This window comes from Eurypyga helias, unplaced genomic scaffold (genome assembly GCF_000690775.1).
Source record: "Eurypyga helias isolate BGI_N326 unplaced genomic scaffold, ASM69077v1 scaffold6454, whole genome shotgun sequence".
Lineage (NCBI taxonomy): Eukaryota > Metazoa > Chordata > Aves > Eurypygiformes > Eurypygidae > Eurypyga > Eurypyga helias.
In genome coordinates, this window is record NW_010246745.1 from 1 (window position 1) to 51,520 (window position 51,520).

The 51,520-nt window shown below is 38.8% G+C and overlaps 1 protein-coding gene across 1 annotated transcript; it reads left to right on the forward strand.

The window, feature by feature from the left end:
• Nucleotides 1-2,552: 2,552 nt before the first annotated feature.
• Nucleotides 2,553-21,508, forward strand: ANO10 (anoctamin 10; the record flags this gene model as incomplete). Its single annotated transcript, XM_010150502.1, has 10 exons — nt 2,553-2,691; nt 3,776-3,958; nt 5,897-6,031; nt 7,681-7,800; nt 10,284-10,853; nt 12,886-12,941; nt 14,185-14,259; nt 15,225-15,407; nt 18,805-18,996; nt 21,380-21,508. Coding segments are annotated over exons 1-10 (1,782 nt in total), but the record flags the coding sequence as incomplete, so codon positions are not given.
• Between the last annotated feature and the right edge of the window lie 30,012 nt (nt 21,509-51,520).

A 51,520-nucleotide genomic window follows, 5' to 3' on the forward strand; every position in this document is an offset into this window, starting at 1 on the left:
CTCGGCCCCGGCTGTCTCGTTCCTAGGGAAGGAGAGCGAGGCGCAGCCTGGCTGCGGGAGTGGGCCGTTGTGGGCTGTCCGCTTGCGCAGATTGGCACCTAAAACGTTTTTACTTACTTGAATAATCTAGTGTATGTCTTTTAAAGGCGTACGTACCTGGGTTCAGAGCTGGAAATCCAAATGCTGCAGCACTCTGTGTATGAACGGGCAAGTGAAACTAGCTGAAAGCTCCACTGAAATTTAGCTTGAAAGTTTTTTTTTTTTCGCAGTCGAAAGCAAATGGACTTGTTTATTGTGATCTGCACACGTTTACGGTATCACTCTTTTATAGCATAAATTGTACGAAATGCCTTAGGTGGTGATTTCTCTGTGACCCACAAGTACAACAGTCATAAAAGCTGAACTGCATCCTTAAAGCGACTTGTTCACTGTGCTGGTTTTAGTCAGGGCAGAGTTAATTTTCCTCACAGTAGCTGGTATGATGCTGTGTTTTGGATTTGCCCTCAGAAAAGCACTGGTAACATGGGTGTTTGTTAGTAAGGAGTGTTTGTACCAATTCAAGGACTCTTTCAGCTTCTGATACTACATCTGTGTTCCCAACTTTCTCACTACAAGCAGCAGGGAGGGGGACACACAAATTTCAGACAGCTGACCCAAACTGACCAAGGGAATATTTCATTCCGTAGCATGTCATGCTCGGTATATGAGCCAGGGGTGGGCCCAGGAGCCGTTGTTGTTGGTTGGTTTTCTCATACATGCTGTTGCTTGTGGGGCTCACTGAGGGTCTGCTGTGATTGCTCTTGGGATCCAGCTCTCTGACTCTTACTTCTTAGGACCTGACTGGTTATCAGTCATCAGGTGGTGAGCAACTGTATAATTCATTGTATTTTCCATTATTTTAATTAGATATTACTAGCAGTAGTATTATTTTCATTAGATATTATTAGCAGTATTGTTATGATTGGAAGTATTGTTGGTATTATTAGTATTGTTAGTATTAATAGTTTCATTATTTTATTTTTTTATATTCAATTATTAAATTGTTCTTATCTGAGCCCACAAATTTTCTAGTGGTTTTTCCTCCAGTTCTTCTTCACCACTGGAGGAGGGAAGGAGGTGAGCAAGCAGCTATGTAGTACATAACTGCTGGCTGGGATTAAACCATGACACTTAGGAATTTAAGTAATTTAGTTTTTGAACACAAGGGGGAAAACGGCTTAAGGATAGTGGGTAAAATCCTTTCTTCAATGAAATTAATATCCAAAAAAATCCCCCAAAAACCAGGTCCCAAATTCCAAACCTTCCCCATAGTTTTAAATTCTGTAAATTCAGTCTGCAGTAGGTTTTTTGGTTGGGGTTTTAATTTCTTTTTTTTCCATTTAGTAGGTCAGTTACCAGTTTTATCTCATTATATTGACACCTTTAAGTTGCTTTAAGAAGCATGATATAATGATCTCTGTAGAACCATTTATATAAATGTTGGAGGCACAACAAGTCCTGTGAGGAGCAGCTGAGGGAACTGGGGAGGCTCAGGTGAGACCTTATCACTCTCCACAGCTGAAGGAGGTTGTAGTGAGGTTGGTCTTGGTGTTTTCTCCCAAGTGCCAAGTAATAGGACAAGAGGAAATGGCCTCAAGTTGTGCCAGTGGAGGTTTAGATTGGGTATTAGGAAAAGTCTCTTCACGGAAAGGGTTGTCAGGGGTTGCAACAGGCTGCCCATGAAGGTGGTTGAGTCCCTGGAGGTGTTTCAAAGTCATGTAGATGTGGTGCTTGAGGAAATGGTTTAGTGCCTGATTTGGAAGGGTTAGGTTGGACATGAAGATCTTAAAGGTCTTTTCCGACTTAAATGGTTATATGGTTCTATAAAGGTTCATTTAGATCATTTGAGCTATTTACATATAAAGCTATGCTGATGATCAATGCTTTGCAGCTGGACTTTGTCCCAGAACACTTGGTCTGTATCTTTCAACAAGTCATTTAAGTGATTTGTGCATAATTTGCCTATCTGTATCATAGGTCTCCTGCTCGCCTACCCAAGGTGGTATAAATTTCCTTGGTATGGTTAAAGATTGACGATATTAACTGAGAGGGTTCCACCTTAAGTGTATAATGTGTTTGCTTACCCTTACCAGGAGAAGCTTATTGGTTTTAGCTCTCTGTTTGATCAATGTGCTCTTCTGTTAATGTTTTCATTTGCTGACAGATACACTGTAGGAAGTTGCAAGCTGTTGCTTTTGATGTTAGTTCCTTTTTATTTATTATTTGCTTTCTCATCACTACTACTTTGCTATGCATAGCAACAACAATCTTCCTATGTATAGGGCAGAATGAAAATGCCACTGAAGACTCAGAGCATTTTGCCAAGTAACAGTTGGAGAGGTTACTCAAACTGTTCTTGTCAGTAGGTCACAGAAATGGGCACCTGTCACTTTGCGAAGCACAGACACCTGTAACTCACAGTTGTAGAGTTCTGTGGTTTTTAGATTGAAATTAAATATTTACTTAGCACTGCAATTTTTGTTTTGTTTTTGTACTCAGCAATCTCTCAAAAGATGGCGGAAAGCTGGTCTTTCTTGGATTCTTCTGAACCTAATTTCAGGCCTCTAGTAGTAATTGAGCTTGCAAAAGGCACCAAAGAGAAAACCATAGAGTGGTTCACCAAACGAATTGTAGACAAAAAAGCCAACGGAGGTGAGTACAGTATGATCTTCTGTAACACTTTGAAATCAAATTGGCTGTCATTATGATATGAAGACTTACAGAAAATTAGTTTTCAGGTAGTTTGTAGTTTAATTATTGTTTTGTTAATCCCCCTCCATTTCACATTTTTGAGGTTGCTTAATTTCTTGTGAGAGTAGAGCTTCGTGCCGGTATTGTGAAAAGCTAATAACTGAACCCTGTTAACCCAGTTAGGAATGAAAATACTGGTTGAAGGGGGCATACCTCTTGAACTCTAGAATCCTTCCATTTTTGCGGTGAAACCTGATGATAACATCTCCTTCAACATTGTTTTGATACCGGTTTTTATGTTACTCATCTAGAGCGTATTTCTCTTGTTGGTTAAGAGAGTCTTGTAAGCCCTGCTGAAATAAGACGCGTCACATCTATATCCTGTCCAGAAGACTTGGTACCCTGTTGCAGAATGAAATTGAGTTAGCAGGAAGCAATTTAAACCTGATAAATTCATGTTGGCTTTTAATTATCTTTTTGCTAGCCTGTAGGCTCTTACAAAGGCAATACTTCATTTTTCGTTTTAGTATACTTTCAGGAATTGAAGTTCGGCTAATTAATTTGTAATTCCTTAGACTTTTCAAAATGTTTTTTAGAAGGGCAGCATTTATGGCTGTTGTAGCTTATGCCTTGTGATCAGTAATATTTCCATGGCTATTGGATTTATGACTACAAGCTTGCTTTCAGGCCTCTGTTGGATAAGTCAGGGATGTTTCTATTTCCAAAGTCTAGTTTCCTTAAAATGAGTGGAACTCTTTGCAGAAGCACTGGTTGGTTACGTGATATGAGCATGACAGGGAGTAGATCCAAACTGTCCCGGTTGTTCCGATTCAGTGTCTGTGAGCACTTCCACAAAAACAGGGCTAAATCAGGGGGTGACCCTGCAAGATTCTGAACACCACAAGTCAGGTTCTGTCAAAGCCTTAATTCTGTGTGCTCTTAAACAGGTTCAGCTTCAGTGCTCCTGATAACTAGGTCCAGTATGATGGATGCTTTGAGATGTAGTTTTTATGTGTTCTCTTCCTTTTTTGCCTTTCTTTAAAAGGTGCGCAACTGCTGGTGAAACCGTTGGTCACAGAAAATGGAGATGAAAATATCTATCTGGTTGGAGCTTCTGACTTAAGGCTGTTGCTGGGAGCTGAAACTGTGGGTTTGGTGAAGGAATGTAAAGATAACTCGATGAGAACTTTTACATACAGCAGTAGAAAAACTTTCAAAGATTTTGCAGGTAAGCACTTTGAGGGCTCTTCAGTTGTTGCAAAGCTGTAGCTAAAGATGATAAGCAATTACACAGTTAAATCTCTCATGCTCTTTCTATTCCTTGGAATGGTAACAGTGAACAGAAATGGGAAGAGCAAGCCATGAAAAAATGCTCATTTTTACCTCTGGAGATTCAGAGCATATAATGAATTTTTTTTTCTTTTCACATGGCTTTTGCTTTTTGCCTGTGTTTTACTTCATGCTTTTGTATGCTCCAAATAGTCTCTTGTTTGTATGAAAGATTTCTTGTCTTACTTTCAACAAAAAATATGGTTGATAAACATGAGTGCAGATTAACAACCAATGCGAGCAATTAACACAACAATTTAATTTCTTACTAACATCAGTGAGCCAGTGTAGAGGCTTATTATCTTATAATTAGCTGGGGAAAATATAAACATTTTACTCTGTTATATTTAAACATCAAACAGAATTAAATAACAGTACAGAGCCATTCAGTGGAATATGGGCATGATTAGTGAGATCATGCCCTTTTATTTTAAGGAGGTGCCAACACAGTAACATTTTCCTTTGAATGCACTACCTGTAAGGTATTTAACCCCCCTACAGTGGCAGAACTCATTTTGCTCTCCAGGTAAATATTGGAGTTCCAGCTTAGTCTTGCTAATACTTTTTCATGTGCCCGTTTCAGTGATGCTTTTCACCACACTTTCAATGTAAAGGTTCTTGGATCTGTCCAAAACAATAATGAAGTTGAGTTTCGTTGTGTGTTTGGTGTCGGTTTATTCAACACTACCGCTCTGTTCAATAACCCTTGCAGTGTTGTGTCTTTTGTCACCTTGCTTTCCTGAAATGAGGATGCCTTGGGAAGAACTGTCAGTTGCAAAGGTGCCATTTCTGTTTCTTTCATGCATTTCCATTCTTAATGCTAATCTGACTGTCATTGCTAACAGATTCTCTAGTAGCAGCTGGAACTCCAACTACTGTAAACTTACAGATAATTTTTGCTGTATCACCTGGTCTTTTTTCTTAAAACACTAATATAATTTTAGTTTTGTCCAGATCTTACCGGAGGATAAAACAGTTGACTATGCTTAGTGAGGTGAAAAATGTCATCTACAAAAGAAACCCTGCAGCCTGTGTTGTCTTAGCAATATTTCCAGTTTCACAATTTAACTGATACCATATTGTTATTATTTGTATTAGTGATTTGTTGGATTTAGCTTCTTACTTAGCATATTTAGGGCCATCCCTATAGGTTCTTATTCCCGAGGAGGGGAGATAATCAAGTGGGCATTATCTCAAGGAAACCAGACTCTGTTTCCTTGATGATAAATTTCTGGGGTTAATAAGAAGTTTGTTGCTGTAGCTCTTCAAAATCTGGGCTTTTTTTTTTTTTAAGGTTTCTTCTTTTTGTTATTTTTATCAGAATTGTCTCAAATGGCTTATTGTTATGTTGTGTGGGCAACAAAAGAACAAGATACTGTGACATTTGGTGCGAAATGCTTACTGAAAAGGAGATTTTTCATAAAACAACACACTAAGATGTTAGGACAACACATCAGCAACTGTGTGGCAGAAAGGGGAGATTGAGACTGGCAAATAGTAGGTGCTTAACAGTCCTTCAGCAAGGCAAAAGTATGTTGTACTTGCTGCTATACTATCCCAGCCCCCAGCAACTAGTGCTTCGGGGGGGGTGTCGTTGTCTCGAGTGATTTGTTCTCTGCGTTAACCTGGTTAGTGAAAAATGCAGTGGCCAACGTGCCAGTTAGAAAATTTCTTCACAAGAAGTTTATTTTAAAAAGTGGAGATTTTGTTAATGGGTATTGGTTGGCAGTAGTTGTCACTTTTTTATTTTCCAATTCTGGTAATTTTTGATAGTTATTTGCTGCCAGGGTTGTCTTCATATGCTGCGCAATTTCATACTGCCTTCTTTTTGATTTAGATGACAGTCACAATTTCCTTACAATGGCGGAGTGTCAGTATATCATCAAACATGAACTCGAAAATTTGAGAGCTAAAGATGAAAAAATGATCCCTGGATATCCTCAGGCAAAGCTGTATCCAGGAAAATCAATTGGTAAGCAATGTAGTTTGTCTGTAACTCAGTGTTGTGCGAAGGATAGTGTTCCTGGTGAAAAAAACCTTAGTATTCTCGTAATGAAGAGAAATCCTTCAGACATTAAAGTCTCAGTATTTTTCATTTAAGTTTGTTTTCTCACAGCTCCACAGTGACAGGACAAGACACAATGGATGCACAGTGCAACAAGAGAAATTCTGAATAGATATTAAGAAAATGTTTTTCACAGTGAGGGTAATAAAATATTGGAACAAGGTTGTAGGGAGATCATGGGAACTCTGTCCTGGGAGACTTTTAGATCTTGACTAGGCAGGACAATTTAAGCTGGACCTGCTTTGAGCAGGAAGTTGGACTAGAAGACCTCCAGAGGCCATTCCAAGTCTTCATTCTGAGACCCGAGTCTGTCTGTGCGGCTGAGACTCTGGCTTTGTGTTCTTTTCAGTTAGATAATTTTCACGTATATTGATGTCATCCCTTTTTTTTTATAATTAGTACAAAACATATTTGTTTTAAAAAAATGACATAATGATATACTTGGTTTGTCTCTGTATAAAAATACTGGAGTGAGTAACAGTGTTCCAGAGCTATAAATTTCACAAAATGAAGGAAGGAAATTTTATTTAATTAATTTGATTTCATTTATACTTCTCTTTGTTTCAAGAGCTCTTCCTTTTTATGGGCGAAAGAAGCGATGTGAGCCAGTGCTGTTTTTACGGTAGTTGGAACTAGTTTGCTGGCAGAGATACTACAGTTTCTTAGGATAATTTATCTTAATATTTTTATGTACTTTTAGTGATGTTGTCTTTATTCATTGGTGTTGGTCATCAAAGAAAGAGTTCTGTGTGTTTCAGTGGTTCAAGAAATGTAAATAAATCTAAATGTCAGGTGAGTTTACACTGGTAATTTTTGATATAGCTGAGGTATTTTTCTAGTTATGTCAAGTAGATCCTGATAGGCAGTGGTAAAAAAGGTCACATGACTTCCAGTGCCTCCTTTCTCCTGTTCTTGAATTGATTTTCTTTTTGAATATTTCTGTGGTTGTAAGTTTCAGAGTGGTGTGTTAATTGTTTATACACACAGGTAGTTTTGCTTTCCATAACAAAGTTAATTACAAATTGTGGAATATTTGGTTTGTTTGCTGTGAAGATGTGTTGTCGTTTATGAATTCCTGTAAATCGATAATTCAAAAATGATTTTAGTATCTTTCCCACAGCGAATACAACAATAGCTCTACAATTGGTTTTGCTATGTCAGTTTGATTTGCTATGCCTTTCTTGGCTCAAATGCAGGAGCCAGACCTGTCCCCACAGAACTACACAGGGCATTTCAGTTCTGACTCTGCAGCACTTCTGGTTATTCAAGCTGCAACTGATTATACTGCAATCCCATGGAATAGTTAGTAGATCTAAAAAGGTTAGTCCTTCTCTTCCAGTGCACAGCAGTCTTTGTAGGAGTAGGTAGAACTGCTGTCTGCATGGGATAAGTTCTAACTAACATGCAGACAATTTGGTTTGAGTGTTTGAATGCTACATTTATTTCAGAGTAACTTCAGGCTCCCCGTAAGTACATAATGTAACCTGTTGGCTTATAGCACGTTCATTGTCCTTTGCAAGAGTACTAGGTACCTTTCTTTTTCTTTTTCCTTCTAGTGAGAAGATTATTGACCAGTGGTATTCTAGTTCAGATTTTCCCACTGCACGATAGAGAAGAGTTGAAAAAGCTCCGTCACAGCTGGTATGGCCGAATCAAAGTTGGCTTTCAACCTCTAGGTATGTGAACACTTACTCCACTACAGGTTGAGTGTGGGGTTTCTTCTGGAGAAGTTTTCAGTTTGTGTGAGAAGACCAAGTGTCCTTCCTAACTTCGGCCCCAGCATTTAGCCTCTATAGAAAAACTCCCATGTGAAAGGGAAGTATTGTACCAAGAAGTCTTGTTTCACTAAGAGTTTACTCTTTTCACATCCCCAATTTCCCGTTGCAGTTCACCCCCTCTCATATTACCTTTCTGCCCAAATTGCTTTGTTGGCCATTGTGAAGCAAAGTCCTTTTGCTACCCAGCCTTGTTTTTACTGGTCTTGCAACCAGCAGAGCAGCTTAGGCTCTGGTTAAAGAAGCATCCTCATTTCCAGACTTGTTCACATGCACCGCTGAGGTCTCTTCGTTGAATTTTCTTTGGCTGTAGGATAATCTTTTCCTATCATGACACACAATACAAGTATTCGGAGTGAGGTGCTGGATGTTCAGGTAGCTGTCTCTCTTTTTTTTTTTTTTTTTTTAATTCTGTGCCATGTAGGTCTTTGGCCATAGTTTCCAAGTTGGAGCTTGTGGGAAGTTTCAAAAGCTCAGCATTTGCCCTGTGACCATCTAGCACAGAGTCTTGAAATCACACCATTGCTCTTTTATGGGTTGTGCAAGTTCTTACTCTTCCAACATTTCCTCTGTAACTGTTTGAGACCTACAAAATTGGTGGCTCACAGTCTGCAGGTTCAGTGCCTGCAAACTTCCATATAACAACAGTCTGCACATCACAAAAGCCAGCAAAGTGGTAATGGACGAAGCCAAGACTGTTTTCTTTCAAACTGACTCTTGACAGGAAAGCTCCTCTATGTCTGGAATTCCAAAAGCTATTGTGAGTTGTAGGCATGTCAAAAGTGTGTTTACAACTGTTTGTTTTAAATTCATTGTATGAAGACTGCATGTTATTGTGTGCCAGCTTCACTTCAGTCTATTTTATACACTCAATAAGATGAAATGAAAATTATATTTGGTCTGACAATATGGAGAGTTAATTCTAAGCCTGTAAACTTAAATTAAAAATAAGAAAATAAACACTTGGAAGTTTACCTGATTGTTAATTTTTGGGTTCTGCAGTTGCTTGAGACTCTTTCCTGAGCTAGAGGAAGTTAAAGATCTGGCTTGATAATGCCTGCGTCCAGAGTGTTGTGTTAGGGGTCTTATTGTGTGCTTGTCTTTTGTTTATGCAGGAGGCTTTGGGTTTTTTTTCCTGACACTGAATGCATAGAAAACTTGGAAGTAAATCCTTTGAACCCTGTTATGCATGTACTAATTTAGGGATTTCTTTCATGTTGTGTGTTTGGAGAGTGAAATGATGCTAATGGCCTACACTTGAACTTACTTATTACTACATTTTTGATTAAGAGGGATGTTGGAGTGCTGATTCTTCTGTCTGTATGCCTTTCCTTCTTGCTTTCAGAAACTTACAAGTTGTGAACTTCTGCTGCAGTGTTTTGTAAACCACAAGCCATAGGAATATTCTGGTATTGCACAGAAGTTTTTGATGTGCTAGTCTGCTATGGAGAGTACATTTTCGGTGTTGGGTCAGGGGTCATGATGTCACCGCTCTTTTCATACGCTGGGGAATACATAGCAGTGGCATAAAAGCAATCTGATCTTCCAAGGAGGCAAAGCTAAAAGAGATGTCAGCATTCTAAACTCGCTTTGCTGGGCATTTCTATATTTTATTGTGAGGTGCCATTTCAGATTATGTTGGATATTATGCCTACTTTTTTTTTTTTCTTAGTATTAAGATAAGTGAGATCTCCTCTTCTTTTGGTGGCAACACATCTGTCATGAAATATATGCATTAGTAGTGTATTTTTCAGGTCTTTAGGACACATGAGCAGACAAACTCAGTGATTACGGGAAGTGTGCGTTTCACGTACCAGTTGTTTGTGGAAGGGAATGTCTTAGCCTGGACGTGCTGGCATGTTTAATATTAAAGATTTATTCCTTTTAGTTCCTTGAGGGCTGGCAAAGCACAACTAGTCCTTTATGGCCCTGAGCAGACTGAAACACGTTTATTTCCCAGGTGTACGTATACCTGTGAGAAGCTTCAGAGGTTAGGTATCACTCGCTGTTTGTTTTCTGTACCAGATGTCTTCCGTGCCATCCTAGCCATTAATTTGTAGATTCTGTTTTCAAGAAAGCTAGTATTTTCGTTTGTGGGGTGTCCTCCTCCACCCAGATATCTGATGTTGATATGTCAAGTACTGAGATATTCGACTTCCCTACCATCTAAATATATGTACATATGCTTGTGTGTGTATATATATACATGAAAACATTAAAAATAATTCAAATAACCTTTGGAGGTTTTGGAACATGGGAAAAGGAGGGGAAAAAAATGTTTGTTGTGTTATTTAGAAAAACAAATTGGGCCAAGGGGTCATGTAAAGTCAAGTTTGATGTTACACTGTTAAGTGTAGTCTTAATTGATTCGTTTTTCTCTGCAGATGAGATACGCTGCTACTTTGGCGAGACCATTGCTCTCTACTTTGGCTTCTTAGAGTACTTCACATTTGCTTTGATTCCAATGGCTGTTATCGGGATTCCTTATTATGTGTTTGCATGGGAAGACTATGACAAATATGTGATGTTTGCCACATTCAATCTGCTCTGGTCCACTGTGATACTGGAAGTTTGGAAGCGGATTTGTGCCGTCGTGACATACTGTTGGGGGACGCTCTTGATGAAACGCCAGTTTGAAGAACCAAGACCAGGTTTCCATGGTACCCTGGGTATCAATCCCGTCACTGGGAGGGAGGAACCGGTGTACTCGAGTATTAAGAGACAGATACGGATTTACCTGGTGTCCTTACCATTTGTGTGCCTTTGCCTCTACTTCTCGCTGTATGTGATGATGATTTACTTCGACTTGGAACAGTGGGCTCTGGATTATCATAAAGAGAATGAGTCCAACTTCAGCAGCTTGATGCTGTTTGTGCCCAGCATCATATATGCTGTTGTGATTGAAATTATGAACCGTATCTATCGATATGCTGCTGAATTCTTAACATCATGGGGTAAGAAAGTTGTTTATTCTTCCTTAAAGTTAGAATCCCAGTTGTTTAGAATTTGTTTCTTTGTAGAAGATGTTACTATTTCTTGTTCAATGGAATGCTAAAGAAATCTCCTGAAGTAGATTTTTACTGTGGGGTATGAGAGATTTTAACTTCCTACATGTATTTTGAGTGTTCTGAGACTGCAGTTTCACGTTTGGTTTAATTTGGCCCAGGTCTAGTGTGCCATCAAAAAGGGTCATCCTTGCCTCTCTGCCTATGGCATAGAAGTCCCCCTTCCCTGATTTAGCTCTCTAGCTATATTGGCCACAGTGTTGGCAAAAGGGTCAAAGCGAGATTGTTAGGATGGGAGCTCAGAGGTGGATGGCAGGAGGGGCTGTCCTGGCACTTTGCATCCGCAACCTGGGTTTGCCAAATATGCTTTAGTCTACTGATGTATCTGTGCAGAGGACAGAGGCATTGAGATAATGGAACAAAATCTAAACCCATCAACTAAATGTAATACGAGAGTGTGTGTGTATGCTATATATGTAACGAAAACTAAGATTTCGCATCCCTATCGAAATATTTTCCTCTGGGTGATCTCAGAAGAGGAGGAATGTTATAATAGATTGCCTTGTTTTCCATGTGCATGTGACTTTTATTTAACAGATTGGGCCCTATGTTGTGCAACCTGACGTTAGGATGGTGAAATGTTAGTGTTTATTCTGAATTTTAGCACTTCTACAGATACGTGCAGACAATTTCAGACAAAGTTAATAGATGCAGCTAATGGGAAGTAAAGTGGTTTGTGTAGCTCCATATAGCATACGTTTATCCAGCTTACTAAAGCTGGAGGCCCAGAAAATTAACCTAAGAAAGGCTGAGCAAAAGGGAGATTGATGCAGAACACAGAATGAAGAGAGGTGTTGAAATGCGGATCAGTTATGTGTGCCAAAATGATTTGCTCAGCAGATTCAGCTGACAGCAGCAATAGTAAAACCAAGCAATTTCTTCATTTGTTTATGACTGACTGTTCAGGGATTTTATATAAATAATGACTTTTAAAACTTAGGTTTCAACTGACTGTTTTGTTTCATATTTTTTATTAAACTTCAAGAAAAAGCCTTTTTACAAAACGCTCAGTTGTATTAATCAGGTGGACAAAAATGTCTTGAACAGGTAATCCAAGCTTTTTTTCAACCTGGATATTTTTGGTTTTAAGCTAATATTTCACGTTCAGCAGCAACAGTATTATGTAACTTCCTACACTGACAGCTTGTGCCTTTTCTGTGCTGTCCAACACGTTTATGCTACCATACTGTGAACAGGATGAAGAGCTCATCTGGTTGTCCTACCTCTCCTCCCACCTGGCTTATTTTAAGCTTAGATCTGACTTAACAGCTCAACTGGCAAAGCCTAGGGAGGAATCTCAGGTGGTTTTAAGTACATCTCTCACGCCTATTTATCATGGAAACTGATCATTTAGTGAAAGCTAAAAGGAAAAATTGCCTTCAGGTCCCTTGAGTGCTGCTTCTGTGTGTCAGGTCCAGCTTCACACCTGTCAGAGTACCAACTCTGCTGTTCTGCCCTGAGCAAGGGCCATAGGTGATGGTCTCACAACCTTGTTCGCACAGCTTATGCTAGTGTGCTGCCTCCACAGTTACTGCTTAGCCAGGGCTTTCAAGGTACAGTCTGACAAAGTAGCAAAAAGAAATGGGAAATTTCCCATTCGCTTCCCTTTCCACCCCATAGTAGCCAGCCTTCCTGAGACACCAGCTTCTGACAGTTTATCTTGAATGAACTGAAAAATCTGAATTTTAGAATAAGTAATGCATCTGTTGAACTTCATGTGCTCTAGACTTGCTTTAGAGGTTAGGGTCTCTTATAAGTTCCTTGGAGATGACAATGTTTCTGTAAACTGTTCCCCATAAACTATTAGTTAAGTAATTTTTAGGTGAGGGAAAAATGTCTGTTTACTCTTTGTATAACAATGTCTAGGATATGATTAATGCCTTCTGCTATTTATTAATCACTAATTTTGTTGGTATTTTAGAAAATCACAGGCTGGAATCTTCCTATCAGAATCATTTAATTCTGAAGGTTTTAGTGGTAAGTATGTAGTATAAGCAGCTTTTAAGATTATTTAAAAAGAGAACTTGTCATGTATTTTTATTAGTGCTTTCCTAGCATTATCTTACTGACCCTACCGTTTTGTTTGAGGCCAAATACTAGCACAGATATCATAGTGAACAGGATTTCTGTTGTGGATGCAGTAACTGCTAGACTCTTTTAGATGCCTCTTTTTAAGAGTGGACAGTTGGGGTTTTGTTTGTATTGATTTGTTCTGTTGTTAGGCTTCTGTATATCGAAGTTTTTCAGTTAACTGATGTGGCCCTGTCTTCAACTGGGAAATGTTCCTTTCACTTTTTGCAAGATTTTATGTCAAACTGTATTTTGAAATGTTCATGTATTAACTTCCACCTGGACTAACATTCAGACAAACAGTAAGAGGAGGCTGCAGATAAGTGTCCATCAGTCTGCTCCTATGCGCTTCATACTATAAATAGATCTGTTTACTTTGTGTCTCTCAACAAGTAGCATTTGTGTGTGTATGTATGTATGTTGCTCTCTTAGGTGTCTATCCAGGTGAAACACTGGTTCTGAGAAACTGTACTATAAATGTTGAATTCCCACACAAGACATTAAGTAAAAGCAGTTGGAAAGATTGCCTGATTTTTGAGACTTAACCTTCTATTTTCCTTTTTGAAAAGATCATTTAATTCTCTTCCAGAGTTCTTTTCCATAGAACCTCTGGAAGTGATTAAACGTAAAGGTGAATTAACATATATCAAGGAACAGTTGCACGTATTGAGATCATAGAATCACTAGGTTGGATGTATTGAGATCATAGAATCATAGAATCACTAGGTTGGAAAAGACCTTAGATATGTCATCCAACACATAGATGTTGATAAAATATTTATTTGGAAAAAAAAATTACCCTAAATTAAGATGAATATGTCCCTTTTATTGTGTTACCTGTGGGGAAACTGCCAAAAGATGGAAGTTAAGTAGAAGGTGAAGTGTTTTTAATGTCCGTATTTCATAATTGAAGTGTAGTTCCCTTTGTATATCAGGCTTCAGGAAAGCATTAAGCTTGTCAAATGAAAATCTGAATAAGACCTATATAGAAAATGAGTTTTTCTGACCTATGTTTTAAAAATGGTAAAGAAAATTTTAATGAATGGTTTACATCTGCATAGAAGCTACTTAGTCAAGGTAACTGTGAAGTTAGATTATATGCTGCATTTTAAATTTTGCTTGAGTACTAATAACATATTTTTATTTGCAGTTCAACTTCTTAAATTGTTTCGCATCTCTCTTCTACATTGCCTTTGTGCTGTTTGATATGAAGCTTTTGAGGCAGGTGAGTTCCAAGAATGTCTTAAGAATGTTGATGAATCTAGGAAAATAAAGGATTGATTGAAACAGGACTTCAGTTTGTATTTGTTTTTCTAAAAATATTGACAATGAATATATTTCATATATATATTCTAAGAAATCCAGCTTCTGTTTTCAGTTCCTCTAGCACAGTTGCAGAATCATAAGAGTGGAGCAATTCTTTCTCTACGTATAAATGGGTAACTGTTCTCACATAAATTGATTATCCCCTCACACAGATGAGGCTGGAAAATTTTCATTTCCTCCTTCTTTCTCTTTATGTTAGAAAATGGTTTTCTCTGTAATGTTTTAATGAGGGACTCTTGAGGATAGAAGAACGATTAAGTTTGCGGCTGCAGTGAGGAGCCGAGAACAAATAAAAGCAAAAATAATTTGTTGTTGGTATTTTAAATCGGCTTTCTGTTGTTAACATCTATTGAGCTCAAATGCATGAAAATCAGGTATGAGGAAAATATTTTCGCTCGAAATGTAATGAACCAAACAACAAGAAGTTCAGTTCAGGATCTCTGTTCTTCTGAAGAGATCTCTAGCAAAATGCTTGACGTTCCTTAAAGAATCTCATGTTTGGTATAGATAAAAAGCAAGAAGAAAAAAAAAAACATAAACCAGGTCATTGTTTAGCTGTGATTGGCATTGGCACGTAAAGTGTGTATCCTTACCCTTCATTGGACTCTCTGTACTGTGTCCAAGATGCATCCAGATCCACAAAATATTCATACATCTAACTCCAATTTTCTCCTTTTCAGCACATAGCAGAGGATGGGAACTGGAGCAGCTATACTTTGCATATGCTATTGCTAGCTTTGTTAGGCTGGCCTTCTTTTGTTTTAGCATAACAACTTACGGTGTTACTATAACACACAGCACTGGAATTGATTATAGGTTTATCACAGTACTATTGATTTTTTAAATTTTTTTTTTAAATTTCAGAGCTTGGCCACTTTGCTGATAACTTCGCAGATCCTCAATCAGTTTGCAGAATCCTTGCTTCCGTACTGGCTCCAAAAGAGACATAAGAAGAGGATGAAGAAACGCATGTGTTCTCTGAAAACAGATGTGGACCTGTCGTTAGTCGAACAAGTCAACTTGGAGAGAGAAATGGGCACTTACTTGGTACGTTTTACTACTGTGAAGGAGTTAGAAGGTTTTTTTCTGGGCTGCAGTTGACTCAGACGTCGCCCAGTGCAACCTGAAATATTGCTTGCTGGCTGGTCTGGCAGCTTATTTCCAGATTCATCAGTTTTGCTAGTAGTGTTGTTTATACAGCTGTATGCTGCACTGGATCGAGAAGGTGATACAGTACAGCACCCCAGTCAGACCAGCACAAAGGGGTGCGAATGAGCAGCTGAATTTGGAGCTACCTAACCCTGCATCACTGGAAAGAAGTATTTGTGTAATATGCCCTTGATCTCCAAGGTAGCCTGAAGGCTATGAGGATGAGTAGCTTGGCACAGGGAGTGGGAGAAGCTGTGTCTGTTCTAGTTTGGTTTTGTGGCGATACTAGTTTAAGCTGTCAGTGAAAACACAGCTTGAGAGAGGTTGCTTTTGTCTGGGTGGGACCAAAAATGGAGAGGGCAGAAGGGACCAGCTCTTCAGTACTACTGCCAGAAGCTCTTGCTTCTTGAAACCACAGCTTTGGTATTTGCCATCTTCTTAGTTCCATTCCTGACCGCCTCCTACCCAGTACAGTTCTCGGTTGTATTTAACAGGCTTCGTGTGGTTCATTACTTGCAGCTCTAAAGGAATTGACAAAGTAGACATCAGTGTGTATGCTAAGGCCTTGCAGAGTGGCTGACAACTTGCTTGGTCAGATGCTGCAAGCACAGTCAACAAGAGCCTCAGTACTGTACGATTTACACTCTTACAGAAGGAGGATGATGTGTAGATAGTGTACCCTTTATGTAAAAGGTAGAGAATAGCACTTCGGAATTTGATATTAATACTGTATCAGATTCCTCTCTTCCTGCATAAAGTGCCAAGAAATGGGAAGAGGAAAAAGAAATGCTACCTTTGAAATTGAAAAAATGGTGAAACCAATACTACTTGCGTTCCTCTGGGAAGGTTGTATTTAGCACATTTTACATGGAGGGGGGGCGGGCAGATTTAGAGAGCATGTCTGTCTTACAGTGGAGAGCACAGCAGAAATCCCGAGCTAGTGCCTGGTGGTCCAGCACTGTGCCTGCGGACAGACCAGCACAGCTCCAGAGGCTGTGTATCGGCACGAGGCATTCGTACGCCTGACCGAATAAGCTCTGCCTCTTAGCCCTGAGCTGCCTTCTGATTCCCAGCTGGCGCACACAAGTGTGGTGTCTTTGAGTCACGTTGCCCAGTGCCTCTTGTACAGAGCTGGATCAAATGCATCTGCACCTGTTGTACTGTGCTGCCCTGAATAATTTTGCACGGGGACCCAACAGGTTAATTGTTGAGTTACAACTTTGCGTTGGAGGTGTCCACTTCCTGCCTCAGTTTCAGTTCAAGGTACTGTGTACTTGAAGCCTTAATTTTATTTTCAACCTGAAGATTTTAATTGTGCTGTGCTTGTGAATACGCCCTGTCAGACCACTGGTTTGTTTGCAAGCAGTGTGCTGTCAGCAGGCAAGAGTATTTCTAAAATTAAATCTGTCACAAGGGGGAAGCATTTGACTATGTTTAACTGAGGAGTTTAGCGGGAGTCTTGACAGAATCCAGCATTTCAGGCTATCTTTTCCTTCCTTCATTTACTCTTAAATTATTTTTTTTGTTTGTGTTCTCTCTCACACTTTTCGAATCCCCAGCCCATAACCTGGTTTAAGATGTAAAAACATCCTGCAGTAATTATCTATCTATCTATCTATGTATCTTTATTTCTGCTTCTCTCCTGTCTTTCATTTTCTCCCTGAATTTCTCTGCTGATTCTGTTTCCTAGATGCCACAGTTTACGTGCTGCTCTTGTGGCTGACGACGGCACACTTTGGAATTACTGTAGCATCCTATCACGCTTCTCTTCCTCCACAAAGTGTCATAAGTTGAGTAGGAGAAAAATAAATACTATTCTTTCCACATTTTGCTGTCCTAAAACTCAGTAGGTACTGGACAAGGAAATAAAGGTGTGAGGAAGCAGTGGGAATACTGTGCAGTTACCAGAAGGAGGAGCACAAAGGGCAGTGTTGCTCTGTAACGGTTGCCTGAGACAGTGATGGCAGGGAGAAATCTGTGACTGCCACTTCAGTGGGTGATCCTGCACAAACGTTCCTAAGGAAGACCTCAATAAAATTCAGAGTTCATTCAAACTGTTTCTGTGGAAGAATCTCAGTGGTTTTAAAACTAGGTAGTTCCTTAGGGTCTGGCTTGCAGATCAGTTTGTCAGATCCAGCTATACTGCACAACTTGAAAATGCGCTCCAGTGATGAATTAAGCTAATGTCCACCCCATGCTGATTTCTCAGCTCGCAGTCTTCTGCTGCCTCTTTCCGTTCACTAGCAAAAGAGCACTGGGTGCTGGAGAGGGCAGTCACTTGAACAGCTGTAATTGGCAAAAAGGAGTAGGGAGCCATGTCTCTGACGCATAGAGCCGAAACCAATTTTATGTGGTTCCTTGTAATAGTGTCAGTTACTAATAAGTCTTTATTTTCAATATTTCATTTTATATAGAGAGGGCATTATGTAGGTCTGGGCAAATACAGGATAGCTACATCCTAGTTTAACTTATTCATGGTATTTTGCCATCCTTTGTTCAGTGAACACTTTTTTTCTTTAAAAATCGTTGGTTTGTTCCTCACTTTCACAAATAATTGCAGCAGTTGTAGAAAAATACTATTAATACTGCAAAACTGACATACAAATATGTATGATGACCTACATGGGAATAATTAATCAGTTTTTATCCACATTCTTGATTTAAAGATCAGGTGATAGATATGCCATGCATTGCCAAAATAGGTCTTTTTGGTTTGCATTAACTGCACCTTTCAGATGTCAGTGCTGCATTCTGTCTCTTCAGCCTTCAAGCAGGCCACTAGTTTTGACAGACATTTTGAAATAAACAAGGAGAAATACCAGAAAAAATTGCCTATATCCCAACCACCTTTCTGTTTAGACCTTTTTTCCATGGATAATCCAAAATACACAATACACTTTTCTTGTCACAATAATGTTAGGAGAATGTTCTGCCAGTTTAAATGCATGATGCTGTTTTTCTATCCCCCCAATGTTCCTTCTCTAACTGTTTCACTGAGATAGTCAGGAACTTGAATGGGATGAATGTGTTTATACAATTACTTCATGTAGTGAGGGTAAGAAGTGTGACTGCAGAAAATGTGTTAGGCAGAAGGAAAAACCTTGGCCTCCTTATTGAGAAGTTTTGAATAACTGAGTAATGCCCAATTACCCAGGTGTATTTTTGTTTTCTACCGCCAGTCATCCCCAATAAACTAATTTGGGATGAGAAAACATGTTTACAACTGTGTTGTTAAATCTGTGGGTTTTTTCATGTACTTTTTTGGGGTTAAAGTCATTCTTGTTCTGTTTTTCAGGGTACTTTTGATGATTACCTGGAGTTGTTCTTACAGTTTGGCTATGTGAGTCTCTTCTCATGTGTTTATCCACTGGCAGCTGTCTTTGCGGTGTTAAACAACATCACAGAAATATATTCTGATGCCTTAAAAATGTGTAGAGTTTACAAGAGGCCATTTGCGGAACCCACAGCAAATATTGGTGTTTGGCAGGTAATTTTTTGTGTTTCATTTTCTATTAATTTCTTTTTTAAAAAGAGATTTCAACAAATGTGTTAAAGCTGCCTTTAAGGTTTAGCAGGTACTTTGTCTTCAATGGGTTTGGACGCTATCTATCCAGCTGTAGTGGTTTTTGTAGGGGTTTTGGCCATATGTCTTTCCGTTGCCTTTGAAAAGAAAAACCCTTTCTTTAGTCCTTGTATATGGTGGTTCTGTTGCCACTGCAACAAAGCTAAGCTGCGAGTTAGTGCCTGGTGCTCTTTACAGCCACCATATTTTAGAAAAGGTATCATCTAATGAAGTCTCAAAAGTGTGGATCTCAGCATGGGTTTCCAAAAAATGAAGAATGATAGATAAGTACTAGGATTCCTAAGCTGTGCTTGGCTGTGTGCCCTTGTGATTACTGGTACTCAAGCTGACTAATTTTAAAATAACCTGGATCTGTGAGTAGGAGCTGGACTATTCTGCACAGCCTGAACACTGTAGTCTACCTAAGCAATTTCATGCCAGTAATACTGGCTTAAGGATTTTCTGTCCTCAGTTCTTTGCCCATGCAATCATGCTAGCACCAGCTAGTTTAGAGTCTGCTGAAGTGTGCTGCCTCAGTGAACTGATTCTGACTAAAAATGACCCTGTAAAACCCCTCCAAAACCAGAGTTTTTCCTGAAAAGAAAGAAGGCTATCAAGTCATGTCCAGAGGCTTCAGCTTGCTACAATAGCAGTGGCCTGATAAGGAGCGTGATGTAGTTGGAGGAAGGTTCTAGGGAATGATCCAAATTGTAGGTTTATTTATCAGCTTTTCTAATGGTATGTAATGGAAACAAAGGGCACAACTGAGTAGTGGATTGTTCCATTTGGGGAGGGGGTGGGGGTTGTAAATATTGCTACCACATAAATCAAATGGAAGGTGAGAGATAAAATTAGGAAACTTCAGATGAAACGTACTGTAAAAACACAGTGTTCTGAGCAATGTTCCTTAGACACGTACGTCGGTATTAATGAAGTGACCTTACAGAAGTCTTTTAATACTGAGTCATTAAAATGTATAAATTACAATCCGGTGCATTTTCTCAGTCCAAGTCTATGCTGCCAGCATCCTGATGGCATAGCTGCATTGGCCGGTGGTGTGACCACCACTTACACGGGGCTGCGGTCCGAAGTTCCACGTGTAGCTGCAGGTTTGATGATAGATTTGGTTTGCTAGAACAGTTTGTTTCCATCTAGGAAATAGGCTGAAAAACCATAACACTGATGGTACAGTCATGTGAGGTATTTTTATTGTGTAGGTTTTTAACTAATAGAAATGCATTTGCTTTGTGAATTAACTAAATTTTAAAGTCATTACTTTTCTGTTTCATGTGGGAAGTTAAGAGTATTGGCTGAAAGATTTCTACTAAAGGAATACTGGGATTATTTTATCAGGTGAGCTGAGCCATGAGCTTATTGTCAAGGAGAAAGTTACTTCTGCTAATTCATGGTGACAATTTCTACAATGCAATGTCAGCCTTTCTCATACCAGAAAGGACCTTGGGATAAGTAACCGTTATATACAGAAGTAATTGTCATGCTGTAGTAATGCTCTCGGGTATTTTGTGGGAGCTCTGTAGGCAAGAGCTTTTTAGAGTTGTGCAATTGCATGTGTTTACACATAAATCTTTCTTTCAACAAATTGCAGTTTGTATAACTGGTTGTGATTTAAGGCAGGAGATCTGAACCATTCTTGCATTTTCCTGCTACTTAACATTCAGACAAAAACTTCAAAATCAAAGTGTTTGGGGCCAGTAGTTCCTCTAGAAGTCTTGCATTTTTTCCTTTATCCTGAGAGAAATTAAGTTCAGGAGTACGACTGTAAATGGGTACATACTTTTTTTTTGTGTTCAGATTATGAGTTGTGAAGATACACAGCATAAGGCTGCTTTCCTGTCCACTTTTTTCTTTTAGGATTATCCCAAATTTTTCAGGAGGTGGTCTGGCATTACCTACATCTAGGGTGTTAGTGGTCTGTAAGTAACTTGCCCAGGTCTTTACAACACTGCAGAATTGTGGAAGAATAGCGTGTCACTTTTCCCAGCAATCACATATACACACATAGAAAAATCAGATTAGAGAGAAATTCAGGGTTGCCAGATCCCCTTTGTGGTACTGCAGACCTTGTTGTGGTCTTGTGCTTGCTTGTTCTTCAAGCCTGTGAAGTCTGGACTGCTTGCCAAGCGAGTCTTATGTCGTAGAATTCAAAAGATGAAGGGAAAAAAACCAAGTTAAAATAATGGGTCTTCTAAGGTTCTGATTTAGACAGTGGTATTGTCCAGAGCAATTTGGGGACTGGTAAATTAGAGACGATGGTCATAACTATAAATATATTTGTGCTTTATTTCAGTTGGCTTTTGAAACTATGAGCGTAATCTCCGTAGTCACTAATTGCATACTGATTGGAATGTCTCCACAAGTGAATGCCCTTTTTCCAGACTCCAAAATGGATCTTGTTCTGACTGTGGCATTGGTAGAGGTAAGTCTGCCTTCAAACAGTGCATGTGTTTTTGTAGCAAATAACATGAACAACAGTGGAAATAATACCAAGAAGTAGATTTTTTTTTCTCCCTCTATATATGAAAGGAAATGGAGATTTCCCTACCAAAGAACTGTTTCGCAGTCTTGTGTTTTGGGTTTTTTTTTCCCCTCTGTGTTTTCATGTATGGTGCATGTTGTTGCCATACTTCTCCATGCATTCACATGATCCTGTGTATTTATTGCTTCATTTCAAGACTTAAATAGTGCTATTTCAAGAAGCAAAATAACCGTGTTATTGTGAACTGGATGTTTCTCTACTTGGTTTGTGGCCCCAGCACAAGGTCTTATGGAGACCTTATACATAATCTTCCTGGATGTTTCGTCTAAGCCTTATTTGAAACATATGCATGATGACTGTAAATACTAGTGACTAGCACCATTTGGGTTTCATTTTTTCCTAATCCTGTGTAGTAACTCTTGAGTGTCATTTCTTTTCAGGCAAGGATGGGGGGATGACTATGTGCATCTTGTGTAACTGAGGTTGTAGGACTTTGCCCTGAGGTATCTTTCTTTTGGAGCTTTCTTGGATTTCACTGCCTTGACTTTCAAAATTATGCTATTTTAGCTTTTAGAAATTGCATTACTTTTATTGTGGCAAAATGTCTGGGTTGTCTGTGGGTAGTTAAACTGTGTCACCTTACAGATGTGCAGCAGGAGCACATACTTGGTTGCTTTTAAAGGTGTTATGGGTTATGCAATGAATTATAAGCTTGCTTTGAGTTTTATTTTCCAAGCCTTAAGGTTTCCAGTGTCAACTGGCTTCCTGAAGTTTGAATGTTCTGACAGGCTGATATATTCTTCCATTATGCATGTAAGAACATTTGCATTATCCTCAGTGGGTAGTTTAATATTGAAGTAAGTTGGCAATGCAAATGTAATGCTATAGTTCGTTACTGGACAGTGTATCCAGAAAGATCATTTTATGAAAACTTTATGACTAAATGTAAGCAGTATGGATTTACGGCAGCTTAAAGAGATGGGGCTATTTTTGCCTTTGCTTCCCGAGTATTTATTTCCATCTTACCTGTTTTAATGTGAAGCTGACTCCGAGGTCTCCAGACAGGCCTCTGTTTCATGGTAAACCATAGGAGAATACCAATCTTTTTCTCTCTAAGTTTAAATTCTGTTTGTATGCAGTCCTTTAGACAACAGGAATTGCAGCATGGTAATTAGGTAGCTCTTGGCACTGCTTTTTAACAGTGTATCTCAAATTAATTGTAAATGCTGTGGAAGGGGATATTAAGAAAATAAAGGTGGGAAAGTTTGTAGAGAAAAGGTAAATTAGTAGAGGGGAGGAAAGGGAAAAATGTTGTCTTACACTGAGAAGCAACTTTGGCAAAGCCTACTGCTCTGTAATTAACTACATTGTGTGACGGGACAGGTGGAGGGTAGTGCTGGATGAACCAGAGGAGAGGAAAGGCAACCATCTGGTTAAAGAAGAGTCAAGTTTTCTGTTCCTCTTCTTAGTAAAAAAACCCAAAACAACCCAGTGTGTTCTCATCAGAAGAGATATATTTCAAAATAGTTTTAATCACAAGTATTCAATATGCTTGTTTGCATTTTTTCTGGGGGAGGGGGCTGATTTTGTGTTATTACAAACTACTTATTGTCTGAGAAAACGCAAGGACACAAAATCAACATATGAGTCTTAAAGTACTTTTCTGCAGCATAAAAAGCCATGTGATTTTTTTGAATGTTGTTGGTTAGAAACAATTCCAAAACCGTTCAATGTGAAACTCAAAACTTTCCCAGTCTCCTGAGGGACAGCGTTTCAGTACATTTTAAACAGTATTTAGCAACTTAATGGGTGGGGTTTTTTGTTGTGTGGAGTTTTTTTGGGGGGTTGGGTGGGGTTTTTTTTAAGGAGTCAATGAATATCTCGGGTCGGACAATCTTGCAAGATGTTTTGCATCAGAAGTTATGAAGTTTCTGGAGTCCAAAAGAGTTCTCCAAAGATAAAATTTACTTAAAACTGTAGGGCAATGAGCACGACAGACATTACTTTCACTCCTGTTGAAGACAGTTTCCATTGTGGAGACATTTAAATGTTCTCAATTACAGAAATTATTTTTTTATCAGTAGTTATGTTGTACATATTTCACGTTAAAACACTGATTACAAAAGGTGAGAAGATTACTAGATGCCATGGGACTATCAACAGCAGCAGTGTGGATTTATGGCAGCTTAAAGAGATGGGGGCTGGTTTTGCCTTTGCCTCCTGGTTATTTATTCCTATATTATCTGCTACGCTGGCACTTTCTTTTATCTGGTGCATGATGAATCCGATTAGGGAATTGATCTGGGAGAAGCTATCTGACCCAGTTCACCGGTGAAAAGGAGCAGGGCAGAAGCATCTATATGTGCAAGACACATGTAGTTGTAGGTTTGTGCTGGAGTAAATCTGTGGGACTTAGGCACCACTGGGTCTTTCTCCTGTAAGTATTGCTTCATCTACAGGAAGATGCCTAAACTAGGAGAGGAGCACAAATCTCATGTATTGGCAGTATTCCTATACCCCTTTATTAAGGGTTAAACTGTGTGTCTCAGTTGTAAAGAACAATTTGGGAACAGAATACGTTACTCTCAACCTCTAGGACAAACTCGGTCCATATAAATTACATCAGTGTCAGCACAGGAAAAAAAATTTGTCAGGTGTGTCAGGGTGTTGATGGAAATGCATTTTAGATCACCTAGTGAGATTCAGAAACACGTGATAGAGGTGAGTTATTTTACTTTCTGGTATTTGCTGCAGGTGGAGGTGAGAATTTTAGTGGTGTGTTTATACAATGTTGCCAACATCAGGCAGTGTGAAAATGTTAAGGAACACAGGAGGCTTCTTTCCTATGTATGCTTTCACATATTCAATTAATGGGATAACCTACTTAAATCTTAGCTGTCATTACATATTTTTATTAGGTTTAAGTAATTGAGACTCCAGTTGAATATTTATATATTTGTTTGATGAAAAGGTAAACAGGAAAAGCACTGTTGTTACCAAAGCCAAGCGCAGGTATTAGCCATGTCCTGATAGTTTTTCCAAAAATGTGAGTGCTTTTTTAATAATACTAATACTCTTCAAATGGAAACATGTTTGTACGGCGACATTTGACATGACTTGGTACAGATGTAATAAAGAACAGTGTGTGGTATTCTTGCAAGCATTCTGCACCCAGCCCTTAGAGTTATGCAAAATACTTTTTTTTTTTTTAATTAACAAGACTAATTCTACTGCTGTCTACACTTTTGGTGGGAATACGTGTTGTATCAGCATAGTAAATACTAAGTAAATACAATAAAACATTAAGCATTTAATAATAAATAATGGTAGGTATTAAAATAGTAACATTTAATAATAATTAAAAATACTAAAACAGTGATCTTTTTTGTTTTGAACAGTTGACCTATTTTCATCAATCCAGCATCTGCTTCCATGGCAACACGATTTGAACCAGGAGCAGAATCATGAAAGTCCCCTTTTAGTTATGGATAGATGCTGAGTGCAGCAAGTGCAGTTTACAAAGAAGTAGGTGAATGTCCTTAGAGCAGGAAACAAGAAGCCCTTATTAACATAATCTAAGAACAGTTATATCCCATAGTGTGTTTTGTTCTTCAGGCTCTACTATAGGACATACTTCTGAACCATGGGTGCGAAGTAGGGCGTTCCAGGCAAGCATCTGTGCTTGTGTGAAACTCTTCCCCATCACCTCTGTCTTCTTACACTGATTTAAAAAAAAAAAAAAAAAAGAGGAAATGACTCCGAAGAAATTTGGTGAATAGTAGGAGTATTGGATTAAAACAAGATGTAAACTTAATTCTGCAGTGCTTTTTTCCTTTTTTTAAGTTTTCTTTGAAAACTGTTGACAAAGGGTTTTGTTCCTGATAACTATTTTTAGTTTAGATTCACATAAATTCGAAGAATGCTAATGAAATCAGTTTCAGAACTACTCTAAAAGTGGAGTCCAAGAATTCAGCTGTATGTGTAGTGATATTTTTTTTAAACAGCGCATCAGTAGGAGTGTTTTGAAGCAATGAGTGTAAAGTACAGCTTAACATGAACCTCTCCTAATCTCCAGAGGTAGCTCGTTGTGCGTCCAGCACTCAAATGTACTAAACTGATAGAAAGCTTTTGTGCAGAGGTGGACTTAGCCTGGATGTTTTACGTCACACTGAGGCATTTGGGGATTAGCTTGGAAATACTGAGTAATAACGGAGGGCCCTCTTGATGGCTGTAGCATCAAATCTGATCTTCCAGTCTACAAATACGATTTTAGAAAGAATGCAATCAGCTCTGGTATAGATGAAGATGAGGACCTTAGTGTAAGGGCAGGACTAGCACATTTGTAGTAAACATGGCTCAGTAAAGAATTAAGCCATATGGATTTGATTTCATGGAATCCTGATAAGAATTTGAAATAGATCTTAATTTTTTTTTTTTTTTTTTTTTTAAAGCTCATGAAGTCAGTCCTGTAAGGGTATGGAGTGCAATAAAGGAAGTAACCCTTTCTTAAGCTTTGTTTTTTCTGGGTGAGGAATTGCTGACAGTACATTCGTCAAAGGCTGGAAAGCAGGAATTATAGCTTGATAATAAAGCTGAAATGTTAGTGGTGGTATGTTTAAAAGCAGTTGAGAGTTGCCTGGTACATCTGCTTTTTCCTAGAGTTTCATTTTTTTAAGTGTATTTCTTCATCAGAGGTCTCCTTGTGTACTCTAAGCTTCTGCTAAGCACTCTTAATGTAATGGCCCAACACCCAACTTGACAGCTGTTTCTGAAATAATGTGCCAAGGAAGCTGGGAAACACTGCCACAGTTAAGCAGTTTGGATTCCAGTAGGTGAGAAGGCATATTTGTCATCTGGTTCTAGGTATCATCATGCTTTGCTTTCTAGATAAACTTGAAAATTAGTAAGTATTGCAACCTGGGTGCAGTTGAAGATCTTTTCAATCCACTTCCTGAGCAAAAGCAATTTTAGGTGGCATGTAACATCAAAATTAAAGTATTTTCCCTTTACTTCCTTAAAAAAAATCCTTAAATATTTTGCAGTGGATTTCAGTGCTATCTGTTTTTTCCTGATAAAGCTGGGGTGTTTATTTTTACTCTTTAGGAAATGGTACTAGTTGGCATGTTTCTTAGCAGTCATGACTGGCATTGCAGCAGGGTGGAGTTGAGGCCTGGTTCTGCGTGGTACAGTGTTCTGCATGTATGGACCAAACAGCTTTATTTGTGTGGAATTCAGGAGGAGTTTGGGGTTATGCAGAGTACACTTACATACTGGCCTACTTAAAACAGTAAAGAAATTGGGAAAAGGCACAAAAAATAGGCTGCATCAGCTTCTACACGGGTATAAATCCATTGACACTAATGGAGTTAAAGTGCAAAGTTCAAGCAAAACAGCTGTGTAAAAAGCAATTATAGCAAGACAATTTCTGTGTTTGTGACAGGTCCTACTTTAAAAAAACATTAGGTGCAGCATTTCACATGTCAAATCATAGAGTAGTCGAGGTTAGAAGGGACCTCTGGAGATTATTTGGTCCAACCTTTTGCTCAAAGCAGGACCCTAGGTTATGCAGGGCCTTGTCAAGCTTAAACTAAGTCTTGAATAATTCCAATGGGGGGAAGTCCACCACGTCTCTGGGCAACCTGTTCTACTGTTTAATTGTTCTCATGGCAAAGAATTGTGAGGTTTTTTTCTTATGGGAAGACAAAATTTCCCTGAAGCAACTTGTGGCCCATGGCCCCTTGTCCTTTCATTGCACATCCTTGTCAAGAGGGCATTCTCCATTGTTTCTGAAACTACCCATTAGGCATTGGAAGACTGTGATTAGATCCTTCCTGCCCTCCTGAGCCTTCTCTTTTTTTTTCTAGATGGAGAAACCCCAGCTCCTTCAGCCTTTCTTCGTATGTCAGGTTCTTCAGCCCTGTAATCTTGGTGGCCCTCCAATAGACCCTCTCTAGGTTTCCTATGTCTGTGTTCTGCAAGTTGCCACTGCCACTTCTAAAGAAACAAGGAGCGCTTGTCTCTTTGTCTCTTTCTGCCAGTTGCAGCACGTGTGCTTTCTTTCTCTTCAGTCTATTTGCTCTTTAATGAGAGAAAATAATTGTGATCGTTTCTGGGAGCAGTTTTTACTGCTGAAGTTTATTGGCAACAGTCTCCAGGTATTTGACTTTCTATGTGTTGATTCTTTTCTGTGTGGGTGTGGTTTTTCCATGCTGATATGCGTACGTATATGCATGCATATGTGCTACGTGTAGGTGTTTTTGTTTATAGGATATGATTGGAAGACTGCTACTTCATGTGTAACCTGAGTAGTTTGTCAGTTTTCAGGTATAAATGCACAGAGTAGTACTTACTGGAATGTGTATTTGATGTGTGGTTTAGATTTCTGTCTAATGGTTTGATTTGACTTGATGTTAAATGTACAGGAAAAAAATAATTAGCTATAATGATGAAGTGTTAAATAGAAAGTTATAAGGCTCTTTTTCTGAAATGTTTCATGGTAAGGTACAAACCTTACTGACATCTTTACGATTCTTTTTTGAGAAAATACTTAGCAAGCTGCTTCATTGGGTGGTATGGTTTTTTTTTTTTAGTAAGACATATCCTAGCCAAGACCCATCTGTGCTTGCACTTGTAACGAAAATAAGAAAATACAGAAATATAAATGGAAAAATGCACTTTATGTAAATTGTGTAGTTTAGTTCATTGATGTATACGTACATAAAGTATTTCTGCAGTATTACTGATTCTGAAGGGGTTAATCCAAGCCACTGGTGACTTCAATTAACGTTGTTTCTGTTCAAGAATACCTCTACCTCGGCTGTGAACATATATGTAATTATGTATACATACGGATAAGAAATCACATCTAGAAGTCCTCCTTTAAAGATCTGGTGTGTATGTTTTCATTTTTGATATTGTACAAAATAATAATTTGATTTTTTTATTCAGTGCTAGATGAGGAAGCCACTGCATTTCAGTTTATTCCTAGATTTGCAATTGTGAGCCATAAAAGTAGTTTGGTATTTTAATTTCAAGCTGAAAACCTGGGCAAAAATTATGAGAAGATGCTGAATAGCGTTGATATAACACTTAGTGGTAGCTTCTAAAGGTTACTGTAGTATGAAGACTTAACAAAGTTTACCGATCTTTAGTTTACTATTTAACAACATTTTACGAATAACAATGAACTCAAACTTCTGTGCATTTTGTATACACTGTACATGGCAAAAACTGTAGGTTTAGTTTGAAGTTACCAAGTATTTTAGATAAGTTATTCTGCATAACAGAGGAATAGATTGTTCTCAGGGTGGTGGGTTTTTTTTCTCCCCTCAGTGGGAGTTTTAACCATTCAGATAGGGGGAGGATTTATGGATTTGTATGAAAATTTTAATGAAGTGCTTGCTGCTGAGCTGGACTCCTCGGACCGTATCTGCGAAGTAAAAAAATTTACAAGTTTGCTAGTTGTACATTAGTATGGACTGTGTTTATTTCCAAAATCAAGGTTTATCACAGGTCTTTTTATTGCTATCTACTGGTTCTTTTGAGGTATTCATTCTGATTTAGTGTAGATTCTTGGTCACTTTGAATAGTAAAAATTAATGGCAAAAGCTTGTCAGAATTACAACAAGCATTAAAAAATTCAAAGATCTAAGAATATTTTTAGCTGCTGATTGTGTCCTGTAGGTTTCTGCTATTATAGAAATGAAAATGCATATTAACATCTATCTTATAGTTCAATGGCTTTTTGAAAGTCTCAGAATTTAAACCAGTATTTGTGCGTTTTCCTGCATGGTAGTAATTTTAATTTGTTCCTCCTAATTTTCTCAAACCCCCTTTCAGTTTCTCAACTTGCCGTGTTGAGGGTTGAAAATAATCATGCCGATGAATGAATCGTGCTGTTCAGACCATGTACAAACATTGGAATGTGTTAAATAGTTGGGTGTGCATAGTAATGTGTGGGAGAGCAAGAAGCCACTGTATTGCATCAGGGTTTTGAACCTTGACAACTGAAATGTGTTGATATATTTTACTACAGTGTCTACCCCAGCTGGAGCACTGTATTTTGACAGCAGTTTTCATCCCTCTGTTTAGGGAGACACAATTCAGAATGTGATTTTTATCTTTAAATAAATACATGTCTTGGTTGTAGAGGTCGGACTTGGTGTATGAAATGCAGCTTTACTATTTCGGGTTTTTAAACATCCCTTTTTTGATATAATTGAACTTACAGTGTGAACACAGGCATGGCTAAGCTAGGCCAGATCGCGGGTCTGCCTTGGCCCAGAATCCTTTCTGCAGCAGAGGTTGAGGGAAGAGAATACTGGTAGGGCCAACTACAGTCATGCTTCCTCATAACTAATTCCCAGGATCTGGTCATTTGTGGTGTAAACCTTTTTAAGGATCTGTCTCATCACTGGAATGACCTGGCCCGAGCTGTCTCTCAAAGTGTGCAATGCTTTTATCCAATGGCATGTCCATTTTTTCAAAAGAACATGAATTACTTTATAGTAGCAAGTTGAACAACTGGTGTCAATACACTCTGGGCTTAATAAGTACTTGTTGTGTGTATTGGTTCTAGGCTGGATTTTCCTAGCTTTTCTCTGTTATTCTTTCAGTGGTTTTTTTCTGTGTAAGAAGGACTTTTAGTTATAAATTAGATACTGCCAGTGTAGGTGTGACAGTATAGCGGAGGGTTAGAAATGGGTGGCACAGGAAGTCCTCTCACTGGGAAAGAAAACCTGGGAGGTGCCTTAGCAGTAACAGTGGTAGCCAAAAGGGAATGCTCCCTTCTTGCTGTCAGCCAGCTGGTAGGAACAGGGAGCTACAAAGGTATCAGGTGCTTGTTACCTGAAAGACCTGAACATTCAAGACGGATCGCAATGCTTTACCTCATGTTGGGGTCCCTCCAGTAAGAAGCAGAAATGGGTATGGCTTCAGGGATTGGGCCACTCCTCGTGAATTTGACATTACGTGGTAGATACTACTGTGTCTTTAAACTATGTGTATACTAGGAAGGTTGGACAGGGGACATGCCTTAGGAATTCTTCCTGGAAGAAAGCATATTCCTGAATTATGCTGATAAGTGTTTCAGTAGTGTCAGCCTGGAAAAGAGAAGACTCAGGAGAAGACTAAGTAGGAATATTTTTTCTGTTCCTTCTGGGGTTGCGCAGGGCTGCCAGAATGACAAAACTTTGAAACGGAAGATCAATACAGAACAGAGCTTTGGAGACAATTACAGGATATTTTAAAGAACTTCGTAAGAATCAGGCTTAGAGATATCTTTAAAATCCACATAGTTTAATATTTCCCACACAGAATTTTTCTTTAATGTATAAATACATTTCCAGCTCAGGCCTGATCAGGATGTACAGCTTCCTTGCTGGCAGCTAGAACTTGAATGGCCGGACAAAAGCCACGTTAATACCTATTAATATTCATTGTTTACCTTCCACTTGATTAAGATTAGTAATTGTTGAATGACAAGGTAGTGTATGAACATTCAGAGCCTCCTGGCTTTACAGCCACAGGCATTTTACGGAACTGAACAGATTTGTTTTGCAAATAATGCATTAGTTTATCCAGTTAAATTATTTAAATTTTCTGCAAATGAGAGATCCATAGCTACCAGCACAAGCCTGCATAACGGCATTTCCTAGAGAATGGGTAGAGCTGTAGGATTCAGGTACCAAATTTCCATACGTTTGTGATGCTGTTAGCGGTAGCATTTTCTTTGTATCCTTCTTTCCTAGAAGCCTTCCTTAGCGGGAGTTGTGGTATTATTCCTATCTCCAAAGTTTTACACAACTTCTTTGTTGAAGGTGGTATGTTTTGGTTGATGGGTTTGAGTGGTTTTTAAACTGTGCATGGCGTTGGAGAATAAATTCAGCTAGTATCCTCAGATGACTGAGAGTGAGTGGCTCTGAGCCAGGTAAGAGACTCCAAAGGTAGAAAACGTGGAGTTTGCAGCAGCAGTTGGGAAAAAGATGGAGAACAGGCTATCAATAAAACTGTCTCCAAATAGCAGGAGACAGCCAGTCTTACCTGTGTTGAAGATATTGTACTGTTGATTAAACACCACTCTGCGGAGAGCATCCTAATGATGTCATGTTGTTGCTTGCATGTTTTCCAGTTACAGAATCGCAGAAGAATTTACATTTACTTAATTCTCTTTGCAATAACTCCAAACTCCGGTTTGGAGCGTTAAGCCTTCTGGATCAACTTTGTATTCATCTTGTTGACTTTGTTAAACACTTACTCAGTATTGTTAATGTAATTAGTACTCATTTATTGGAAACTTGCAGCATGAGCTAAATTTGTTGCTGTAGTTTTTCCCCTCTTGACCCTCTTTAGAAAATGTTCCAAATCATCATTTGCTTTTTAATATACTCTTTAATATCTGTTTTCTGTTTGCTTGCTTTGTTTTGTTTTGGTGGGTTTTTTTTAATGTGCCTAGAATGACCTGGCACACTTAACTGAAAACTGATTTTGGAACTCAAATTGGGTGGGGGGGGAAGGCAGTACTGGGCTGAAAGGCTGTAGTATAGAGTTAATTTTTTTTTTAATGGTCTCTGTGAAAATGTTTTATTAAACACAGGCTGAAGATGGTCATGAGTCATACTGTAAAGTAAATAGCAGAAGAAGTGGGTCTTGCTTACTCCATTTTTGCATTGAATTTTTATCTTATACTGGAAGGAAGTGTCAATCCAGCATTTCACTCTTCTGATCAGAAGAAATTAGTGGAATGATGTGTAATTTTCAAAGGGATGTTTCATTAGCTGTGGCAGTGTGCAAGCTACCCGGTATACTGCTGCTTTCTGTTTTAATACCTTGACAGTCCCTTTGAAGTCATGGGAGACTTCTAATGCGTGCCTATAATTGGCTAAATCTCTACAGTGAATATACAAAGGAGATATGGTTAGAAGCTGCTGAGAATTCATAAACCATAATATGTTTGATCAAGGTTAGTTTTAGTCAGAGGATTTGTCGTAAGATAAAATGTAAGTGTGTGTGTGCCAGTGTGTGGCATAGGGATTACAGATAAATCAATATCAAACATAAGGGTATCTTTTGTTAAACTAGAAATACAGAGTTTGTGATACTTGAGTTTATCTGCATCTGAGTGTCTTTTTTTTCCCAAAGTTCATAACCCTTGCAAATTCTGAGTGAAATTTCTTTTAGAATCTGGTGAAATGGGAATAAACAGCGTATTAAAGGAAATGTTTAAATTTTTACTGTTAGAGCTTAGCAAATAAAGGTATTGAATTCAAGTACTTCCTTGTTCTTCCAGCTTCTAAAAGGCTTCATTTAAAAAAAAGACTTCTATGCCAGGAGTGGTTTGTAACAAATAAATTATTAATGCATCTTGAAGAAGAGTCTGTTGGAGAAATTGAAATGTTAGTTTATTCTAACACTGGTTGCATTTGGTAGTTCTGCTTTATTTCCTCTGTAGTTATAGGAACTGCAGGGGCAAGCGGGAGAAATATAATAAGTGTGACATCTTTCCCCAGAACAGTTTTGTTAAACTGTCATGAAAACCACTGGAAAGTGTGGGACTTCTTTTTTTTTTAAAGCATAAAATGCGTATATAAGGAGGATTTGAGGTTTAACTCCTTACATGTGAATAAGGGGTCCACAGCCCAGACTGTAGAGTATTCCTGTAAGTGCTCCTGTTTCTGTTTCACCCCCTGTAATTACAGGAGACCTGTAAGACTCTTAAATTCTGGCTTTAAGAGTCATTTAATTTAAGAGTCAAAGACACAGCCAGGAGTGACAGTGGGATGTGGCCATATTCCTCCCCGTGGAGACAGCGGGTTGAAAAGTGACACTGGTACCATTATGTTAGTAGATTTATGAATTGGTCTTCCTAAAACTTGGGTTGACCTGTCATGGCCAAATAAAACTGATTTTGGACATGTCAGAAGGAATGAGTGGGTCTGCCTTTTTAGGACTCCTGGTTTGGCTTATTTTGGTGCATATCTTGAAAGCCACGTGTAGCACAAAACCTAACTGCCGATTTCCTAGGTGGTATTGAGACTGTGCTTCTTCGATAGCTGCATGGTCTTTGCATTGGTGGGATTGAAATTGCAAGTGCTTAATTTGCTGGGTGCGGGTAGAGCCTTCTACCATTCAGTTTTTCTGGTTTCTGTGTCTTTCAAGTTGCTCAGGCTTTCCAAGTAACCTCAGCCTGCTGTGATGGTTACACTAAGGCCTTGACTACCCAGATAAGTTAACAGTAACAGTTAGTGAAGAAGAAATATAATTTGTACAGCGGTCGATCAAAAGCTCTGTGTTACAAGATGTCATCTGTAGCTAAAGCGTAAGAGTACATACAGCTGTATGATGTATTTCTCAAATTTCAGCTAGGGAAGCTGCATGCAAGAATTGCCTTTCTGATAGAAACACTGAACAAAAAGGGACAGGGAACCCAGGTTCCTTTGCAATGTCATTGCATTAATGTTTGCATCTGCGTCTTGGTTTGCTCGGCTTCCCTCTGAAGGTATCCGAGCTGCAGAGGTGCAGTGAGTGATAGGAGCAGAATCTTAGAAGCCATAAAGAGAGACAGATGCTTCTTTTGATCCCACTAAATAATTGTGGCTAATATGTAAAAAGTTGTATTGTGGCTTCTTCTTAAGTTTTGTGAGAAGACTTAACAACTTTGACTCTTTCAAACAAAAGAAGCTTCCTGTCTTGTGATTTTTCTATCACTGCATTGTCAGTGCAGACTGTCCCTTGGTCATAAGTACCTTTCTGTAATACAAAGCACTTTGGAATTATAGCTACATCTGGAAAGTCATTGTTGAAACTGTGGAGAGCCTGAGAGGGCTGCCTCATGTTTGGGTGTCTACCTCAGGCAGAGCTTGACTTTGTCAGGATGGGATTCAAGTGTGCATCATTCTTGCTGTGCCCCGTCTGTTCTGTTTTTCGTCAGGGAAGACATGAGTCACTGTTACAAAGCCGAGGAACTGCAGTGCAGTTTAACAGCTATGCCAGTCTGGCTGATGAATATTCCAAGTGTTTTGTGGACCCTGCCCTTAAGTTTAGCTAACTTTCTCTCCCTGCTCTGAACCAAGATCATGTAATCTTGACCAACCCCAAGAGACAGGAGTTTCCTGACATGAAGGTTTTCAGCCCTCCCAAGTAACCTATTCATGAACTTTTCATTCTTGTAGTTAGAAAGCTTTAAGCAAAATCTCCCAAGTGCAGGCTGAGCTATTACCTTGTAGTACAGAAACACTGGTCACTGTTCCCTTCATGATGACTTTCCAATTGTTATGATGTTCCCGTCTTCTGATTCCTAAATCATGTGAACACAGATCTTTCAAGTCTTCCTCAGAGGTCATATTATTTCAAAAAGCTTGGGTTTGTTCTTACCCAAGAACAAAGTTTGTTCTCTACTTTTTAAAATGATGATATCTGAAACCAGATACAAGTGCTTAAGTTTTACTACTTCTGGGTATAGAAATGGTTCAGGTACAGCCTATGTTGTATGTGATGCTCTCTGTAGCATGTCAAAAGGTTTTTAGTCTTTTCTGCAATAACCTTGTACTCGGTCTTTCTTTTTTTCTGAATTGGTGCTGTACATCTTTCAGTGTATAGCTGTCTGTTTTTACTGAATCTCATTTTGTTCATTAAGACTATTTCTTCGGTTTTTCTGGATTGCTTGAGTTCTAATCCTGCTCTTCAGAGCACTTGGATTTCTCCTTGCAAGATATAGTATGTGCAGTTTTTAAGCAGATCGTTCTGTTCTGTTCTACCACAGATCTTTGTAGCCCCCCACAGGAATGTCCTTCCAGCTTGACAGTTGCTAACGATCACTGTTGGAGGACTTCCCTTTTGAAGTCATTTGTGTGCTTCCCTGTTTCTTATTTGATTTAGGGTGTTTTGAATGTGTCACAATTACTATCAATCTTCTCAGAGCAGTTACTTTATTGTTGCTCCTGGACCTGCTTTTGAGGTTGTATGCTTTTCTGCACTACGGATTCAGTTGTGAATGGTTTTGCCAAGAATTTCAGAAATATACATTGATTTTTAGAAATTGGTTTCTAGCTATCAAATTATAACTGTGTTACTCATCCTAAGCCACTGTTCTCTGAATTATACTTAATTAGTGTTATCAAGGCATGGGCATGTCTGTGATAAAGCATGTGCATGATAGGGAAAAAGTCACACAAAAAAGGTATACAAAATTATACACAAAATTATATACAAAAAATAGTTTTGTTGGCATTTGCATTTTTGAAGAAATCTTAATTTCAAATTCTGCCTGATAGGCTGCCGGTATATCCTGGTGAGAAAAGACAGGGGTCTATTCTGTGAGCTGATGGTGTGCTGCCGTTTCCTACGCTCACCTCTGCTCAGGACAGAATGAAAGCCTGACGTGTTCTTAGGTAAGCAGCGTTTTGTGGAAGGTGATTAGTGACCTCTGCCAGCATGGTCGTCTTCATTATAACAGCATGTGAGGTTACAAATACAGCAGGCTGCTGTCAGTGAGCTCTTGGGTCATTAACAATATATGAAAGCACTGATCTGGCCAAAGACCCGATGATTCTGTTTCGTTAGAACTGCTGAGTATGTGCAAATATGCACCAATTCAGAATGACTGGACTGAAACAAATTTCTTCTAGCGTGTACAGTCCCTTTGGACCACTGTTCATGTAATAACAATTTGCTGGATTGCTGCGTTAAAGGAGGAGGACAAGTATGTGGATGGGAGGTTTTTGCCCATACAGATAGCTGTTTTATTTTAGAGCTAGATAGTGTGCTGGGCTTCTGGCAATTCAATATTTAGGAAAGTTTGACAGTGTTAAGTCTGGCAGCGCGTGAAGCTGAGTTGCTATTTGAGATAACGTATTTGATGCATTGGCAACATTTTGCCAATCATAATACAAATCACTGCCACAAACATAGGTCAGAGATGGTGGCATTTCTGTTTTCAGTGCCCTGACTAATATTTAAAGTTAGAGAATAAATGCACTTAAGGGGATGGAAATGCAGTAGCTTCGGGTGGAAAGAACACAAGCATCCACTTATGATTCTGGTAGTCAGAGGGTTTAATTAAGTGCTTGTGCATGGTGGAATTTATTATCTGTGTGTTAGTATACTTTTTAAAAATTCTAGTAATCTAGAGAATTCTGTGGTATTATGTTAAACGAGTTTTCCACCTTTGTTGACAGTTCTGTTCTTTGTTGATGGTTATGTTTATGGCCCTGGGTTTAATAACCAAGCCATGCATTCATGCTTAAGTCATAAGCTTGTCATCCTCTATGAACAGCTTTCAAAAGAGGTTGCAGATAGGCCATTAGTGGCTGAACTTTAATTAGGAAATACTAGGAGGGTAAGATTTTTATCCTGGGAGGGGAGAAACGCTGGATACGGTCGGTCTCATGGTCGTGTTGCCACCAGAGGGCTCCCTTGTACCACAGTGCCAAGCGGGCTGGAGCGGGTTGCCTTCGGTCCGCGTTCTGGTGCTTCCCACCGGTCCGAGAAAAACGGAGGAAGGCACCACATCAGAAAGTGGGACACGGAAAAGATCGGTATCAGACTACAAAGTTAAGAATATTACGAACTAGCAATTTGGTAATCTTCGTTCTTCTAAACTCAGAAAATGATATGAGAGATTGTGTCTTAATCTACAACTAGACATACAAACTGATTAGGAGTGAGAAAATAAATTAAAATATCCCATCAAATTATGCTGTTGAAGAGTTTTGCTGTTTATTTGAGCTATGCTTTTTTTTGACATCAGCTGCATTTTCTTGCTTTCTACTTTTCTCTTGCTTTTCATCACAGCTGAATGCTGCTTCATTTTTATAGTCCACACTAATATACAAGATGTTTCCTTGGGAATCAGCTTAGTACGGAATGTGCCTCATTCACAGCACCCGTGGGAATCCCGGAGCAAGTATCCTCTCTTTCCTCTTCGTAAAGCTTGAGTTGTAATGTCAGAATATAACATCGCTTTTGGCACTTTCCAAGAGCCCCTCGTTTGCTTTTAAAGGTTGATTGGCAGTTGCTTGGCTTGTCAACACAGAACCTGTGGAGACAGCTTTCCTGAAAACTGCTACTAGCTTTGAGTTCTTGGATGTGTACGCACTTAAAATTAATTTTTGCAAAGCTAGAGTTGTTCGTCTGATTCTGTTCTTCTGTTTAGAGAGCCTGCAAATTCTATTTAATGAGTCTTAAAAGGAGCATTTGTCATTGTGAGTTTCGTGTCTGTCATTAGCAAGTATGGAATTCCTCATGTAGACTACAGATTCATATTTTCTCAATCTCTATTTACTTTTTTCTTTTAAATAAAAATATGATTTGTCAACAAAACTGTTGATTATATACTGGAGTTCTTGCTGTAGCTGGTAGTAATTACACAGTGGAGAGTTTAAAGGAAAGTTTGACAGAATATCGCCCTTCAAATTTTTATTTTTTTAAGGCAAATTTTTATGTTTTCAAACACCAAAAGAAAAGTAGTTGTCTACTTTTTATCGTGTTCACTGATACTTCTTTTCCAAAAGAAACCATCTCTCTTGAATTCTAACGTTCCACACCACTACAAAACTGTGTTTCTGTGCAGACAATGCTCTTATTTGGTGTAGTGGTGTATCACAAGGCTGTGCTGAAGCAAACAGCGGCATGTATTGCTTTGCAGCACTAACTTGCCTCTTAATAGTTGTAGATAAAGATTTGGGTGTTTATTTCCTCTTCCTGTTTTCCAACTGTTTCCAAAAACTGTAGGCAACAGTGACTTCTCTCATGAGTGTCCCTGACAGCTGTAAGACCCGGATGCCAAGTTCTGGCTCCCAAGCCTTGGCCTCCTCTCTTGGCTTTTTTTTCTGGTCTCTTGGCAGGCTCCTCTGCTTGTTGCTGTGGCAGCTGCGGAGTCGTCTCTGGAGCTGGTGGATGCAAAGCTAGCTCGTTTGGATTCTGTTCTATTGCTGGTGATGCCACTTCTCTTAAACGTAGCTCAGTGAGAATTATCCGTGTGTTTGTAGTATATTCTAAGAGTGAGAATTCTTAAAATTCTCAAATTACTGTGATAGAAATATTGCTTTTATTTTTTTTCTTACTGTAAATAGTGAGTGTTTGGTTCTGCTTTGCTTGGAAGTAAAAACAGCCTGAATATAAACACATGGCACAGAAAAGCAATCTTCCATTCCTGACATTTTCGTTTGGCACTAGCTTTCTGGATAAAAAGAATGGCAGTGCTTTCATTGTATGAAATGTTTCAGCAACTTTGTAAGGAACAAGTATGTATCAGATGTGTTTAAAATGGCTTAAAAGGGATGTGCTTCTGATTTGAAGACCAGCATGTATTGACTGCGTGTTACCAATTGGTGCATTTAATATCAGCAGCTATTCATGACAAGAGTCTTACCTGGTTAGAAAGAGGTTCAGTATATTTATGACAGGGAAGGGGAGAAGCAAATGTGTGAATACGGGGTGTGGGGACGGGTGGTGTATTTAAACTTTTGTTTACACAACTGAAATTTATGAAAAGTATACAAGGAGTACAATATCATATTTCTCTTTTCTCAGCAAAGAGTGAAGTGTTAATGCCCAGCAAAACTGTCTTTTGACATGCAGTATCATTAAAGTCAGGCTTACAGCGAGAAAAGACACATAAATGTCTAATGATGTTAGAGGTGAAGCACTATACGCGTCTTTAAGAAAAGGTTAAAGCAGGACCAAAATCAGCTCTTCAGTGAGGATTACATGGTTGCACATTGGCAGCAGATGTGCAGGCTTTTAAGAAAAGCTGCTGTAACTAGATAACCTCTTGGTATGTTTATCACAATACCTGTGGCTGTGTTTCAGAGCAGAAGAGACAGTTATAAATACAGAGCAGAGGAATGTAAACTGTTTCTGAGCATTTCGGTAAAAAAGATGATGGGGGGGGAAAACTGGTTTGACTTTAACTACTCACAGTATATTATAACATAAACATTCTTCCTCAAACCACTCCAAATCAGCTGGGAAATAAACAGAGAGATGTTCAGAAGGGCCAATATCCTGTCGTGCTGGAGGAAATGGAAAGAACATATACTTGTTTTATCAAGGATCATCCATATAGATGACAGTTTGGATGCTCATTACAAACTGGATTTGGGTAATTCCATATGGTCAGCATTTTGAGGTAGTCAGGGATTGATTGCATCCACCAATAGATGTAAAATGCCAAATCCTTCTGTCTTGTTGCCACCTGGTATCCCATGTGTTTGGGCACCATAGTTTATGGACTTAATTTGATTCCTGAGGAGAGTTACCCCATCTGAAAGATTTTCTGTTTGTCCAAGAGAAGAAAAGTTAGTAGAATAGTGCCACAGTGGCTTGCAGGAGAAAATGTGTGACTGAAGGAATGGGTAAGAATCCAAACCAGCTCTAGTCTGCAGAAATACTGGCTCTGGAAGAACCAGAATCTGTTTAGTTGGGGTTTTCATTCTCACCGCAGTTTCTGGCACTACTGTGTACTGAGTTAACACTCCCTGCTTCCATGAACTGGAGGGAGACAGAGCTTGTCATGCTCTCAGCCCCAGCTGTTTGTGGTGGGAGAGAGAATTTTGAAATACAAGTAATATTTTAAAATTAAATGTAAGTCACTTCAATCCTTGAGAGCTTTTTGTAGATAGGGGACACCAGGTATATAAGCATACAGTGGGTAGGAGAAAGAAAGGACTGGATCAAAACCCTTCTGGTTGGAATTATTAAAACATATTTGCATATCAGTTAATAATTTGCCATAATTCTTAAGGCATATATTAAGTTTCTAAATCTCTCTAGAAATACACACGGTAATTTATACAAGTACATTAATTCTGTACTGTAGTCACTTTTTACCATCTACAGTTTAAACATTTGTAACAAAATTGAGAATAAATGTAACATTGTAATTGCCAAGATTTTACTCTAAGTTCAGAGTAAATCCAGAACTGACTTAATGTTACTGATTTGTGTCTCTTAATGATAGATAGTTTTGCAAGACCTTGAGTGTTAATTTCTAAAACATCAATAGTTTTCTTTTTATTAGCCAGTTGTAAATATATGGTCACAAATAAAAATGATGCCCAGAGTTCCAGGTGTTCCCTTAATACCTTAAATCCTCTTTTTTACCAGAGCTAAGCATTAGTCCATGTGTTGGTGGAAGGAAAATGAGGTATTGACATTGAAAATCCTCATTTATCTAACTTGCATAATGGAGTAAGTATGAATACCTTACGTGGGTTTTGGTCAGTTTACTGTAGGTAATGCAGTCTTCTTCCCACAGAATGGAACCCCTGCCCAAGGTGATCAGTGTTACTGACTTGTAGCTCAGGCTCACTTCCCCTGGCAATAAGTCTATAGGCAGATTTCTTTTTCTGGATCTACCTGCGTGTTTCCACTCATGTTTTCCAGTCCTTTCTCAGAGGCAATGTCCCTGCTGACCTGTTGCGAGAGTACTCCTATAATCCCTATCAGTCAAAAGGAGTCACTGTAAATCATATATATTCGCTAATCTAACTTGAAATGCATCAGGCACCTATGACCTTCAAATTCTGTAAAGGTCATCTTGGAATAACTAGCTTAAAAATAACCCAATACTCTTAGGAAATTACTGGAAGAAAAAGAAAGAATGCTAGAATGCTGAAATACATGGAAAATGTATAGTTATAATCAAATGAGGCACTATGCAGTGCATCATCCAGGTAATCTGCATGACATTAATGACTGTAGCAGTTCCTGAACAGAAGCAGTATAGTGAATTCAGCTAGCTGATGTATCTTTTAAATTAATCCTGAGAGTTGAAGTTTGTTGTTGCATGGAAATAATTCCTTATAATACCCTTTCATAACTAACATAATTTTGTAACTTGGTGTCAGATCTTCGTAGGCAACACTATGGCAGTGTATTTATTAGGGATGGAGTTGGATCATGTACGTTGAATTGAAACCTCCAAACGTTCATCACAACAAAAGTTATTTTAACTGCTGGGTCAAATTAATATTCTATCACTAAAGCATTCTGTAGTTCCACTTTCACTGTTGTGATAATGACGTTGACAAAAATCTGTTTGAAAAGTTTGACGCAGATAGAACAGCATCATGTTTGTGTTGAACAAAATAGTAAAAAAAAGTTCATACCGTTCCATATATTAATTTTTTTTCCAAGCTCTTTTTCCCTAACTGGTAAGTTTTTATATCCCAATTTCAATTGTGAGCATTATGTTAAAACTCTGGCTAACTCAGTTGCATAAAAATGGTATTATTCTGAAGTGGCACGCCAATGGTAGTTTGTTCAAACTGTGGAAAAAAAACGATCTGTAAGACAGATGTATGTATTTTCAAACTTATGGTTAATTAGCCAAGGTTAATAAAAAGGAGAGGTAGTATGTTTACAGCCTGTTAGCGAAGTGAAAATATAGCAAGTGGGATTGAAAGACCACTTTATGGGACAGAACTAATTATGAAAATGGAGTTTATAATGAGAAAGATAATGTTATAGTCCGTATGTGAGTTATCTCTCGAAAATATAAATTGGCAGTATTTTTCTAACTGTATCTTTCATCTTTTATTTTCTGAATGTGTTGACTCAGTAGATTTTAAAAACTTCTTTACTTAAAATTTTCTAAGTGAATAATGCACATCCATTACGGCTTTTAGCACTGTTGTGCGGAGTGGTGATTGCCTGCGCAAACATGACATCATCTCAGCAGTAGGGTTAAAAGAAAAAAAAAGTTAATGCATTCTCAATAGCAGCACGTTCTTTTGGGGGTTACTAAACATGGATGGTTCAAAAGAAGTCTTTTAACAAGTTTTTGAGGTTCTAGTCTGTGATTTCACATTGATACTTCTAACGTGTGTTACCACATGAAAAAATCAGTCAAATTTTGATTGAATGGGTCTCTTCACATACTTTAATATATTTTCATAGATGTTCTTTTGTGGGAGCAATTGTTAATCATAGAATCACAGAATGGTTTGGGTTGGAAGGGACCCCCCTGCTATGGACAGGGACCTTCCACCCGAACAAGTTGCTCAAAGACTCATCCAGCCTGGCCTTGAACCCTTCCAGGGATGGGGCATCTACAGCTTCTCTGGGCAACCTGTGCCAGTGCCTCACCACCCTCTCTGGGAAGAACTGCTTCCTGATATCCAATCTAAACCTCCCCACTTTCAATTTAAACCCGTTACCCCTTGTCCTGTCACTACAGGCCCGTGTAAAAAGTCCCCCCCAGCTTCCTTGTAGCCCCTTCAGGCACTGGAAGGTGCTATAAGGTCTCCCCAGAGCCTTCTCTTCTCCAGGCTGAACAAGCCCAACTCTCTCAGCCTTTAACTATAGCAGAGGGGCTCCAGCCCTCTGAGCATCTTCGTGGCTTCCTCTGGACTCGCTCCAACTGGTCTATATCTTTCTGATGTTGAGGGCTCCACAGCTGGATGCAGCACCCCTTCACTGTTCCTTACCTGTTTTCTGTTCTATGAGGAACTCTCACTCCTGCCGGGCATACTTTCGGTTCTTCCTGAATAATCGTGTGTACTTACAGCTGTGATTCCTGTTGGGCAGCTGGAGTTATGTATGAGGAAGTTAGTGACTTGGGTTTACGTTGCGCAGTCTGTCAGGGTACATCCAGGACTCCAGTGTGGTTACCGTCCTGTGTTATGCTGCACAGGATGGTTCATAATCTTTGCTCAGTAGAGGGTTATTTTTTTGTTCAGCTAGAGTTACCTCGTAGCTCTTTCTCCAAAGTAACTTTGAAATGCAGGATGTGTAAAAAATACATAGTTAAGCAAAAGGAACTTGTAGTATTAAGTTTGTTACAACATTGCTTTTTAAATAGCTTCTAATATTTAATAAATCCGAATGTTACATATACCTGTAGCTCCAAAAAGAATCTTGGAATGAGAGAGGGATAAAGTTTGACTGGACAAATAGTGTTACCTCAAAATTTAGACAGTTTTTTCATTTTTCTTTTTGATTACCTGTTGTGGGTTGTTTTTTTCCTCACTGAGTTTTAACCTGAGAAAGTTAAAACAGTAACAGTATAATTATTTGGTGCATTAATTATACAAGTATACTGCACAAACTAAAATTCTAACAGGCCACCAAAGCGACATAATCTGCTTTTGTACTAAAATAAAAACATCTACAAGGAATTAAAATGAAATAACTAGTTGTATGAACGTGCATGCTATTCCGTATTGGTGTTGCTTCTTGAGTAGACAAGCTCTAAATATTTGTAATTCCATTGTTTTGGAAGTTGCCCTTTCTCCCAGCTAATTTACAAAGGTACTCAGAACTCCAAACAGTTTCTGTTGGTTTAGTCTTAGAGCTTTAAATTGTCTCCATGTTAGCATTTCAACAGTATTCAGGAACTAGGTGGGTTTAGAAGTTGCTTAGTATTGTTTGGGAAGTGGGGATTTTAGTCCAAGTCAGCACTAAATCAGAAAATGTATTTGAATTCTGATAAAACACTCCAAAAATTAGCCTTTATGGAATATGCTAAATGGAGGGAAAAATCCCCACAAAACAATGCAAACCTGTTACAGTCTAGCAGAACTGTGGAACCAGTTTTCAGAAGTATTTTAATTATAAAGGTTTTGAAAAACTAAGGCAAATTCTTGTGCTTCTTTCTTTTATGCCTCCTCAGATATAATTGATAATTTGCATCCCTGCCTGCAGATGTTTCCCTAGTGACAGGATGTTTGGGCTACGGAAAATAAACTCAGTGGAAGTTGCCTTACCATAGTGTCGACAGGTATCTGCTTATAGTCGGAGGTAACATTGGTGTGATGCCAGGATAAGCAAAATAACAATTTTGCTCGATGGAGATGAATGAGGCTGTAATGGCTTGAAATGAGTCATCTGAGCAGTTAAACAGTTTTTCACTCAATATTGAAAGCTTTTTAGCAGTGCACACAGAAGATGACCTGTTTCATTGTTCGTCAGGCACACTGCTTTGCAATACAGTAAAACTTGGTTGCTGATCCCTGGAACCAATAATGCATTTTAAGTGAAGAAAATGTTAGTACTGTGTCAGAGTAGGTAGTGATCCTGCATACGTTGCCACGTTCTCTTTGCAGTTGGGAAAATTCTCTAAGCACAAATAAATGGTCTGACAAAGACCAGCGTTCTGTTTCATTTTCCATTTGCAGGCATGTTTTCTCCTGTTGATTAAAAGTTTGTGGAAGAATGTCTGATTGGTACAGGTGAATTAACTTAATCCTTCTGATTATATGATACATACTCAGTTTTGTGGTAAATGCTAAGGTTCTTGTGAACTTATAACTCTGCTTTTATAACGCAGCTGAGATGCTATTTTAAATCCCAGCTGTGGGAAGCAAACTTTGGAAAAAATATTACATAAGCAGATGGGATGGCATTTGCTCTCAATTTTCCTCTGCTTGACACTGAACTGGCTCTGCAAGTCTCCTGTGTATACTCAGGACTATTTTGAGCCAAATGTTTCAATTTTTATATAGCACACAAGCAAACAAAAACAAAACAGGCAAAAGGAGGGCTGGGAACCCCAATGGGGTTAATTTAGCTGCTCTCTTCTTCAGCAGTTCAGATGTAAGGTATTTATTAAAGCAGAGATTAGTCTTCTTACCTTAACATCTAGAAGATGTTTTGTGAACAAAATCATTGTTGTGCAAGTCCATCTCTGTTTAAAAGAAGCTAATGATGAAACAGAGATGCTAGCTTTGATCAGTGCTGTCAAAGTTGTTTTGCTTAACAGTGTGTTTAAAAAATAGTATATTACTTTTAGGATGGATCCCACAGTCAGGGGTGTGCTACATCCATCTGTAGAGTGAAGTTTAGGGTTGAAAAAAGCCTTTTGGTGAAAAGGGCTTATTTGGTCTGTTTGCCCTCTAGCAGTGCTGCACAGTGATCAGGCTGCAAGGAGTATTTGATGTGTTGTCAGTTACGTTTTTCAAGATGTTTTATGAATGAAAAGTCCAACCAAAAGGTACAAATAATACTCCTCTGGCAGGAGGAGACCTGAAGCAGCGGTTTGCTTAGAGCTATCATTATCCACTTGTCTTTCCTTCTGCGCTTTCTTCCAGGGACAGGAAGATGTTTGTATGATCTGTTCTCAAGTAACACAATAACATTTATTTCATAACCTTCTAAAAGCAGCTTTGACATTCTTCAGTTTTAAAACCTCTGTCACATGGGTAGGGCAAAGGGAGAAGGGCTAGTTTGAGGAGACTCAGAAAGTAAGGGCAAAGGTGCAGCTTCAGCAGCACACATTTTCCGGGTGATCTGCAGTCTGACACCGCTATCAGCATTAACTCTTCGGTGTATTCTTTTAGGCAGAGTGGGAGTGGGCTTTTTTTTTCATGGAGAGGTGTGTTTTCTGTACGGGCAGAACAGAAAAGTTGTATCTGTTTCAGTAAGCAGAATCAGAATCACCTGTCCACGCAGTCAGAGGGAGTAATTCAAGAATAGCTTGCAATAAAAGCTACGCAAAGTGCTTAGAGGAATTACTCAAAAAGACTGTATCAGTATGTGATCGGGAGTGTGCACTGGCTGCTTTTTTTTGGATATATTTATGTGTGTAAGGGAATGGATGCTAAAAGATTTGAAAGGACACAAAAATAGTGATTTGAACAGCTACAAATTACTGGAAGACCTCTGGTTGCTTTTCCCACTCGTGTGTCTGCAGGAATATTCAATAACACCAGTTCATGGTTACATGTGATAACATAACTCTCTCCCACATGTCAAAGTTGTGGGTATTTTTTAAAAAAAAACAAGAGCTACTTGGTGTAAATATTTTGAAGCATTAAGTTGTGTTAGATACTGTCAGATGTCTACTTCACAGCATGGATTTTTCCTGTAGTTTAACAGTGATCTTAGAGAAGGGGAGACTTTCAAAAATGCTACGTAGTTATGAAGAAAACTTGTCTTAGAGTGGGCAAGTGCTTACTGTGGCATTGTTTGGTAACTTATGTCTGCAAGGAGATGATAGACAATTACAGTGGAGTTATTCCTCTTCAGCTCTTACTTTAAGTGATGTTCCTGTGTTTTTTCTCTTGTTGCTAATAACATAAACATACCAGTCAATGAGGAGTCTTTATGCATATTGGCAATCTTGGTTTGGTTTTGAAAGGCAAACTCCACATGTTAATGGGATTAGAAACAATAAACTGGCTTTTACAATTCTGGATCATTCCTCCCTGTACTTGCTCCTGCAGTCTCTGTAGCATGTAGTGAAATGTAAGGCAGGAAAACACATGTGGCTTCCTTAAGCAGGCAGTGACAAGAGAGGGCTGGGTCTGTGTCAGGCAGTATTGCCAGGGCTTTGAAGAGAGTGCTATCAAATAATCTTGGGTTGGAAACATGATGACCATCTGGAAAGTGAGACCGATACTGCTAAAACTTACGTTGAGAAAAATACACTGGAACTTATTCTGAAAAGAAAGCTTGAACCTCTTATTCAGCTACCTAAAATACTACTTTATATTTTTTTTTTAGGACAGGCACAAATGTTAAATAGGATCTCTAAATTTAGAAACTTTCAGTTTATACATGAAAATACTATAAATTTTTGTCTTCTGTGCAGACAGCCCTAAAATTAATTTCGTGCTTGTCAATTCTTATCAAAACTGTTTACAATAATAACTCCCTCTAATTTTGTGTCATGATTTTTGCTGAGCTCCTGTGTTCCCTTCTTCCGTTACAATGGAGTTGGACTTCAAATCCCCCTCTACTTTCCTTCCTCCTTCTGTTCCCCAAGTGACAGCTGCCTTTGTTTTTGTGGCTATTTCTGTATACAGTGCTTGTATATCTTAGCCTTCGTACTTTATCTTATCTGACGCACAAGCTTTCCTTAAATCCATAGAGAGCGATTTTGTGTACTGCTTTCTTGGTATTAGGTTATTCTGGTTAACACTTGCTCTGCAGTGTTACAGCAAGGGATCTGGTAGTTACCAGGGCTCTGCAACAGCAGTGATGGCTATTGCCATACCTTGCCTAAAATTCCTGTAATACTGCCACAGGACAGGTTGAACGTCTAGTGGAAAATGAGCTCTTTGGAGGTTATGCTGTCTGTAGTGAATAGCGACAAGGAAGAAACTTGTGCCTCCAGCTTCCTTGTCAGCCCCTCCAGGTACTGGAAGGTGCTATAAGGTCTCCCCAGAGCCTCCTCTTCTCCAGGCTGAACAAGCCCAACTCTCTCAGCCTGTCCCCATAGCAGAGGGGCTCCAGCCCTCTGAGCCTCTTCGTGGCCTCCTCTGGACTCGCTCCAACTGGTCTATATCCTTCTGATGTTGGGGGCTCCGCAGCTGGACGCAGCACTCCAGGTGGGGTCTCAGGAGAGCAGAGCAGAGGGGCAAAATCCCCTCCCTCGACCTGCTGGCCACACTTCTCCTGATACAGCCCAGGATACGGTTGGCTTTCTGGGCTGCCAGCACACGCTGCCGGCTCATGTCCAGCTTTTCATCCCCCAGTACCCCCAAGTCCTTCTCCTCAGGGCTGCTCTCGATCCACTCTCCTCCCAGCCTGTACTTGTGCTTGGGATTGCCCTGACAAAAATCCAACCATGGGCAGCTCTCCATTCTCCCAGTCCCTGCCTTTGCCTTCTGTGACTCTGGGGGTATGGCTTGCGCCAACTTCTCCAAGTCAAGGCTGTTTAGCCTGTCACGGTAATTGCTGAATGATCTCCCTGTCCTTATATAGACCCACGAGCTTTTGGTTACGTTTTCTCTCCCCTGCCCAGCTGAGGAGGGGAGTGACAGAGCAGCGGCTTTGGAGGGCACCTGGCCTCCAGCCAGGGTCACCCCACCACAGGTCTGTGTGGTGTACTTATGGCATCTGTTGCTCACAAACAGACACAGGGTGTCAGATGGAGACTCTTCTGTGATACCTGGAGGCATAGAAAGCAAAGTGAATTGTTTGATGTCTGTGTTTTGTGAGCAATGCGGAGGACAGTCTCTTAAACAATTGCTCACTCTCCAAGCTACCAGTGAAATAGTTAAGTAGTAGTTTTCAGAACTGAGAATATGTCAATTTGTTATTTCATTCTTTCTTTCTTTTTTAAATAGAAAGATAGCTTTTTAATTTTCTTGTCTACTTGGTGTTCTGGCATGCATTATTTGGGTTTTTTGTTTTGAAGAAGTGACTAGTCAGGCAGAAAGTTGAGCAAAATTAAAGATATTTTTATTATTTTAATTTGTGGTAGTGTTTATATGCTTCTTATGTAACATAGCCTGCACTGTCAGCCTGGAACTTTTCTACTTTTAAGATGTATTTGGACCATTTCAGCCGCTATGAAACTGCTGAATTGACAGATGTGGATTTTTTTAGTTTAACTTATTTTACCAGTACAGCAATAAAACTTGAGTTTCAGTAATTACAAATGCAATTTAAACTTCATCCTCTGTGTTGCGAAGCCCAACAAACCATCATTCCATGAGTTTTGCCTTTGCAGATAATTTTTTTTTTTTTTGCTTTAACTGTCTGTGCATTAAATCGAGAAAACTTAAGAAAACAATTTATTGCAAGATGTGTATCTTTAGCAAGAGGTCAGTTGATTTAACATTCTTATCTAAATATGCTACGGTGCTTATTAAAATATAAAAGTAATTTGGCATAAGAGCTAACTTATGCCTTATGAAGAGCTGCATGGCTAATTTACAGCTAAGTATGATTGCTTCGTCCTGTTTAAGAAGATTATCTTCTTTCTGTTTTTAAAACTATCATCTCTCCTGGCTAAAGATAGAAGGAGGACAATTTAAACTTCTGATGAGATAGTGTAAGAGCTGTTTGGGAGCTTAATAGAAATTTAGTTGATTTTTAATTAAAAGTCAATAGAATCAAGTGCATTTACCCACTTCAATGTTACTCCTTTACCATACTGATAATTTACAGATGGATCTTATTTCAATAGGAAAAAGTGACTAATGGAGGTGACAAGAACTTAATGGATTTTTTTTTTAATGGATTGTGCTCTGCTCACAAAAGCAGACAAACATTGAACCTGTCAGTCTTTGTAAAGATCTGAGCACACACAAATACAGTTATTTGGATTTAAAATCTGAATGTTTACCCTTAGCTGTTAATAAAGGGAACTATTAAATAGTTCTTCCCCTTCTAAATTTATCGTTAAAATGGGTGCACTGAGTGAACATGCTTGGCTAGACTCATAGGCTCTGCCTATGGCTTATGTCTGGGAGGGTGGTAATCGATGTATCGCCCAGCAAGGCAGTGAGAATTGCACATATTCAGCATTTCTGCAGGGTGCAACTTTTAGTGGGTTCATACACATTTCTGTTGCAAAAGGAGTTTGAAACAGGATGTTTAAATATAGATAAGAGGTAAGAAGTTTGGAAAAGGAAAATATGTAAATCAAGGTTATGTATTTACTGGAATCTTCTGTGTCATGAATCCATAAATATTCATTTATTATTACTTATGAATTTAAGGAAGTTATCCATAGGAAAATTCAGCTAAGGTTTTATGCTAAGTTTCAAAGAAGGAATGGCGAGTGTGGGAAATGTAAGGATTGGCCTGTATGAAAATAGGGTCCTTCAAGAGGAGAAAAAAAAAAACCAAACCCAACCCCAAAACACCCTAGTTTGAATTTGTATATAGAGATGAGACTTTTGAGACACATGTGTTTTTATTTCTGTGCAACTCTGCACTGCTATGTGACATTTAAAGTATAGTTGAGCAGCTAAATTTAAATGCCCTTGCTTTTTTCTTAGATTTCATCAGCTAATAAAATGCAGTAGAGAATATTGGTTGTAGAGGATGCTGGTAGAGACAACAACTCCCTGTTTTGTGTCTGACTGTTAAACTTTTTTTTGGTAACACTGGTAATGCTTATGCTAGGTTTTAGGAACCCCATGCATAAGTTCATGGCTTAGAAGAGAGGATAAATGACTACTAGAAAATTTAGATCCAGAACAAGATATTTGTCCTGCCTACAGAAACCAAAGATGCAGTAGAGTGTAAGCAGTAATTAAACTGGTGAAGAGAAAACAATGAATAAGGAAATGTTGTTTATCAAAACAAGTGCAATTCTACATCTGGATTTGCAGGTTGTTGATTTCGTGGAAGGAAATGGTACAGAAAATACCAGAGAGTCTCATGTTCTGTGACTTTAATGCATCTTTACAATGCACTGCTAATCCAGATAGTCCAGTGTAAACTGTTGGGGCAGTGTAACAAATAGTTTATGCATGTGTTTGATTTCTTGCATTGCTAGCAGTTACATTTTATAAAATAGTTATAAAACAACCTAAAATTGTTGAAGGATAGAATTAATGAACATATGGAAAATGCAAGGAAAAACTGAACCAATGTCTTACAACTTGTTACAGCTGTATAAGAAAATGAGACTGAGTTCTTATCCAGATGGAAAAGTAATAATACTAGTCTACTTAATGATTGCACGGGCTAACCTCTGGAAATTTGCAATAAAAGCATCTCCAAAGGATTGAACAGTTCCAGATGTTAAATCATCTTGTGTGTCTCATTTCACACTGTCAATTCTATGGCTGATTTATTCCATAAACCTGTTCCTGACTCTGAGAGAAGTGAAGGTGAGGAGTAGCACAGAATAGGGTGAACCAGAAACTCCTTTGCTGGTTTGTCTGGGAGTTAGTTGGTGGGTCGGTTGGCTTTCCCGGTCATGCTGTCGCTTGTGGGGCTCGCTCGGACTCTGCTGTGATTGCTCTAGGGCTCCGGCTCTCAGGCTGTCTGACTCTGACTTACTACTCGAGACCAGGCTGCGTATTCATTGTCGGGTGGTGAGCAATTGTATAATTTGTTTTATTTTTTATTTTAATTATTAGTATTTTATATAGTCATATATATTATTCACCTATGTTCAATTAATAAATAGTTCTTATCTCAATTTTACAACTTCCTTGTCTTCTTCCTCCAATTCTCCTCCACTGGAGGAAGGGGGGGGAGTTGTGAGAGCAGCTTCATTGTATTTTGCTGGCCAGTGTTAAACCACCTGTGCTGGATTCAGCCAGG